Source organism: Parasteatoda tepidariorum, chromosome 5, assembly GCF_043381705.1.
Source record: "Parasteatoda tepidariorum isolate YZ-2023 chromosome 5, CAS_Ptep_4.0, whole genome shotgun sequence".
NCBI lineage: Eukaryota > Metazoa > Arthropoda > Arachnida > Araneae > Theridiidae > Parasteatoda > Parasteatoda tepidariorum.
The window spans coordinates 64012077-64084165 of NC_092208.1; the positions used below are offsets into that span (position 1 = coordinate 64012077).

General features: G+C 27.7%; 3 protein-coding genes across 3 annotated transcripts; 2 read left to right on the top strand and 1 right to left on the bottom strand.

Annotated features, from left to right (window-relative positions):
* Positions 1–20991: 20991 nt before the first annotated feature.
* On the bottom strand, positions 20992–25984 carry LOC107438517 (uncharacterized). The gene is made up of 2 exons (XM_016050823.3): positions 23545–25984; positions 20992–21317 (listed from the first exon to the last, which is right to left on the bottom strand). The coding sequence occupies exons 1-2, from the start codon at positions 25973–25975 to the stop codon at positions 21202–21204; spliced, it is 2547 nt and encodes an 848-aa protein (XP_015906309.2). The 5' UTR covers positions 25976–25984; the 3' UTR covers positions 20992–21201.
* An 8173-nt stretch (positions 25985–34157) lies between these two features.
* LOC107438519 (CYFIP-related Rac1 interactor B) lies at positions 34158–53619 on the top strand. The gene is made up of 10 exons (XM_043046474.2): positions 34158–34286; positions 39877–39962; positions 40527–40648; positions 43527–43632; positions 45237–45373; positions 46046–46120; positions 48633–48835; positions 50206–50332; positions 51099–51169; positions 53412–53619. Exons 2-10 carry the CDS (start codon positions 39893–39895, stop codon positions 53473–53475), a joined length of 975 nt encoding a protein of 324 aa, XP_042902408.1. The 5' UTR covers positions 34158–34286; positions 39877–39892; the 3' UTR covers positions 53476–53619.
* LOC107438518 (Elongator complex protein 5) lies at positions 34295–36566 on the top strand. Its single transcript, XM_016050824.3, has one exon. The coding sequence runs from the start codon at positions 34426–34428 to the stop codon at positions 35278–35280; it is 855 nt and encodes a 284-aa protein (XP_015906310.2). The 5' UTR covers positions 34295–34425; the 3' UTR covers positions 35281–36566.
* Positions 53620–72089: the final 18470 nt, after the last annotated feature.

Below are 72089 nucleotides of genomic sequence, written 5' to 3' on the forward strand. Positions count from 1 at the left end.
TATATTTTAAAAAATTATTATCGTTCCGTATGTGTTTCAAAATGCCTTTTAAATTACTAACAACAGATATGAAAGACTAAGTGCAACGTTGTAACAAGTTGTTTCCGTCCAAGTTAAGAATAATATGACTCATCGAAAACTGCGTGATCGAACATGAGCAGTGGCGTAATTGTCCGTAATCGACCGACTCCAGACCGAGTTCTACGATCTACCAATAATTTATTCCTTTTTTTCTGTAGAAAAAGTAAGCTAGAAGGAATATTGACGGAATTCCGAAATAGATTTCAAGACTTGAAATATTTTAAATCGTCTCTTGATTTTTTTCGGAATCCATTTGAAATTAACATATTTCAAGGTGAGTGTTGTTCATTTCCAATATAATTATGACCCAAATAGCATCTGGAGAATTAGAATTAATAGAGATGCAAGAAGATCAAGCTCTACAATTAAAATATAAGTCGACGTCGATTGCTGAATTTTGGAAATGTGTAACAGAATAGCTGTATCCTGAATTAAAAGAGGCTGCTTGGCGAGTTATTTCAAGATTCGGAACAACGTACTTAAGTGAATAATTTTATTCCACTTTAAAATTCGTGAAATCCAAACACCGATCAGTATTAACTAACTAGCATCTTAAAGAATTACTAAGGAGTGTTGTCCCCAATTATTCACCAAACTTTAAAGAATTATCAAGAGAAGTGAAATAAAAGTGTTTAATTTTTAATACTTAAATTCAATACACATATTTTGTACTTTTATTTATATGTTTTCAATAAATATGATTCCTGTAAAGAAAAAATTTAATACCTTTTTTGCATACCTTTTAAATACGTATTTAATTGCGGCTCGCGGCAAATTTCAAATTTTGAAAAATGGCTCGACTATCAAGGAGCTTAGCCACCCCTGGTATATAGCGTTAAGGTGCCCGCGTGTTCTATCTTTCTAGTTTTCCTTGTGTGGTAAAATTAATAATTTCATTAATGAGTTTAATCTTTGATAATTGTAGGTAAAACTATAGAATTTTAGGTGTTTGGTTAAATGTGCTAGAATTTTTAAAAATTTGTATTAAATTAGTCTAATAAAAAAAAAGAAACAACAACGAAGGAGTTGAGGAGTCTCAGCTCGCAAAGGTCTTTTAAAATATCATTTTCTTTATATACATTGAGTTATTTCATATATAAAACAAAATTTAATAAAAAATAAATATACCGGATATTGCATAAAAGTATCCTTAATCTGAATTTTTAGAATGTCTGCAAAAAAATTAAACAAAAACTGCATGGATTTAGGTTTCCAAATAAATATTTGCTATAATAAATTGTTAGCTACCTTCCGTTTTACATTTCAAATCAATTTTACTTCTCAATCACGTCTGGCAAGTCTTGAAAATGGGCGTCTATTTTTGAGAGCTTGAAACATATCAGTTATTATTTCCAATTTGCATATTTTTGAAAGGAATGAAGTTTTTAACCAAGCAAATAAGAAGGGCTCAAATATTAAATCTTGTATTTTAGACATATATTCTCTCGACCGGCCAAAATAATAAAAATCAAACAAAGAAACCTTTGATTTGAAATGCCATCTTGGAAGATGTGCAAAAAAAACTAATGATAACACTTTTGAAGATAAAATTTCATCCCCCATGCTATCAAAACACCGGAATATCTTTTAATATTTGGTGGGGATCCGTTTTAAGTCAAGAATGATGGAGCAGGAATTCTAAATTAAACGAATGAATGAGTCAGTGACCCTTTCCTGAGCCAAAGGGATGATGAAGGGGTCGAATAAGGTTCTTTCCGTTTCGGATTTCATTCTGAGATCTTCTCTCCTGGGGATGCCTTTCTTGGAGAAAGGAGTTGTATTTTTGGTCTGGTCTATTAATGAGTAAGGAATATGGAGGTGTAAAGAGAGATATGACTCAGACACGGCGCTGTTAGGATCACTGGATCAAGGAACATCATCATAATACTAGAGACAATATTAATAAATTTATTGTTTTAGATTCATCCTGTACTACTCTAATTTATCCTATAGTATTTTTGGTCCGTTTTTTTTTCGTTTTTTTTTAATGAGGGTCGAATGTGGAAGTGTAATGATTTGAGAGGAAAGAGGGAGAGATTTGACTCAGTCATGGCGCCAAAATACAGTTTAGTTCTGGGTACAGTAATAATAAATTTATTATTAATGTACAAAATTATTATTAATGTACAAAATTAATGTAAAAAATTCTATCCATTTTCTAAGTTGTTTTTGTTAATTTGTAAAAAAAGCTTTGAACAATAAGGGGTTTTCCACAAATTTATTCTAGTACTATTAAACAAGATTTATTAAAAATGGCATCAGCATTATATAGGACCTCGCCCTATAAAATTTTGTTTTATTTCCATATACCATCACATTTTGTTGCCCGGATCATCATTTTAGGTTATCATTTTTCATGAAATTTTTTTATGTCATGCAAAATGAAATTTGTGAGGAACCCCTTAACATTTCGAACATTCTATGAAAAAGTACAAAAGCTGCTTAGTAATTTGCTACAAACTATTTACAATTGTTTGATTGAATTTATCATATAATACTTAAATTTTTCGTATACTATTTTTTGTTTGTTTCATTAAAAAGTATAGTGTAAAGGAGAAAGAAAAAGATGGGACTCTGTCCTGGTGCTGTTAGAACTGCTGTAATCTATTTATATATATTTCTCTTATGTAGCACCACGACTTCGGGTATTTCTCTGGCAACACTATACTTATTATTCATTTTGTTAGGCGGTTTTAATAGTTTCAGCAGCGTTAAATAGTTCGTTATACGTTAAGAATTTATTTAGTATGATTTTGCATTTTTATAAAAATAAGACCTTAGTTACGAAACAATTATTAAGATTTATTTTTAATACTTTCTGAAATAGCTGTAGAAGTTGCACACGTACACAGTGCCATGGTGCTGCATACAGTCATACCAATTATAGGTGACGAAGCTTTGAGCAACATCATACATATTATACGAAGTTATGGTTCGAGATTATGGTTCGAGATAGGAGTACAGCAGCACGTAATGGAGTATTGGGATGGGTTTTCTATCTTATTTCACTAAGATTGGAATAATTTTAATACTTTTGCGGCTTATTATGATGGAATGTGTACGGTAGTTTGTGTGATATAATGGTTACCGGACAGATTTTAAACTATTACTAAAATTCAATTCATAAGGAACTTTTACAATATCGCTGACATTTCTTGAAAAGTGAAAATTTAAATCAAAGTACTTTAAGAAATTTGGTTAATATTTCGTTCAAATACGATTTTGTTGCGATATGACTTAATTTCATAAAAAAACACTGTTTACCTATAGTATGTATGTATGTATTACCTATAGTAGTATGTATAGTTCCCTGCTCGTAAGGGAACACCTTCGGTTTTGGAAAAAATTATCACTTTAATGTTAAGTTTGTTGGACTGTTGTGAAGTAAACGCACTAAAAAATAGAATTTATGTCCGAAAACAATAGGTTTCGCAATGCAAATATGTAAAATGAACCTTTGGAGTTTGTTGCCTCATTTTGCTAGAGTGACACTAGTAGATAGTTTTTTTTCTTCTTTTTGCGAGAAACTTATAAATTTATGAAATTAATCTCTAAATTGCCCAAAAGTTTTAGACACTATTTTAAATATCGATTTTTTAAAAAGTTACAATTTGAATGCAAGGTTTTTACTACCATTTTATAAATTTACACACAAATAATTCTTATGTTCGAAAATTTTAACTTTTACTGCCCAAATTGGTAAAATTTTATTTGAAAGTGCCCCCCTTTGACACTATAATTTAATATTCGGTTTCATAAACCACTATTTTGATTACGGATTCTAGAAAAAATAATAGTTCGAATGCGCAGTACAGTTTGTTTTACAATTTCATGGATACACTTGTAAATGGATTTTAATCCGAAAAGCATTGTTTTCAAGGTACTAATTTCAAGGCAACATGTAGGTTTTACATTAAAAAATTGTAAAACGGATTACAAAAGTGTCCTTTTGTGGCATTTAAGTTCAGACGCGTTTTCATAAAACAGCCATATTTTGACTGCAGATTTAGGAAAATGCTGCAATTCAAATGCTATTTTTGTTCAACTATTTTATATATTAACACTTGTAGATAGATTTTCTGCCCGAAATTGATAGGTTTACCCATGCAAATTGGTAAAAGGAATTTATAAAGTGTCCCTTGAAACGATATAAGTTTAAACACTTTTCATTAAAGTACACTTTTTTTACTATTAAATTTGTATATTTTTTGACTAGTAAATAGATTTTACCTCCGAAATTTATCTTGCTAAGCAAATTTCTGGGAAAGTTATAAAATTAGATCCCTTTTCATAAAAGAGCAACATTTTCACTGTCAGTATTGGAAACAGTTACAATTGTAATGTAAAGCTTGTTGAACCATATTATAGATAGACTCTAGTAGAGAGTGATTTTGCGCAAATGATGTAAAATATGTCTCTTATAACGTCATAAATTTCGATTAATAAAAAATAAATTTTAAAAAAATATTATTTTGTTCAACAATTTTGGAAAAAATTACAATTTTAATGCAAATTTTGTGGTACCATTTTACAGACATTATTACTAGTAGATATATCACTTGTAGTTGTTACGTCGTAAAATTGTAGGTTTCATCTGGCAAATTAATAAAATGAATCACAAAATGTACCTTTTAGCGTTTAAAGTTATGACTCACTTTCATAAAAGAGCACTTGGCCGTCGATTTTGGAAGAAAATAATAATTTGAATGCAAAGCATGTAGGGCAGTTTTAGAGAGATGAACATGTAGACAAATTTTATGTCTAAAAATTATAGGTTTCGAAATTACAATTTGTAAAAGAAATATCTAATGTGCCCCATGTTGGGTAATAATTTAATACTCGTTTCCAAAAAAATACACCATTTTGATTGTTGATTTTGGAAAAAGTTACAATTTTAACGCTAAGTTTTGTGTACCATTTTATAGAGGAACAATAGTAGATGTTTCGTTTTAAAATTGTAGATTTGGTTGGACAAATTTGTAAAATTAATCTCTAAAATTTACCTTTTAGCATTATAAGTTATGACTCACTTTCACAAAAGAAAAACACTTGGCTGTCGACTCGAATACAAAGTATGTAGAGCAATTTTAACGATAGCACTAGTAGATACATAGATTTTATGTCTAAAAATTATAGGTTTCGCTATGACAATTTGTAAAAGAACTATCTGATATCTTATGGGTAATTATTTTTTACTTGTTTTCATAAAATACACTTTTTTGATTGTTGAATTTGAAAAAAGTTAAATTTTAACGCTAAGCTTGGTGAACCATTTTATAGATGTACTCTAGCAAATAATTTTCATGCCCGAAAATTATTGCTTTCAGGATACAAATTTTTTAAATAAATAACTAAGATATCCCTTGTAACGATATCATTTTAGACTCATGTTTATTAAAGGATACTATTTCGACTGTCGATTTTGATAAAAGTAAAAACTTCCCAAAGCAAGAGGTTATCTAAGGTTATCAGAGCGTTCCAAGTAACCTCTCCGCTGGTACCATAATTTCAGCTATTCATACACATTTTTAAAATACTTTTAAAAAAAGAAGAAAAAAAGGAATATTTAACGATATTTAAGCGAGGGATAAAACATTAATGCTATTAAAATAACACAAAGCACTATTACGGAAAATGGGTGTACCGATCATTGAAACCTGCTTGATTGCCACTAGAAAATTTTTCTAGTAATCATCTCTGGATTACTCTGCAAATCAAGCATGTTTTGGTGTTCCGTATATCTAGTTTCCTCAACTGTTATATTTACAAAAATGAATGTCAAAATCAGAAATTCGAATCCTGATGATTCGTCACTTAATACTTAGAGACCCATAAAGTCTGTGCTTTATTTTTTCGCTAAGAATTCTCAAAAATATACATTAAGGGTAGACTTTAAGGAACACCTGATTCAGCAATTCCACAGACACAGAGTAAGTTCTTGTAAAGAGCTTCGTTTGATCCTACTATAAATAAAATTAATTTTGAATTAATTAGATTAAAGTGGAATTGGACGGGGGACTTGAGATTAAATAGCAAGTTTATGAAGAGATTTGTGAAGCATTGGAAGAAACAAAAAAAGTAATCATTTTCAATTTATACTAGTAGTATACAGGGGGATATGAGGGACGGAAGTGACGTCACAGTCAACCGGAGCTTATTTCTGCCCCAGCCGGAAGTTGCTTATTTCTGCCAGCCCATAAACCGGAAGTGACACATTTCTGCCCGCCCATGAACCGGAAGTTGCTTATTTCTGCCCGCTTGCTTATTTCTGCCCGCCTCAAAATCGAAACTTCGTCTGCAGCGTCATGGGGAGCTTATTTCTTTTTTTCTTAAGCCTAATATATTTTTAGTTTCGGTTTCTGTTTTTAATTTAGTTTCGTTTTTTTAAATATTATTTAATTTATTAGTTTTTTTGAGGGTGGCAACACTTATTATTTTTAATATTAGTTTTTAAGGATGGCAACACTTGTTAACTTTCTTATTTGGGGGAGATATTGTATATTATGAAGTTATGACGTCATCTTTTATGACATAATGAATAAATGATATCTTACTTTTACTCTAGTGGCGCCATCTATGTGAGAATTTTAGAAATAAAATAACTTTAAATCTATTTTAATATTTAAATCTGTTTTAATATTATTTATTAAATATAATTAAGGCTGAGGATCGAACTCACGCCATCAAAAAGCCTTCGTGGGTCAGTAGTTGGAGATCATAACCACTGACCCACGAAGGCTTTTTGATGGCGTGAGTTCGATCCTCAGCTTTAATTATATTTAATAAATAATATTAAAACAGATTTAAANTCGTCTCTTAATACTTAGAGACCCATAATGTCTGTGCTTTATTTTTTCGCTAAGAATTCTCAAAAATATACATTAAGGGTAGACTTTAAGGAACACCTGATTCAGCAATTCCACAGATACAGAGTAAGTTCTTGTAAAGAACTTCGCTTGATCCTACTAAATATAAAATAAATTTTGAATTAATTTGATTAAAGTGGAATTGGGGGGGGGGGACTTGAGATTAAATAGCAAGTTGATGAACGAATGACTAGTAAGTGATTTGTGAAGCATTGGAGGAAACAAAAAAAGTAATCATTTTCAATTGATACTGTCATGAGTTTTCTGACAATAAACAAGTATACGTGTAATGATTAAACAAACATTTAAATTTTTAAACAAATACTGAATATTGTATTAATTGTTGAACATTAAGATGAAACATAATGAAATCATAAATTTGTAGAAGTTATTATTTATATTCAATGAAATTGTTTATTTTCTTAGAGCAAGTTTTCGTGCTTTAACATGAAACCGTAGTCACGTTGGGATTCATTGTTAAAAATTTTAACAGTAAATTTTTTTTATTTTATTGCATCTAGAATTAATACTCATTCACTTCCTATTCAAGAGTTATTTGTATTTATGCCTTCACAAACGCACTTACACAAATAAAAAGATAGTGTGATAAATGTGTGCATTTTAATTCTAGAACTCGTGCGAGGAATATAATTTGTTAATTTTTTCGTTAGACTCCTTAAAAAATTAAAACTTTTAATTAATTTATTGATTTGTGTAATTTAAAAATACAAATCGCAATATAGTTGGCAGTTCTTTTCTCAGAGGATGCATACAGTTTCAGTTTCTTCATACAAAAGCATTTAGTTTATCAAAACATTAGAAATATATCAAGTAATTTATAAAATTAAGGAAAATGCGTTACTACTTATAATTAACATTTTTAATTAATTTAATATAAAATGCAAAATTCCTTTGTAAAATATGTATTCCTTCGTAAAATATGCAATTTAAAAAAGCAGCTCTCACTACCTCATATAATGACAATGGAACAAATGAAATATAAAGAAAAAAATTAACTTTTTCTACTGACGACAGTCTTTAGATAGTATTCAGACGAAAGTAGTGAACTCAATTTTATTGGCTGTCATTAATTTACAGAAAGCAATTTTATGGTGCAATACGTTATACTAAAATTTAAGGGAATAACAGCCTATTACATATTGTGCAAGATCTGGGTGTCAGATATTTTTTTATTGAGCGCCAAATATAATTAGCTGTCAGATTCGGTATTACATACCATAATACCAATTTCTTTTTCAGCATAATTGGCAAAACTTTGAGATCCTATTTTTTTTATGATAAAAATATAGTTCTTTTTAACTTTAGTCTCCAAATATTATTTGACTGCTTTCGTGAACTGCTTTTGCTGAATTCTAAATGAAATGGTAATTTCTAAAATAATCTGGCCTCATAATAAATGAACTTAAATACATATTTTTTTCTGTCTTTCTTTTTTTCATTCTTTTTTTTTTTTTAGTTTGAAACTTGTTTATTGGTCACTTAAATTTGGAAAAAAAAGGAAGAAAAAAGTTCTTATGCCTGAATGAATAAACTGAATACAAGGCTAATTAGTGTTACTGAAAAAGAAAAGGAGAGAAAATTATTTTATACATTGTTATTATTTTTTTGCCTGAAAACATCTTTAGGTTGATTAATTTCACAGTTTTGTGTAAAACAGGTTATCAATGTACAATTCTTATGCCTGTATGAATAAAATTGAATACGAGGCCAAAAAAAGGTATTGCTAAAAAAAAGGGGGGAAAGAACATTTTATGCATTTTTTTTTCTCCCGAAATTATGTTTAGGTCGACAAGTTTCACATTTCTATAAAAAGCAAGTTATTGATATGTAACTATTATGCCAGTATGAATAAAACTGCATACAAGGCTAATAAGTGCTATTAAAAGAGGGGGGAAAGCATTTTATTTACGTTTATTTTAAAAAAAATTCATTGAATCATCGTTAGGTCGACAAATTAAAAATAAACAGACTATCGAAATGCAACCATAATTAATAACGTAGTAATTGATATCTAATAATATAAAATAGTTATATTTTTCTCTTTTCATTTAGAAATTTATAATAATCTTTTAAATTTAGCGTTAAACTACCTCCGCCTTTAGATTTTTCGCTTCATTTTCATTCTTATTCAAATCCGAATGGAAAAAAAAAGTTCTGTGTGTTATTTGGATAGAAAAAGTTGTACTGCCTAATTTCTTTTTAAGTTGTAAACGAAAGTGGTCATAGTATAACTAATCGTTCTTATTGTGCATTAACTTTTCATGTAACACTTATTTAAAATTTGACTCACATGTCTATGGGTCTCTAATTGTCAAAAGACTAAATTAATGATTAATCTTTCTTGGGCCAAAACTGAAATTTTAGTCACCCGGGCATTCCTTTAAAATGTCACATTTATCCTCCTGTAAACATTCTTTTTTCTATTATCAACCATTTATCTATCCATATTATTATCAACCATCTATCTATCTTATCTACGCATGCTTACCTTTACAGTAGAAAACTCAGGACTAACCAGAGAAGTTGATACCGACGAAGCACGAGGATAAAAGGAGTACTTGCGCTGATCCAAGGCGGAACCGAGATTTTACGGACCCCAGAGTATAAAAAATTTATTGCGAAACTCTCTTAAAATTTTACTAAAAAAAATAATAACTAGTAAACACTATATCTTTTTGTGAGAAATTTTGGTCCGGTCCTAAGCTGCCATGCCCTGAGACAACCCCTTCTTGAGTATGGTCTTGCACTTGTAAAGGAAAATGCACAATAATTTTCTTTCAAATACCCTTAGGTGTTACCAATATTTAGTACAGTCCGCAAGAAAAAAAAGTCGCTCTTAATAACTTGTGTTCTAATGATCATATTTTCATGAACGAAACGAAAATCTTAAGGGTTAAAAGGAGTGATCTCATTTATGTTGATTAATTAATACGGAAGATATTTTAAGCTACGAAATCAGACACAAAAACTTTCTTTATCTGAATAATCATACCTTTTCTTTTCTATTCTTGCTATCAAAATATGGGTTGATACACTCTGAAAAATGAGATTCCAAAAATATTTAGGCAGAATTGTGGCATAAAATTTTGAAGTCCTTATTGCTAATTTCACTTTTTGCGTATATTTCGACATTTCTCGTGAAATTGAGCGAATCTAAAATTTTTTGCACAATGTCTTAAATTTGTTTAGACAAAAATAATCCCATGCTCACCCTTGAACCATTAAGATTGGCAGTTAGTCAGTGAGAACCTGATCATTAGAACAAACAGATAATACAGTTCAGAAAAAATCGTAAGAACTTCGATATATTTTTAGTTGCCTTAAAAGTTTATGTGAAATTCATTATTCTAAAGCAACTTTTTCTTTTGAATTTTTTAATTATTATTTAGAACTCTAATAAGCGAATTGTTATTTCTAACAATCAGTTGAACAATTTGCCATAACCAGCAGTTATTTTTCCCTGTAAATTTCAGAATTAAAAATATGCATTAAAAAAGACGTTTCAAACTCAGATGACTAATGGGGTTGAGTTCCTTTATTCCACAACTACATTGTAACTATCTCCTAGCAGATGTAATTATAAAATCTGAGGATTTAGTCGCATAAAAATTAATGGACACGTCACTTTGAAAAAAAAATCATCTTATTATGTTACTGACGTTTTACATAAACGAAAGCGATATTTCTTTAGAAGTAAACCACAGTCTTAACTGTGACCAGTGTAGCTCGCTTCAATTCGCAACATTGGTATCGTCTGCGGGATAAACTAAACTAAAATATCACAGAACGCGGCTGTCGCGAAATATAGAACAAGAAGCAACTGTGAAAGACAGATCCAATTTTTACCGCGTTTCCTGTCTGTCGGAATCATCTCTTTTTCCTCCCTCCCCAACAGACCGTTCGACGACCGGATGTTATTTGGGAGAACTTTTCGTCTTATTTTAGATACCCCCAGTCCTCAAAGATGTACAAGAAACATACACATTTAAAGATAATGGAAAAGCACGTGTGTCTTTAAAATTTAAGATTTTTTTTTCCTTCCATTTCATCAATTCTTTAAACAAACAGATGATGAACTCTCCCCAACCAATATTATAAGAAATTTTTTTTTAGATTCTTTGATTTTGGCTTTGAGATTTTTTTAAAAAAAATAGTTTTTAAATAAAAGGAAAACCTGATTTTAAATTTTAAAGCAAATAATTTTAAAAAAATAATAATAAAATAAGTAATAATTTAAAGGCTACAAAAAGGCATATATGCCTTTAAAGCTTTTGATATTATATATTTTATGGAAGAAAAAAAAAATCACTGCTTCAATCAAATCGAAAATGTGTCTCCCGACGCCGATATTTCATAAATTTTTGATTTTTTTTATCGTTTAATTTTGGCCTTGAGATCTAAGAAAAAATTTGTTTTTAAATAAAGGGAAAGCTCGGTTTCAAAATTTTTAAGCAAATATTTAGAAGGAAAAAAAATTATAATTTAAAGACTATGAAAAGGCATATGCGTTTTTAAAGATTTTGATATTACGTTTAAGTAAAAAATATCATTACTGCTTCAATTAAACCAAAAATGCGTTCCCCAGGATCTTTTTGAATGCTTAAAAATTAGAGTAAATATCATTTGCAAAATTAGGGTAAACTGACCAGTGAAGGAACACTTAAGCTTTGCTTGCCTTTTAAAAAATCATAATAATTTCAAAATTCGTAATTTTAGTTAAATGACAGTGTCAACATATTTGTTACTAATTGCAAACTATGTAAAAAAAATTGTAGAGAACTTAAAAAATATTGTTTTAAAGTTTTGGAGGTTCAAATAACAAGTAGTAAGAAGACCAAGTGAAGGAACAGATCTTACCAGTGAATGAACACCCAGTAAGGGAACACTTAATTTTGGTTATTTTTTAATGCTCATTATGAATTCATAAGCCATACAAAAATTTAAAAACGAGTCTATTCTTCAAATTATAACATATCAATACTTGGAAAATGTTAACTTTTTTTCGTAGTCATGAATTGAAAATTAAAGTGTCAACATATTAACACTACTGTTCATTCACTGGGAAATCTATGCCCAGTAAAGGAACGTGCCTGTTCCCTCACTGGTTAGAAGTTGTTTTTCGTATTTTTAACATACTTTTGATGCGGAACATCACTACAGGTANGAGAACTTACATAATATTGTTTTAAAGTTTTGGAGGTTCAAATAACAAGTAGTAAGAAGACCAAGTGAAGGAACAGATCTTACCAGTGAATGAACACCCAGTAAGGGAACACTTAATTTTGGTTATTTTTAATGCTCTTTATGAATTCATAAGCCATACAAAAATTTAAAAACGAGTCTATTCTTGAAATTATAACATATCAATACTTGGAAAATGTTAACTTTTTTTCGCAGTCATGAATTGAAAATTAAAGTGTCAACATATTAACACATATTGTTCATTCACTGCGAAATCTATGCCCAGTAAAAGAACATGCCTGTTCCCTCACTGGTTAGAAGTTACTTTTCGTATTTTTAACATACTTTTGATGCGGAACATCACTAAAGGTGCAAGAAAATTAAAGTTTATCTTTTATTTTCATTAACTTAGAAAAAAAAACCAGTAAAGGAACACTTGTTCCTTCACTGGTTTTTCATCGTTTGGTGATCCAGTGAATAAACACCCCCTTATCTCAGTACTTTATTACGTTATGATGCTTAAAAAAAATGAATCGTAACTTCAATAACTATATTTTGAATTCTCTTTTTCACAGTGAGAAAAATAAAACTATTACATGCCATTAATTCCACTTCAAACATATAAATACAAACACTCATCTTATAATTTTTTCAACGAAGCAAGTTGCTGCAGAGATAATAACAAATTCAAAAATTTTTCCAGGGAAGTCTATTTGACCTGGTAATCCAAAGCATTGCTAGATGACTTCCTATTGTTTGGTAGTAAACTATTGTTACCAATCAATCTAAAGAACTTTCAAACTCTTATTTTTAATCAATATATATGAAATGTTCCTTCACTGGATAGTGTTCCTTCACTGGTTAGTTTACCCTACATAAAATAAAAAAATTCAAAATTATATTTTGTTTAATTTCATCATCTCCTGTAGTAAACGGATGATATGCTCTTCCCCAACCGATATAAGGAGTAAGTTTTTTCGATTGTTTTAAGATCTAAGAACAAATTAGTTTTGAATATAAGGAATGTTGGATTTTAAAGCAAATATTTTTTTTAAAAGAAATAACATTTTAAAGATTATGGAAAGGCATACGTGTCGATAAAACTTTTGATAATATATTTTCTATTAAAAAAATTATCACTGCTACAATCAAGGGCGCCGGCAGAACAATATAAAAGGGGGTGCAACCCTCTAGCAAACTACCCCACCCCCAAAAAAAATATTCTGTTATTACATTTTGTTTTGTTATTACATATACTACTTCCATCTGTTAATTTTTTTACGATACATTTCTTCATTGTTAACAAGATATTTAAAAAAAAATTACGAATTTCTTGTGCTTGCAAATTTTGCCATGATAAACTGTATTGATGGCGCTGACATAGCTACTGACTTTGAAACACAAATAACTACAAATAGTAGTTTCGTATACTAACGTGTTTGTGCACGCTTAATATTGATATTTATTGTGTTGATGAAGTTTTACAGTTGTGAGAAGTCAGTTTGTGTCATACACCTTTGTTAAAAAAAATAACTAATAGAAAATAAAATATATTACTTATATTTTAATAAATGAAATTTTAAAATATAGCTTAGATATCTGCCAAGTTTATGCATGCTCAGTGTGCATAAGAAGAGAATTAAAGACGACTCAAAATTCATTGAAAAAGTTATAAACAGATTCGGACAGCAAATAAGACGATTACAATTCTTGTTTGATTAAGCAATTTTTAAATTGTTATGTATCAATGATTACTTAATTATTTGTTTTTGAATAAATATATTTTTAATAAACTTTTTTTATAACAAAATTGTTTTTCTGTATCTCTTTAATTGTTTTTTTCTTCAAAAAAAAGCTAGAGGAGTGCAAGTGCACCCTTTTGCACCCCACTGCCGGCACCCTTGGCTACAATTAAACCGAAAATGTGTATTTCGGAAAATTTAAGTAAATATTAGTTACAAAATTATACTAGAGAAATATTTAAAAATATATGATCATTAATATTAACATTATCATTAACTAAAATAAAATAAAAATTCCCGGAAGTTAAAAAATCTCTTTATTTACATATCTTTAATTTTTCAACTAATTTTCTTCCTTTATTCGGAAATAAGAACTTCAAAAGTAAGAAATCGTGTTATATTTTCGGGTAAAAAATTACCGAAGCATCATAGTTCACAGTCAAATTGTAATATTAAGTGTCAAATTGTTATAAGTTTAGAGTTAGTTTCATGTTACGTAATAAGAAATTATAAGTGTATGTTCCTGAAAAGTCTATAACCTTGAAATTAATATTTCCGGAAATAATTTTGTGTTGTAAATATATTAAGATATTTTTGAAATGTATTTATTTGTATTATAATGCATTTAATTATATTTTTAATCATATTTGTTTAATAGAGAGAATTGACAAAACAAATCTTTTTATTTCAACTTTAAAAAATATAATAATAAATAGAAAGATTTGCTTTATTACAAAAGAAAAGAAACTCCTCTAAAAAATGAAAAATTAAAATTGGGTTTCAAATAATTTGTTTATTTATTTAAAAAAAAAAGTGGCAAGAAGAATTTTGGAATAATTATGTTCGTTGGAACTCGAGCATATATCTAATATTTTAAAACTGATAAATTTATTGTGAAAATAAGATAAAAAAAGAAATAAAATCAAAAATCAACTTCATTCTTTCTCTAGAACGTAAGAGGAACCGTTATCGATTTTGTTGCCATCTAGTGAACACATATTTAACTAAATCTATGTTCCAAAGACGAAGAAGAAATATGAGGAGTTAAAAAAATTATAATTGAATTAATAAATTAGTAAATGTAATCATTAGCAATGTATATCAATCGTGAATAAAACATATTATTATAAACAAAATTTGTTGTTGATAATCAATCCTATTGCGACAAATTTTTATGAAACATATTTTACAACCTTTTTTCATTATTTTTTATTAATTTAGGTCAATATAAGTGAAAAATATTATATTTGGCATTTTAGTAATTTATGGTTATGAAATACTGCTCGAAACACCGGAGTCTTTGGTCTTTTGTTCGTGAAAGATAAAATCTTCCAAACACGGATCATTTCCAAATAATAATTTTTCAATTTGCACTTATTTGTAGCTATTCTGCTCTAAGAAAAAAAATATTCATCATTGAAGTTTCTTTAAAATACAAAACCAATTATCGAAAAATGTTTGAATATGAATTAAATAAAAAAAAGAATTTCAAACTACTTTCTTGGATTTTATATTTTAGAACAAATTTAATTCCGATAATCTAACAGATTTTTTTTTCTAGTAACTATTAGACTGTTTTTTATAATTAAAAAATACCAAAATATATTTTTGTTTGTAATTATGGAGGCAGAAAATAATATATAAAAGGGAAACCGGTGTCCTATGTGCGTCAAAAGGTTAACTATTAATGTTACTCTAAGCTTAAATATTAACTTGGTGATTGATTAATAACCTGAAGCGAAAGAAAAATAACGAAATTCTAAATTTTTTATAATTTTAAACTATTTTTCCAACCTTTGATTATCAAATATTTCAAAATTATTCTTAATTTTATTTATATATTTAGTCTATTACTGGACAAACTTGACCAAAAAAACTTCACTTTATCCTGAGAACCATTTAAATTCTCAGTCAATTTAGCTAGTTAAAAGTGAGATAAATAATTTTAAATTTATTGTATTAGGATATCGTATTATCATGTCCCATAAAAAAAGAATCAGTATTTGGAATAATTCGAGGAAATCCTGTTTATTTGCGTACTATATTTTTTTCAGAAATTTTTCGACTATCATTATTTTTTTTACTGCTGGTAGTTTATTATTAAGCAAAAGTATTTATTATTAAAAGGTATAGATTTTTTTTACGTGTTTTCTCGTTTTTGCATTTTTCGTTCATGGCAGCATCGCAATCTCCTAGAAATAAAGTATTATGCTCCAAATTATTTTTCAATTAATAATCACATTTAAGTTAAATTTCCTACCAGTATGTGAGCTAACGTATACCTAAACTAATCACTCTACTACCTAAAAAATGTAATTTTTCGCTCAACCTACAAATAAAACTTGATGATCTACCAAAAAAATTAAAAATTTTCAAAAATCATCGTTACTCAAGCAGCTAAGAAGATTTATGTATTACACATTAAAATTTCGGAACAATACAATGCAAATAAAGTAAGGAATTCTGATTGGTTTACTGATTCTCATTATAGAAAGTTTAAAATAACACCCTTTAATTAAATTCGTTATAAATAATTATATATAATATAATTATATTATTGTTCGTTTAATTGTTATATTATGCATTATTTAATCCGTGCTACTGTTCCCACATGGACTTGCGTCTTTACACCAGTTTATCGTCGCCGGCACGTTAGGATATTATGCAAATCCATTTTATTAAATACTTTTATTAAATTAATTTTCTCAACCAAATTTTAAAAAACTCTTAATCTCTATTTCAGTTATTATTATTTTAATTAGTGAAAGTTAAGTACATAAATTGTTTAGCAAAAGTCAATAAACTACTAAGATTTTACTTGAAATAAAGACTTTGTATTTTGTTGAAAAAATTATTCTTAAACAAAATGAGAAAAAAGGTATGGGCCAAAAATATCGCCGAAAGAAAGTTTCAGTTTAGGAAACATAAAAATGCTCGTGTAATTGATTCGACAATGTAAAAGTACTGGGGTCACAAAGTAGCTGAAAAAACCATTAAAAAAGTTAAAGAAAAATAGTTAAGCAAAAAAAAAAAAAAAAAACATTAATGGAGTCAAATTATTGTTTGGATAAGGGGGCAAGTTATCAAAATTTGACTAATCAGTATTGAGGAAAATGTAATTAAAATCATCGAAATCAGTTTGATTGAAAGATGAAATTTGAAGGAACATGAAAGTTCTTTATTAATCGTCTTTTCCTTCCTCTCAGTTCTTTTCCGTTATCAAATCGGTTTTGATTTTTGTATTCTGAATTTTTTCGTTTATGATTAGTTAAATTTTAATAACTGATTTCTGGTTTCTCCTCTTAAATATCAATGTGATACCCATATTGTATACATATTTCTTACTTCATATTTGTCAAAGGATTTTTAAATACATATTTTAGGAAATGATTTCGGAACACTTTATTCATTTTAAAATTTTTATTAAAATAAACGATTTTTGTGGTTTGACTTGAAGACCCCATTATGTTACAAAAAAAAAAAAAAAAGAGAAGAAGCATGCAACTGTTTTCTTTATGAAAAGTTGAAAGATTAATAATACAGTTAAGATTGCTAAAAATCATCAAACCTTAGACTTCTAAAATAAAAGTTCCAACTGTGGAAAGCTGTTTAAGAAAAAACCTCCTCTTAGTAAGAGATAAAAAACTACTTGACTTGACGAGTTTTGGTGGTACGTTGTAACTGAAATGAAATAACTTAAATATTGATAACTGGACAAATGCGGCGTTGTTCTCTGTGTATATTTTTTTTCCCTAAATGGAAATAAAACAAGTTTGAGACGATAACATTTAATCGGTTTTATGCACAAATATTGATTAATTTGTGCAGTGCGTCAAAATAAAAACGGACCACCCTGAATAACTTTTGATCTAATGATCGGATCTTCACGTTCTGGGACTCATTCTGAGTAGATGAAATGGGTGACATCAAATATGCTAATTAATTGATGTAGTCGATATTTTCAGTTGCGAAATCGGGCACAAAAACATACTTTCTCTGAATGAACAGACCATTTTTTTCAACAGATTTTGATTTCAGACACCTAAAATATAGGGAATAGCCACAATCTGGGAAGTATGGTCCTCATGGTTTGGTCAGGAGAGTGATCCAAAGTATCCATATAATATTGATTTTACTTTTTGCATATTTCGTCTTATCTAGATAATTTTTTTAATTTTACACACAGTTATAAAATTCGTTTTTCCAATATAATTCCGTGTAAAAAGTAAATTTTAGTAAGTATTAATTAATTTATTCAATAATAGTAAAAAAAAATTTGAATTGTAAGGTATAAAGTGTTTTACGTCATTTTAAAGTATGTTATTTTGCATGGTTAAATACAAAATTTGGGCAAAATGGGCTGAATAGTCCCTGAGAAACAAAAACTATTCAACCTGTTCTGCCCTAGTAATTATGTTTTGCTATGTAAAATTACATACTTTAAAATGGCGTAAAAATTGTATACTTTACAATTCAAAATCTTTCGACTTTTATTTGATTAAATTAAAAATATTTACTAAAATGCATTTCTTGCATGGAAATTACCCTTAAAAAAAACGAGTTTAAGAATTGAGTGCAAAAATTTGAAAACAAGGTATTTTTATTTAGAGAAAGTACGTTTCGGTATCCGATTAAATTAAAAATATTTACTAAAATGCATTTCTTGCATGGAAATTACCTTTAAAAAAAACGAGTTTAAGAATTGCGTGCAAAAATTTGAAAACAAGGTATTTTTATTTAGAGAAAGTACGTTTCGGTATCCGATTAAATTAAAAATATTTACTGAAATGCATTTCTTGCATGGAAATTACCTTTAAAAAAAAACGAGTTTAAGAATTGTGTGCAAAAATTTGAAAACAAGGTATTTTTATTTAAAGTACGTTTCGGTATCCGATTTCGTAACTTAAGATATCGTCTGCTCTAATTAAATAGCTTATTTGAAGTCATCCTCTCTATCTATTAAGAATAAATCTTAGAACGTGAAGATCCGAAAGAAAAAGTTATTCCGGGTAGTCCGTTTTTTTGTTTTTTTTTTTTGGGGGGGTGCACTGTACATTGATTACCTTGTACCTATATATGCATCAAATATTGCTATATGGTGAAATTGTCTAGCATTGCTATATAGTGTTTGCAGTGTATGCTTTCCCTAAATCGTTGGAAGCAAAAATGAGTCAACAGAGCTTTGTCAAGACTTTTTTGTGCAACAAAAAATTCAGTTTTTTTCTCCTTTTTTTAAAAAAAAAATCTCTGACATTGCTATTTTGAGGCTATCTTGACAAGTAAGCCCGTGCTCCACGCATTTTTTTGGTCCCTAAAAACATTTAGATATTGTTTATCTTGTATTTTGTGAATTAAAAGTAAACAAATCCGAGTTGATAAGATAAACAGTTTAGAAAAAAAAAATTATACTTAGCTAAAAGCCAAAAATTCTATTTTTTTATACATAATAAAAGCCATTTTATCATTGCAACTTTTGAGCTCGATTGTCTCGTGTTCGGTATCACTCGATTCAACATTAAAAAATTGTATCAGATACAAAAACATTAAATTGCCATATTTATTTTGCTCTCCCATTCATGTGAATTTGTACAAATTTTTGCAGCTTACTAAGAGAAGGGTGCTTAATTCTTTGAAACAGAGTAGAACGTTTGTTTTTAGAGTCCAGGTTTAAACAATATTTTTATTGTACTGGATAAATATATAATACAAAATGATCGAGTACTTTATCATACGTCAACTACCGTAGACCAGGATATCTAAAAAGGTCAACGTTTAATCAATGGGAAAAACTATTCTGGTGATCTAGAGCATTGTGATTATTAGTACTGATTCTAATTTAGAACATAGGCCATGCTTGGAATTCCTTGTATTCTTTTTCTTATCGCTTTTTCTTTTGTTCACGGAAAAAGATCATTTATATCCTGTTTGTTCTTTCATGAAGGATATTGTCTTATCATCAAAGCTTTCGTTTTAGACTCCGTTACTGATAAGTGGAAGCATTTATAAAGAAAGAAAAAAAAGCTTCAAATACTTTTTATAATTACATTTATAATACTTTATTTATCTCTGTTTTTGTTGTACGTTACACGATATTAAATTATAATGAAATAAACTAAATTTGTGTTCTTTTTCTTTCTTTTTTTAAATATTGAAACAGTTTTATCCGTTTCATTATATAACATAATTCTGCTTTTTCTTTTCTGCAGTTGTATAATTGATTTTCGATTTCTCATAGCTATATTTTATTTTCTAAAAAAATTTTTTAAAGTTTATTTTAATAAATTGGAAAAAATATTTAAATCCCCTTTAGATATTAATAAAAATAATCTTTTATGGTACGCTTATCTTCTTTCTTTTTTTCCTTTTTTTTTTACCATAATAGTCATCCGAGCGTTATTCAAATAGAAAGTGTTATGTAGAAATGAAGCTTTCGTACAATGCATCAAAACAAGGGAGGAAAAGAAGAAAAGAAAAAACGAACCACTCTGAATAACTTTTGATCTAATGATCGAATATTCATGCTCTGGGACTCAATCTTAATTGTACGAGAGAGTGACCTTAAATATGCTAATTAATTAGTGCAAATTATTTTTTTAAAGTCACGAAATCAGACACGCATTTTCTCTGAATAAACATACCTCTTTTTTCGAACGAATTCAGATTTCTAACTCCCTAGTTATAGGGGTAACAGCAATCTGGGAAATATGATCCCCATAGCTTTGTCAAGACAGCGATTCAAAGTTTGGACCCCTTAATGTTAATTTCATTTTTGCGTTTTTCGCCAAATCTCCAGAATTTTTCGAACGAATTTAAAACATTTTGCACACAACTATAAAATTCGTAAAAAAAAATAAATTTTAGCAAATATTTAGTATTTTTTATTATTTTATTTAATCACGGTAAAAAATTTTTTTATTGTAAAGCATGCGATATCATTGTGCTTGGCCAAGTGCAAAATTTAAGCGAAATAAGTTAAATAGTTCCTGTGAAATCGACTTTTAAAAATGTTGTCTATTTATTGACAGATTTCCTGTCATTAATGCATGTTTCAAATGCAGAATAGAGTTCTAATAATTTCTTCGTTTCTCATTGTCCTTTATTTCATAAATATCAAGTAATTATAAAGAAAATATTTATTAAGTTAAACTTCACATCTTTAAAGGAATGCAAAGAGACTGAACGGTAGCGAAAGTGTGTTAATTATAACATTGTTTAAGTTTATTATGCTCTCTGAGGTGCAAAATTTTACAGAATTTCCAACTATTTTGGAAAATGAAAAAGCCATGAAAAAAAATTTCTTGATAAAAGCCTCATCGTTTTAAATAAGGATGAAGCGGTTTCACACGCTGTTTCCGAGAAAGACCTACTCTTACTTTATATCTTTCCATTTCCAAAATTGTTTTCTTTCTCAAATCTTTCGGATCACCTGTAATAATTAATGCATTTACTATTCAATAATTTCAAAATAAATTGAAAAAAAATTTCAAGAAAGGAATTGTAAAGAAAAGTAAGTTTAAAATATTTCATTGCAATACTAAACAGCACAAAAATCTAATAACTTAAAATAAACTATGGCAAACTCAATGTTATATTTTAAACTACACAAGATAAAATCTTACCGAAGGCTAAATTTTAACTGCTCTGTAGACTGAATTTGACTCAAAAACAAATAAAAGAAGATGTATTGAGCAACCAGCTAACAGGCATACGCCCACTAAATTAAAAAATAAATTTTAGTAGGTCAAATGAAGTTAGTAGTTTTTAAGTTGGTCTTAAGGGTAGTCCTTGAGGTATATATTTAGTTGGTTCTAAAGGTATATCCTAAAGAAAATTAGAAAATGGTTGAATGAAAATGAAAATCTTTTATCAAAATACTTTTGTGTGGTTTTGGAGGACCAAGGCATTATTATTTCAAAATTGTTCTCAATTTTTTTTTAATTTTTTTTTTTACTCTATAACTGGACAAACTTCACTTTATCATGAGAATAATAATTAAAAAGTCTCATTTTAACTTATGTAGTGAAAAGTGAGATAAATAGTTTTAAATTTATTCTATAAGGATATCGTATTATCATATCAAATAAAAAAAGAATCAGTACTTGGAATAATTCGAGGAAATCCTCCTTTTCTGTTCACTATATTTTTTTAGAAATTTTTCGACCATTATTATCATTTTTACTGATGGCTCTTTATTATTAAACAAAGGAAAAGCTTATTGATATGAGTGAAAATAAATGCAAAGAAGCCTTTACGCATTTCTCTGAGCTCAGTAAACTTAATAAACATAAATCAATTAACTTTAAAATCTACTTATTGGTTAACTCTTTATGATTTTTATTGAATTAATTAATGGATGCGAGGGATTTATGACTTTATAAAAATTAAAAAAAGAATACGAAATAATTTTTGTGGTTAACTTTTTTATTTTATCCCATTCAACCTTAAAATGTATTATCAGTAAGTATAGATAAATTATCGAAATTAAATAAAATATCTTGACGTCCTAACTAGCAAAAATTTGTAGTTTCTTTCAAATAATCGCAAAATTAAGGTTAATTATTTCATAATTTTAATTTCTAATGACTTAGATGTCGTTGATATTTATAGAGTAAATTACATTCAACAATATAGTAATACTGGTGATTATTTTGCGAAATTTTAATGACTCTTGCTTAAATCATAAAGGATGTATTTAACTTTCATACAACTTTCATAAAAATGTAGTCACAATCAAGTCACTTGGTCAGCAACTGTGAAGGGATGAGAGAATCTGGTTTCAATGCATATTATTTGATAAAATTTTCATTAAACACCTCGAAGTATATCCTTGTAAAAGGTATGAACTTTTAGATAAATAAAATTCGAAAAACATTTCATACTTCATAATTCCTTCAAATAGATATTGTAAACAAAATATGAAACAATGAAATCATAAACTTTGATTTAGCAATAAAAGTAATTGGAAATCATCGATGTACTTTTGATGTAATTAATGTATTTAAAAACATTAACGTATTTTTGACAGCTCTAAAATGTAAGGAAATAGTCCATTCTGTTTTACAGTAAAGCTTATTTCTTTAAATCATGTTGCTCTTTTTAATAAGTAGATCTATTTTTCTGTCAATTTATGATAAAGGGAAAAAATTAAAATCTAGAGCAGAAATTTGCTTTTCACAATGTATTAAGAATTTAGGAAAAAGTTTATAATATTCGTTATCAATCGGTTATTGATACAATCGATTTTACTCTTAGAAAAATCATTGCAAACTTGAACCATAATATTGGTACTTGGGGTATCAAATTATTGAGGAAAGTCACTGTAACCTTAATACGATGATAAGGGGAAGCTTGTTCCCGTTTAGGATACAATACCGTATATATGGAGTATATATGGAATAACTGAGCTGGGATTAACTTATGCAATTATATATGGTTCAATTTAGCATCTTATTTGGCTTGCAGTAAAGTCTCTCAATAGTATATAGCTCCCCAATGCTTATAAAATTTCATCTTAGTAAAAAAAAAAGGAAAAATATATGTCTTTAGGAACCTCAATTCTGATTCCATTAAATTATCAACTTGACCATCTTTGAAAAACAAGTAAATTAAAAGATTAAATTTAAACTTAATTGGAATTAAAAATAAAGGCTTACTATTGGCCACTTCAGCATGGAATGTTTCTTCATCAACTACATTCTTCTGATTAGGCACAAGTTGATCTTCAATAGGTTTTGATCTTGGAGCATCCGAATGAGTAGTAGGCAGGTAAATTTTACCTGGTGAATTAATTGGTTTAATAGCTGAGTCAACAACTGATTCATGTTCATGTTTAGCAAATAAAGCTCTTCTTTTATTTGGTACTGTTGTTAACGGTTTTAAAATTCTGTTGGTTCCAGGATTGCTATTTTTGAAAGTATCAGGATCTTTATTTTCATTATCACTCTTGGCTTGATTTAGCAAAATAAATGCGTTTAAGTCTACAAATTTCTCAAAGGATTCGTTTAACATATCAGTTTGGCATGCAGCATGCTTCTCTTTAGGTTCTATAACGGAATCTATCATTAATGGATCATTCATTGTCGATTTTTTATTTAAAAAATACTTGGAAGTCTGCGGAAAACTCTGTAGTGATTGAGCTTCAGAAAAATTTGCTATTTCGTATTTTTTGGAGAAGTCAAGCATCTTGTTGAATGGATAGCTTAAATCAGATTTTACTTTCCCAAAACTATGGAGAGACATCGCACTAGAAGACAAGTTATAACACGTGTTCGAAATTACTGAACTTTTTGAAATCATCATTATTAGCGAATTTCTCTCAGTGATTGAATTCTTATTGTTGTTTTTCGATGACATTAATCCAAAATGTAAACTATTTTCTTCATAATGCCTTTTGGAACTTTTGGTTTTTGATTCCGAGACATATGTCTTCTCTAATGAATTAAACCTAGCATTGTTAGAATAGCTTTTGCAGTTACGATTTAATTTAGTTTTGCGGATTTTTGCTTTTTTCTCCATTAGACGGCGATACTTTTTAATTATCTTCTCAGAGAGTAATTTAGCATCATTGCATAATCTACTGATGTTAACTCTTCTATATTTAAAGACTATGTTTCTTCTGTTTAGTTGGAAGGCTAGTAATGAGGTATTACTTTTCATAAGCATTTTTTTATTCGAACTAACAAAGCCTTTAGGATGTTTCATTTGGTTATGACCTGAGCTTGTTTTATCTTCTATTTTTCTGCAGAGAATAAGGGTTTTTTGTGCTGTGGTACCTTTTTGAGGAGTGATATCTTTTTGAGGAGTGGGATCTTTTTGAAGAATGGGATCTTTGCAAGGAGTGCTATCTATTCGAGAAGTGCTATCATGAAAACCGTATTGCTTGCATAGATTTAAATTATGTATTTGTTGACAAAATGCATCTTCAGTAACTTTATTCAGAGAAACCTCTTGAAGGCTACTATCTCCATAGCTTCCGTTAAAAAATTTATGCTTTGATATAACTCTGTTTCTGAAAGCGGAATGATAACCTGAGTTTCCTAATTTCATAGAAACTGCGTAATCGAACTTCTTTATTATTGAGTCGTTAAAACATTCAGGTGAATACGTTAATGCTTTTGCATTTTCTATCAAAAAAGTGTTATTTATTGTATTATTGAATATTTTAATTGTTGTAAGTGTTTCTTTTAATTCAACCAATTCAACTCGGAATTTCTTGCAAACAAATGACCCTACAAGCATTTTGCTTAGAGAAAAAAAATTTTCTTTAAAAGGTACATTTTGTGGTAAAACGTTCTTTAACCATAACAAAAAAATTGCAATCAAACTTCGATAATCAAGACAGTAATTCGTAGCTTTTTTAATGTAATTCTTATTTAAATCTAAAATGACATTAAAAGGAGCATCAAACTTTTGTTTATCTTTTGAAAGAATATTGACATTTTCAGAAAAAATATTTTGATTGCTAAAATTATCAAAAAATGGAAAGAGATTTGAAAATATATTTATATTGTCGTTAAAAATTGAAATCTCTTCGTTGCTTGCTTCATTTAAGTCTAATGAAAATATCTGACCATAATTGCCTTTCTGTTTAACTCTAATCATACTTTGATCAGAAATTTTTTCAAATATACTACATACATGTAATGGAACACATTCCAAACTTTGGATTTTAGTTTGAGCATTACTCGACATGTTTTGTGCCAAAGCTAGTAGTCCATTTGAAAATTTTTTCATTTTTTTAATGCTAGGATCAGCACAAATGATGGTGTTACATAGATTTTTATCACTCAAATTATAATTTCTCAACTGGAGGCTTTTCTGGAAAAATGAGTGAAAAAAATTCTGCAATGTTTCCACTTTTGGTTCTTGCAATGGTTTCGAATCACTATTTAGAGTGGACTTCAAATTTATCTCTTTTGAACAAAAATGCATTATACCTTGATGGCTGTCTTGTGAAGTATGGTATATTTTCTGAGAACTATTAATGTTTAATGAAGGACAACTAGGTATTTCTTCAAGTTTCTTTAATAGTTTCAAAAAAAATTGTCTACGCTCTTCGAATTCATTTATGCCAAACAAATTCATTATGTTATTTTATTTTCCTATACAAATAAATGAGAAGTATTATAACCATTTAATGAACTTTATATAAATACACATTGACTATAGGCTATAGATTTCCTCAAGAAGTAAAATAAATTTACAACTCAACTGGATACAATACACATCTTTAATTTTTTTTTTTTAGGTTTAATTCATTTCACATTATTAAATCTCTGTGGAAAAATGTGTTTTATTGAATAATTCCAGATATTCTAATATTTTCCATAATCTATTGAATATTTGATATCATAGAAAGTATTAGAATAGCTTACATTTTATTAGAAAAAAAAAACTATTTTGCCAGAATACTGCATGGTTTTAATGCTGATTTTATCAAACCAGTAAAATGTCACAGGATCTTGCGTTTAGTTTTCAACTGTTAGTTCTTCAACTTCATTTCAAATTCATATATATATATATGTATATATATATATATATAATACATATATCGAACACATTTAATTGTTACTTTTACCAAAATCATTACAAAAGCTCTTCGGTAAAAATTAGCGAACGTTTTGGTGTTCTCATAGTCAGAAAAGCCGTAATTTTTACTACATTCTGATAGTTTTAATCATACTTTTTTTCACAGTGCATCAACCAGAGTTTTAAAATCTGTAGTTTAAATGTTCGACTCTAATTCCGACACTCCTAACTTTTCTAAGAGCCCAGCTCCAATTAATGCTCCATACACCTTGATTATACTCCTTGGAAATTTGATTCTTTAAAGTTGTTTTTGAAGTCAACTACAAATAAACCTTAAATTTACCCTAACACCTCAAAGCAACTTCAAATGAACGCAAAAACATCTTAAATTTTTCTAAGGGATTTTTCCCACATTGCGGCTACCCCTTATACTTTGGAGGTCAGAAATCCGAATCCAAGCAACCAACCAATTAACAACCAAGTAGCTCTTAGGTATACTTTAACAGCCTTGGACGATTTTATTCTATAAAACCTAATTTTTAACTCGCATGATTAGAAAATCATTATTTAACAAAAAATATCGATTTTCTTGTGCTTATACAATTTTTACACGCCTTAAACCAATAGTTCTTACTTAATCTCAATATTTTAAAGTAAGGACTTGTTTAATATTGTACCTAGCAGAGAGGTTGGTGTGGAAAATGATGGGAATGAAAAAAGCAGTCCTTATAAGACTCCAAAAATTTATGACTAGAATCTTTCCCGAAAATACGGGAATTTTCAACACTCAATTACAGCACGACTAACCGGCTACAACAGATGATAGGCCGTGAAGCATCAGAACATTATGGCAGTCACAAACAGACTATAGTTTGTCTAAGCTAAGAACTCCTCCCACCACAAAATCTGAAGCCTTCTGGTGCTATGGAAACAAGTATGGCGTATTTTAGGGACTAACTCTAGGACTAACACAATAGACCGAAGAGATTCCCTTTCTCTCGACGAAACCACTCCAAAACAGTGACCCCGCACCCCTACTTGAAATAGTTATACCTCGTTACCATGCTCACTACCACAGATCCAGACGAATGTCTGGAGGACTTCTTATTTTAAACGAACTATAATGTTCTCTTTACTTCTACAACTAAACTTTCTGTGAAACCCCGGAACTTTCGACATGATTCGACACGATTCTCGCATAACTTCGTAAAAATCGGTCCTATTGCTTCGAAACTCGAATTTTCCAGTACTATAATTTTGTCACCAAAATGTTCTCCAATTATCGCTAAGTCGGCAAATCGGCAAAAATGTCGCCGAACAGAGTTTTTTTTTCCAATTTTTTTTATATATAAGAAATGCATTAAGCATTATTTTCTCTCTAAATTATGTTAGAATTAACGTGATTTCCTGTCTAATTTTCTAATTAAACTGTTTATTTAGGGTCCGTCTGAGATATTTAGCCTAATAACAAAAGAATATTTACAAAATTATTCACATATTTTCAAATTCGTTACAATATACATTTTTTCATCATTAATTTTAAGCATGTGAATAAAATCATCATGTTGTTCCTATTTTTTCCGATAGAAAATTTTTTGATTTTAAAATATCCTGACACAATGAGATATTTTAAGAAATAGAAAAATCCTTAAATTTCTATATTATTAAAAAGTATTTTTAAAATCATAATACATGTATAATAATAATAAATACATATCAGACAAGTATACAAAATATTTTTAAAATATAATTTAACAACTACACGTCAAATGAATACAATTTAATAAATGTTTATAAACTAAATATAATGAAAAGTTAAGGACTCTTTTTAGTTTTTACAAACTTAAGCTGTTAGCTTTTGCATATAACTGCTGGATATTAAATCAATGGAATAATTTCCGTCACCTAAATCTAGTTTATAAGATAAAGCATAGATACAGTAAAAAGTAAAAGTTGAAAATTATAATCAATCTTCATCAGCATTTATATTCTCTTTATCGAAAACTTTTAATCATTCAAACCATTCACAACTTTATGACAATTTTTACTACGCTTATACAAGACTAATAAAATTCATTTGAGATTTAAGTATTTCGCTTACGTAATAAATGAAAAAGAAAATGCAATAAAATAATCGAAATATAAATCATAAATTTACCTATTTAAAGCAAGAAATTTTCAATTTTGAAAAATGTAGCTACTGTTTAAGTTCTTTTTTGCTTTAAAAATTATCTTCTGCCGCTAAATAAACATTTCTTATAAGTATAATTTTTAAATAAAGATCAAACGATAAAGAAATATCGATATTTTAATTATAACAATATGATTATTTAATTATCGAATTTTTTTATGCATTAAATATGTGTTACTATTTGCATTTCTTGTTTATCACTTAATGTCCATTTCTATTCCAGAGTTTAATCAGTGTTAGAACAAGGTTGAACTAGCTCGTAATTTGAGTACTTTTGAAACGCTAGTGCTGATAATTTTCACCAACATTTTTGAACCAGTTGTCGTTTGTAAATTCCTAAATTGTTTAAACGTTACATGATTTCAAAAGAACGAATTAAAAGCAGTTTTTTTATAGAAATGATTATCAATGCACAGTTTTTATTATATTTTTTGACAGCAGATTTAATTTAATTTCTTTATCGGAATTTTATTGAGACTTATTGTGATATGTCAATCTCGTTAATTTAAAAAAAATATATAGAAAATAAATTTGTTGTTTCTAATGTTCTATATTCAATGTGCTGAATTAACATGGAATAATAAAGATAAAAGTAAAAACAGAGACCACTTTATCAAAATTTTTAAAATTTAGCTACAAAAACTCAAAATCGATATTTTATAAATGTTACTAGTGTTTTTTAATAGACTTAAAAATTATTTAAAAAGAATAATGAATTTCATAATTAATTGTGTTTACAAACAAAACAAACAACTTGTGTCAAAACAATAAAAGCTATGATTTAAATTGCAATTTTAGCGGCTTGACTTTTAAAAAAAATCTTCCTAGCTCTTATTTATTATAAGCGCTTAGGATTGTTTTTTAAATTTAAAACAGCAATTATTTATAAGAAACTATAGATACTTTCATGAATATAAAGACATATCAATTTATACAGTAGAGTCATGCGTTATTTACTATAGAGCAGTTATGGCATAGAGTAGTTATATTGACCAAAATAATTGTTACAAGTTACAAATTTATTGCTACATAGTTGACGTAGGGGGTTTAAAAACACCATTTTCGGTTTGTACTTTATTGTTGGTCCCTCAAACCTGTGAAAACCCTTAACTTCAATGATAAGTATGAGAAATCGCATATACTAAACATTTCTAAATATTTAAAATGATTCACTAAGTATTTTTTGAGAAAGATCAAAAATTAAGTTAGGATAGAAGTGGTTCCATTATTTTGTCCAACCCGTTGCCTTATAGATTGTTTATTTTTTAAATCCTTTAATAAAAGTTACTGGACAATTTATAAGTTTCGAGTATTTTTTTTTTCAACTGATGTGGTGATCAACAGTTGCTAATGACAAGTCAACTGTAGCTAATGACTTTATGCCTATTTTTTTTTTAAGTATTTTGTGTGGGGAGAGTAATTTATTAAAAAATTTAAATTTATACTGTTACTTGGATTATTTCTCACAAAATTTGCTTAATATTTATGATCAAATATTTGATAATGCAAAGTATTTTTGCTACTTTAATGTGTGTACATACATATAAGTTTCCTTAATTTAGTAAATGTGTTTTTGTATTGAGAAAATAAAGCCCTCATAATTTTAGAGTGACAAAAAATTTATAATTTTCTTTGTATCTTTTCCATTACTTTATTAGAAGAGCATAAATTGAATAAAAAAAAGAGTTAATGGTAAAATAAATAGACCAATTATTCAGTTATAGAATTGAATAAACGAAAGTTATAAAATTGTGAATGGAAAGTTACAAGATGAGCAAGCAATGAAACTAATGAAGCATATCATGAAAGAATAAGTAAAAAGCATTATAAATGATAAAACAAATAATAAAACAAATTAAAAACAGATAAATAATTTCAGATATGCACAAATAACAGTGATGATAGAAAAAGCATAGGAAAATAAAGGAATTTTCCACAAAAAATTTAGAACACATTAAAAATTTTGCCTCCACGGTAACAATTGATGTTATAATAATTGATGTTATAAGAAAATAACTCGCAATAAGAAAATAATTCGAAAATAACTTTCGTGTAGTTAAAAATTAACTACACGAAAACAGTAGTAATTTGTAAATAGTATTGGATTTGTTTCTTTATGTCATGGCTTTATTGAAGAATATTTTTTTTAATCTTCATTATAGTAGTTGGCATTTTTTTCGAAAAATGTTTAAGCAGCTTGACAAAAATATTTTCCTCATGTTTCTAAGATTTAAGATTAAAATTACTCTTAGGTTATTTTTTAAAAAACATTCTTCCTTCTTTGAAGAGCGAAGTATTATTTTCTCGTCATTAGAATTTTTCATATCTAAAACGAGAATAAAATCTTTACCTAACTGAGGTAACAAGCAACTTTTAAAAATGTCCATGATGGCGAAGATTTGTTTACAATTTTATGAGTGCTAGTGTTATATTGAGGAGGGCAAAGGGTTGCCTTACAGTGAGGATTACCAGATAAGGCTAGGAAACAGTAGCCTAATAAAACCACATCGAGTAAAAGTGCCCGAGAGTCAACAATGCGGAAAATCGCGAGCGAGCATGGCTTTCGAAACAAAACTCGTCGACTATGGTGTATAGTTATGGGTGATTGAAGCACTCGTACCTTCATTCACTAATTTTTACGCCATAATTCATGATCTGACTAAGCAGAACATTCTCAAAAAAATATGTATAAGGGTGGGAAAAAAATCCAGGAAAATTACTTTAGGGTGAACAGAGTAAAGAAATGTACTGATGTTAAAGCTAGTTTACATAATCAAATTAAATACTTTAGAACAGGGGTCCCCAACCCTATGCCCGCGGGCACCATGGCGCCCGTCGATCGATCTAGGTGCTCCCGCTGCTTGTGCCCAACGATAAAATATTTCAGTTTTCTATTTTCCTAATAAATGCTATGCAAATACATACAGAGGTACGCTGGCTCAGTAAAGGCAAAGTACTTGATAGATTTCTACATTTAATTGGAGAAATAAAAAATTATCTTCCAGCCAAAAACCAAACATTTTTAGAATTAAGAGATCCTCTTCGGCTAGCAGATTTGTCTTTCATAACGGACATAATGGAAAAACTAAATAATTTAAACTTGGAGATGCAGGGAAAGGACAAACGTAAAGCAAAAATGATAGAGGCTATAAACTTGTTCAGAGCTAAGCTAGTTTTGTGGATATCACATTTGAAAATGAAGTCTCTTGTGCATTTTCCAAACATGAAAAAAATTATAAGTGACAGTGAAATTGACTTATTAACATTTGTCATCAACCTCCAATTGCTTAAATATCAATTTAAAAAGCGCTTTAAACAATTTAATATCATTGAGCCTTTGATAACTTTTTTGTTAATCCTTTTACCAACCAAATAAACGTAACCGTAATAGCAACATACATTTCAGAATTTCTTCAAGTAAAGCGAGAAGAATTGGAGATAGAAATTGTGGATCTTCAGAATGACATTATCCTCAAAACTATTATATCACATGAGAAACTCTGGAATATAGTTGAAGGAATAAATTCCATTCTTAAAAAGAGCATCATATTCTCCCAATTATGTAGGGCTGGCAGCGAAATGCCATGCCAAACACCACATTGACTGTATTTTATAAATAATTTTTATACTTCGTATGTTTTGAAAGCAATTTAGTAATAATTTATTTTACACAAGAATATTAATACCAATTATATTCATATGTTAAATTAATTTTTAAAATTAAATTTTTTGTGCACTATATGTAGTATGCATTATTACCTATGTCTACCAACTATAAATTTGTCTTGAAAAAATAAATGGTGCCCGCCATTCGACCGATATTCTGGTAATTGCTCTTAGGTACAAAAAGGTTGGGGACCCCTGCTTTAGAATGAAACATCTGTCTATCCATCCTTTGAATGAATATGAATCCATCCTTTTTAATATCTAGAATCTAATTAAAAATTAATTATAACTCAAACCAGAGGCAGGGCCTGACTAAGGTGTGTTGAATGCATTAATGAGGATTTCAAAGCTCTGAAAATGAACAACTGAAGCACCTTGACAAGGAGAAGTACAGACTGGAAAAAGATCCCTTGCCCCACGAATGGCAATCGAGTCAATAAAAAGGAAAGAGCCGTGATGGCTCAGGGGATTAAACGTTCGCCTTCTAATGAGGTGAACCGGGTTCAAATCCCAGCGATGACTGGTAGAATACGTATTCCGTATCCGGCTTGCACACACCACAATGCTGGCATGAAATATCCTCAGTGGTGAACTGATCATGATTTAAATAACCTTTGCTGTCAGGCAAACCCTGAGAGGTTTTCGTGGTTTTCCTTTTCATGTAACGCAAACGAGGGTTCATTCCATCAAAAAAGTTTTCCACGAAGACGAATTTCGTCCTATGCTTGATCCATGAGTTCCTTTGTCTTAAGGACTGGGTTCAAAATTACAAGGCTAAGGAGTTGAACACTAGTTGGCTGTTCAACGACGGCTATAAAATAAAAAGGAAGGGGTTTTTTAAGAACATTTTAAAATACTTGCTCTCTTTCTTTTATTATACCCGACTAATATCGTTGCTTTTATTACAAGATTATAGCAATAACCACACATAAACATTTTCAAAAATGTTAGTATTAGTAATGGCAACAACACGTTGGAAATTATACTTAAAATTCAGGATCTTCATCCCATGCCAGCTTCACACACCAGTTTGCACATTTGGAACACAATCATTTGGCTATAGGTAATCTCTTAAGTTAGATATTTTCAAAGATAAAATTTCAAGGCAGAAATATTAATGCAAGACTTTATTTGCTTTTTTTCTATACCAATTTTATATGCTAAACATTTGACTTAAAAATATAAAAAAAACTATTTTTATTGTTTTTAATATTTTTAAAACTATGCTTTTAAATTCGCTGTTTCTCTGCTGGCCGTTCACACCGTTTCTGTTTGATTTACAGGTTTGTTTGTTTGTTTTAAATCATTGTTCTCCAATATCGCAGATTTTAAACTAGTCTTACAAAGTATAGTATAAATTAGTTTAATGAAATATAGCTTGATTGTTTAGTTAGAGTACTTTTTTTTTAATTTGAAGTTTATAATTTAATTTTTTTAGCACTACAGTAACTAGGGATACATTTTAAACATAAAATATACGAATGGGGATTTTATTGCTGAAATTGAGCTTTTTATCCAAAGAGATCCCATTCCTATTACACCATTCCTGATTTGGTTATGTTCTCGAGCATTCTCCGGGCCCCGCATGATAGTCGCATATGCTATTGCATGTCAATGCCAGTCACTCACACGCGAGTAATTATCCTTAGTTAGTTAGTAATTAGCCTTAGTAATTTCTAAACATTCACACTCGTGTCTAGAGCAATCGCATGCAATGTGAATGCACTTTCGCCAGTACTTTCGCAAGTGCATTTTTAGAAGCATACTTACCGAATTCCATGAGCGATAACAGCGCTCCCTGCTTTTACTGCTGCGAATAAAGTTGGTTAATATTTTTTAGCTTTAGCACTGAACTTCTTTAAATTGTGTTGAGTGGCAACAATCAGGTAATAATGCGAGGAAGTTGATTTCGAAATTTGTTTATATTTCTAATATTAAAATTTTTTTAAATATACAATTAAATAATTCAGACCAGTATCAAGAAATTTCAAATTGTTCTATATATTTTTTGTAAGTGAATTGTATAAATTACATACATTTATTTAAAAGCATTTATCTTATTTAGATCCTACGCATACTGATTTAGTTAAATTTGTTATTTATTAGTACCTTTTATTTCAGCTTGAGAGACTATTATTGTGTATCAAAAATGGGGCCTCGAGTAATAGCCAAGACTCAATATTTCGATTTTAATCGAGATAAGCTGTATGGTGATGAACGAATGAAATTTATATTGGTTAAAGACACCACTGATTTTCCAGGATTTAATCTTTTCAAAACAATTTTGAATTTATATTGCAAATCTGATCTAAGTATATCTTTACTATGCCTTGATGGTCCTGCTAAGGATATTATTTCTGGTCTTAATTTCAACCAAGATAAGTTTGTTGTCAATGATGAGTTTTTAACTTTATGGAACAATAAACAACCAATAAGCGTGACATATTTTGATAAGCTTTTAAAGCATGAGGGTTTATTATGTATTTATTCACTAACTTCATTAATTATACAAGAAAGTTCGGATGGAATTTATAGATTCTTATATAAATTGCTGAATGAGAATTCTAAATTGCAAGTTTTGGCGCTGGTGCATGAAGATGTTCATTCTAATAAAGAAATAGCAATTTTTGATAATCTGGCCACATCAGTTATCGATGCAAGTTTTTCGGATGATTACAATAAGTTTTTGATTACTACATCCACTACTAATAAAGCTTATGGTCAAATCATTTATGATTATGAAGTGTCGCCAACAAATTTTACATTTATATCCGTGAATGAAGTCCTGAAACACAGTGCGAAACCTATGGCCAAGAAACCAGATCCAACTGCTAATCTCACATTTAATCTGAACTTAAATGAGAAGGAGAAAAAAGCAAGGGGACAACTTCAAATGCCATATACGAAAACTGAAGTAATGGAAAGTATTACAACTCAAGATTTGGAAGATTTTTATGAAGAAGAAGATCCAGATGATGATTTAGGATATTTAGAAGCTGTGTGAAAATGCATCGAAAATAAAACTTAAGGATGTCTCGAAATATTTATTTTTGAAATATAAAATTGATAATAATTTTAAGAATTAATGTTGACAGCTGTAATATTTTTAATCTATGCTTCCATTATGTAGGTACATATACTCTCATTTAAACTTGGGGAGACTCATAAATTTCAAATGAAATTGAGTGTCAAACAATTTTTTTTGTTAGTTACTGTAATGACTGCTTGACCAATTTAAAATATTGCTTTAAGACTAACAAACATATTTTGTTATGGGGGAAATTTCCGTATCGTGATCTGTGGCAGAATAATCGCGAATTCTTAGCAACTTCCGGGCAGCACCCCCTCGAGAACTGAAGGAAACATCACAAAAAGAGTATAACTCGTAGCTACCCTTGGGCAAGCATCTACATATGTTTTTTAAAAAAATTTTGCAAGTCTAAAATCTATTTGGTGCCTTGGCGATTGCAGTTAGCGTGACAGATCACAATGTGGAAATATCCCCTTCTACTGCTAAAATTAGGAATTATACCAAATTTTTAAGGCTTTTATCAAAGCAATTCTTTAAATGTGTGTAGCTTTTATAGATTAGAAAAAAATTCTTCCTCTATATATGTCTTTTTTTATGCTTTACAGAAGAATTATTTTAAATTTTCAAATATAAAGTTGAATTCCAGACTTATTCAAATTATTATTTTCAAATCAAAAACTTTTTATTTTATTCTTATCTTACACTATCACTTCAAGTTGCATATTTTATTATATGTATTATTATTAATATAAAATCATGGCCTATTTGAAAAGTTTTATTTTTCTGTTTGATTTAGCCCTGTTCAGCTTTAGCATTAATACTTTTAATATTCTTGGTAGTTTCCAACATCAGCTGTTTTTTTTATGTATATAATGAATTCATCATATTATTGTTCTTGAAATTATTTATTTTATCTTACTATATTTTATCTCTGTATACTTATTCCAACTATCTTTGTTCAATATTCCATTATACTTTTCTATTGTACTAAACGAATTTCCCAGTGAATAAGCAAATTAGAAGCTACTTAGAAAGAAGAAAGACTTAATATTCAGCAATTTAATTCAATTGATATGGTGTTACGTTTAAAGTAATTAAACTCATAGGTTTGTTACGAGAAAAAATAATAGTATGGTAGTCAATTTGTATCAACAAACCCATTAAAATGAAGAAATAAATTTGTAAGCTGTGAAAAATAAAATCACTTTGTTACTTTAAATTTTGTATTCGCCGTTAAAAATTATATTGTTACTATCAGGGCTCGCGCTAAGGACTTCAAATGAATAGCCAGTAAATTAGCCAAATTACAAAATTCTTAGCCAAAGGCAAATGTTAAATTTTTTTTTATGATTGATTTTTTTTGTCGGCAACTTCAAATCAACATACAAATTTAACTATAAATTGAATTATTTTTGAAATGCAAATTTAAATTGAGAGTAATTTTGCAGTTGGTGAGGAGTAAATGAGCAATGAATGGGAGAGAGAATGAAAAATGTAGGTGTTTCACCGTCTTTGAGATAGATTTGAATTAATTTTTGATAACTTATTAGGTAAGAATAGTAATATAAGGATATAAACATTAAAAAGCATTATGTTATTGTCACATTATTGCAAATGTTGTTTTCAAGAGAAATATATTTTCTGCAACAATAGTTGGATGATAATATCTATCTTATTACCACTTAATTACTGTAATCAAATAAAAATATAGGATTTGTTTTTAAAAAAATTCTTTTGGACGTTTTTTTTTTTTTTTACAGTTTTTTTTTTTTTTTTTACTTTTGCCAAACACAATTTTTTTCGGCGAATTTATGATCTTATTGCATTTGGCAAGGTGGTGAGTACTTATCGTGGGCCCTGTCTATGCACAGAGTAACTATTCAGAGATTCTGCTATTCTTTGTGTCCCTGGGACTACTCGTTATATTCAAGATTTCTGGGTCCTTTTTACTTAAGATCTGTTCATATTTAAATTATGAATTCTGTACCTCTTTAACCATTCATTATGATTCTTATTCATAATTATTGTATCTGATGGATAAAACAAAAAATTCCTGAACAAGAAGAGTTATATTTAGGCAATTATAATTTTGTCTGCATAAATCTGCTGGTGCCTTATTATTTTCCCCTACTAAAAAATTACTGGTCCTGATATGGTGCGTAATAATTTATTTTTCACATCATCTCTAAGATTTTTAGTAGAGTTGATGTGTTATACTGCATAGGTGGAATAACTGCTATTCAGAAGTCATTTATTGAATTGTTTTATATATTTCTTATTGATTTAATACCTTCTTTTTTGCATGTTATTAACCTATATAAGTATATGGTTCACTTACAGTTTCCAAATTGTTAAGTTTTTATCTTGTTTCTTTTGCTTTTGTAAAATTGAGTTTGCAATAAACAGATTTTTCAAAAAAAATGATTTTGTTTTTTAGAGTGTGGTCAGTTTTTTTTAATTAAGTTCATTTTAAACCCTTTATGTACAAGCATGTACAAAGCTATGTTTTAAAAAGAAGTCTTTCCTATATTACAAACTAACCAGTTTTTATCACATTAATGGATATGGAAAAGTTGTATTGAAGAGAAATATTTTCTGAAATTAGTAAAAGTGTGATAGAGGACTATTAATTTTTTTTTTTGCTTGTAAAACTGTTGGGAATATGCTCTAAATTGTGACGCATCCTTTTTAAATGTTTTTTATCAACTGACAATATAAAATGTTAGTGTTAAAAGTAAACTTTGCCTATTATGTAGCATATGCTATTTTATAAAAGAGCTTTTTTCTATTAGTTATTATGCTTTCTGATAGCTTTGTTATTAAATTACTAGAAGCTATTATAATCATATCTAAATGTTGAAAAGAGAATCAACTTAAGCCTGTTTAATTCACTTTGTGTTAATTGTTATATTATTAAATATAATCATTTTCTAAGAAAAGAAATTTTTATGCATACAAATGCTATTATAAGCATTTCATTTTATATATTAAACATGACATCAAAATTTCATTCCTTTTAAATTAGTTTTTCTTGAATTTTATCTGTGATAATCCTGTATTTTCTACATAGTTTTTTTTTTTTAATATATTATGGATTTGTTAAAATTTCAAGTTAAAGATACGTTTACTTCCTTTTTCCTGATTAGTTTCGTTCTAAACTCAAATATTTTTACAAAAGATTATAAAAAATATTTATATTTTTAAAATTTAGTGCTCTCTCATCTTTAAAAAAAAAGAAAGAAAAGAAATTGTATTTAAGAACTTATGATATAAAAATCTAATTTTGTGTACCATAACTATTAAGTGTAACGTAATTGTCAGAACTATTTCAATATAATAAACATAATTGTTATTACCAACAGTGTTTATTTTTAATAATTTAATATAAAAAAAAGCGCACGAGCCTTGAATAAAAGAAGTTTTTTCATCCTATAGGTAGCATAAGGTGTTATTTCTTATTTGTTTTTAGTTCAATTACAATGGGGTATGATTTTGTAAACCCATAATTGACCCAGTTCAAGTCATGAATAAAACCTTGTAATGTGATCATATCATATAATTATGGCACAGCATAACAATGTGCAAGAGTCGAATAGGTAAAAATATGGGACCATTAAAAATTTTCTCAGTTTTTAACATATTGAGCTAAATAACAATGAAAAAAAGTTCATATACTGTCCTTGTTAATACTTAAAATAGCAGTCTTTTACAGTTTTCTTTATTGTGAAAGCTCTTAAATTACCTGGATAGCGATTAAATTTTATATATCTATATTTTTTATTAACCAAGGAGTGTATTACAGAGAATTTTTTTATTCTCCATCTTAGTTTACAGTACCTATTGATCAGCTTATTTAAATTCTATATGTTATTTAAGTTTTATGTAGCATAACTGATATTTTCCATTTAAATCTAATATTTAATCAATTTTTTAATAATGTTTGCCATTTAATTATTATCTTAAAAATTCTTTCACATAAGGGTTTGAAATTATAATAATTTTTTAAAAACAATTTCCCAAAAACTTGAATTTTATTTGTTAAAAAATAACCTTTTAAATTTTTATATTTTTTTCTTCTTCAAAACTATTGTACTTAGAGAGTTAAAGTCTACTAGATGTTTTGAAACAAGGACCACATTTATGGCTTTTCTGGTACAATGAGGGGACTAACTTTATTCTCCAAATCACTTTAAAAATTTATTTCAAACTTCATGACAGTCTTGGTGACTGATGTTATTTTATATTTATACCTATTTTTTACTTGTACTGTTCTCTATTGAACTTAATGTATATTTGTTTATTGGATTTAGTGATAGAAGATACATAGTAATGCACGTTTTCTGATTATTTTAATACTAAAATTCATACAAGAGCTTCAATAGTTAAAATTATTTACATTTAAGAGTGCTGAATGTATAAAATAAAATTATACTTCTTTTGCAAAATCTTGGCTAACTTTCCTCTGTCTATGACTTTCACTTCTTTAATTCAAATTAATTTTACTATTATGTAATTTGCTTAAATTTTTTTTTGTCTCTTTTATATCAATACTTTTTATTTCTTTTGTAGGATTATAAAATTTTGAATGGGAAATCTTCTAAGGTTATTATCACGGGATGATTCTCCAAAGTATGATGTTTTTGTTGACTTCGAAAGTAAGCCAATTTTGTAATAATGAAATTAATCTTACAATATTATTACAGCATATTTATTATTCAAACAGAATTTCATTTAAGAAAGATTAAAATTCTTTTATGCATCAGTTATGAAATTCTTAAAAAAATATTGAAATTCGAAAAAAATTATTAAAAACTGTTAGACAACTTTTCCCATACCAAATCTTATTGTACAAAAAGGTCTCGACGAAAATATTTCTTACATTATTGGGCATAAATTGAAATATAGAAAAAAGTTTTGGTACATGAAAAATTTATGCCTCAAATTTAAATTTAAAAACAAAAAAAATTATTTTTTGAATTATATTAAAGGAACAAATTTTGTATTTAAAAATTTCTAATTCAAGTACCCAAAATTCGGCATATTGTTATGCTAGTTAATTTGAAGACAAAATGGATTAAAATATGTAAAAATAGTTTGATATATGTAAAAGGCATACTCTTTTCTCGTGAAGTTCTATGATTTATGAAGTTGTATTCTACATAATAAATTGCTAAATTTTATCACTAACCAATTTTTAAAAAAAATTTCTCCTTATGTAGATGCTCAACCGACACAAATGGAAGAGGAAACTTATCGACTAGTTCATGATGTCCTTCAACATTCCAAAAGAATACTTATTGAGCTTCAACTATATCAGGGAGCAGGCAATGCAATTAGAGAGGTTAATTAAATATTTTGTTATTTATTATGTACTTTTATTTAATTGGTATTTCTACATTCTACGGAACACTTAAAATTAAGCGAAATATAACATTAAACATTGTAGAATTTGTCACCCAGTTTGTGAATCGAAAAGAAATATATTGCTCAATAATTGATTACTGTTTATACTTTAGTAATTGCTTATATCTATTGTATAAAACTCCTGATTCTTATGGAAATCTGTAGTTCTCAATCAATTTATTCAGAATTTTGTATTCATGCCATAAGACCTCCCATTCAAAAGCAAATGCCTATTAAAAACAGTTCCTACAAGATTATCATTAAGACCATTGTTCGAATTCAAATTGAATTATTTTTGCTTTCAATTCATTTTTGGTTTATGTTGATAATTTACTAAGTGAAACTCTTTTTCAGAGTCTTTTAATAGATCTAGATTCACATCCCCTTATTGTAATCATTCTGAATGTGAACACTAACACATGACATGTAACTATCTTAAAATTAAAATGTGCAACTTTTTTACTTCAAATGCACTATTATGAGTTCCTTTTTTTCTTTTCTTTCATATTAGCTCTTCTGTAATTAAAAAAAAATATTCATATTTGATTTTGGGAATGGAAGTATAAAAAATTCTGTTTATCACTGAGATGATAAATATCTCTCTTCACAATAAGAAATAGTATAGAGGTGAGATCTAAAAAAATAATCAAATAGTATGCATATCAAATCAAACACATACTGGATGTTCATATTACGGGGAATTTTTTAATCCTGGAAAAAAATCAGGAATTTTATTTAGCCTTCTGGGTGTTAGTTCCCACTTTTCTCAAACTTTTAAAGCTGCAAGCTTAAGTCCATCNGGTTTGATGAAATACTTGCGAGTCTGTGTGTGCATCTAGTGAGCTGGGTTCGGTGAGATTCTTGCACTCTCATGTGCAACTCTGCTGCATTTTGCAAGATATTCTCAATTTCAAGCTTCATTTTCCACCCTCTGAAATCGAACCGAAAATTCTCTTGATCATTTTTTAAAGGCTAATATAATCAAAGAAAAAGAGTTCTTTGTCAAATTCTAGTTATTTTATCATGATCATGTAAAGTCATTGAAAATTATTTTGCATTTTGTTAATGTTCATAGTGCTTAAAAAGTACTTAAAAGGTGCTTATTTTTTGTTGAAAGGTTTGGCTACGCATCCTGTTACCATTAAGACCATTGTTTGAATTCAAATTGAATTATTTTTGCTTTCAGTTCATTTTTGGTTTATGTTGATAATTTACTACTATTTAAACACTTTTGCTTAATAGATCTATATTCATATTTCCTTGTAATGTAATCATTCTGAATGTAAACACTAACACATGACATGTAACTATCTTAAAATTAAAATGTGCAACTTTTTTACTTCAAATGCACTATTATGAGTTCCTTTTTTTCTTTTCTTTCATATTAGCTCTTCTGTAATTAAAAAAAAATATTCATATTTGATTTTGGGAATGGAAGTATAAAAAATTCTGTTTATCACTGAGATGATAAATATCTCTCTTCACAATAAGAAATAGTATAGAGGTGAGATCTAAAAAAATAATCAAATAGTATGCATATCAAATCAAACACATACTGGATGTTCATATTACGGGGAATTTTTTAATCCTGGAAAAAAATCAGGAATTTTATTTAGCCTTCTGGGTGTTAGTTCCCACTTTTCTCAAACTTTTAAAGCTGCAAGCTTAAGTCCATCAAAAAACTGGCTCTTTTCATGTTATACAATGGGAGAGTAGTGCATAGTAAAAATCCATGCAATTTCATCCAGGGGGTCAACACTAAAATAAATAGCGAAAGAGTCAGGGAAAATTAGGTAATTTAAGTTTAGGGTACCTTAAAGTCCGGTACCATAAAGATCAACACCTTAAAGTATTCTTTTTTTGAAAAAAGAAATTTTTAATAATTTTTAAAAAAAAATTTTCTTTATTCTTCTAAAAAGTGTAAGTACAAATTTCCATATTGGTGTACGAGAAACATCTATTTTCGGGACACATTTTAACTAGCAAAATAAATCTTCAAAAAAAAAAAAAAAATCAGTTTTATTTTGATAAATGCATTTTAAGAATTGTTATGGGAAAGAAAGAAAAGCAAAAGAAAAATAAACTTCATTGAGAGGAATAAACTGAGCATTAATGAAGCTGAATATTTAGAATGTTTGAAAGAAACACCTGCACGCAGTCTTTGTTTTAATTTAAAATATAAATGTAAAAAAGAAAAAGAGGAGAAAATATTTCCTCAATCATGAAAGAGAAACATTGAAACCATGTCCTCCAAAAAAGAAAATTAGTTTTAAATATAGGAATTAAAGCTGTCTAGGAATTAAGCTAAAAAGTTTTATTGATGCTCCACTTTAACAGTAAACTATTTTGTATTAACCCAAATTTCTCCTAAAATCTCCCTGAAAGGTACTGCATTTTGTTAAGTCAATTTTTGTTGTATGTATTAATCATTTTAACGCATCAAAAAATTTAATAAATAATAAAAATTATAACAACATTTATGTAGTGTTAATATTGATAACAATTGATTATTGTTAATGCATAAAAGTATATTTTATTGAAAATATTAATAGAACAGCCTACTATGATGTGATAGTAATTCAAGTAGGCGGCATACCACTGTATAAATGAACTCATATATAAAGTATAAATGAACTCATCCTGGGTTACCTCTGACACTGTTATTTTTTTAATGTGTTTTCTATTGTTTATAATTGAATTAATGAGTCTAAAAACAGATCTCTACTGGGAAATTCACTTTAGTTTACCTGTTTTTGAACTCATCAATTCAATTTAATTATTTCTTTAAAGTACAAAATAAGATCTGTTGTTTGCAGGCAATTGCAAAACCTCACAATGAAGAACTTCAATTGAGAGCTTGGGAAGCTGTTATACCATTAGTTCTTAAATTAAGAGAGTTCTATGAGTTTTCTCAAAAATTAGGTAGTTGTTACACTTTTTTTTTTGGTTATTATTATTATTATTTGTGTGTTTCAAATATTATTATAAGATAATTAATTTTATATCTCTTGCACAAGTTGTTGTATCTTTTTAAACAGAATACTTTTGGCTTTTTAGTTATTGTTTTTGATATTAAAAATTATCTTTAAATGAATTAAAAATTATAAGCATTTATAGTTTTAATTTTTAGTAATCTTATTAATTTCACTAAAATATATTTAAAATACATGAAATGAACTTTCACATTTTTATATTACTGGCTATTTATAATAAAATGCTAAGTACGGTAGTTATCATTGAACATCAAATAATTTGGATGATGTTTGTGTCTTAATGCTATTGAGAACCTATTAACCAATATTTACTAAATACAAATTTTCTTTTAACCACAATTTTTATTTAGGGACAAACACATAATTTTGCTTGATTAAAAAATATTCATATAATATTTTAGACATTTTTATGAGAAATTTTCTGTGTAAAATTAAATTTTTAAAATATTGCAAAATGTCTTTTTCTATAATGTTGAGTTTTAAGTAAATACTAATTATTGTAATAATTAATTTTTATTCACACAGCAGAGTTTCATTATTAAGAAAAAAATATTGTAAATGATCTTATAATAGATATGGAATAGCATAATGTGGCTGTACAATTATTACATTAGCTATTTTGAAAATATTTTACATTTTTCAAATTTATTAGCTATATAAAATTTTAAGTGAAAAAAAAAATCTCTTGGAATATTAAAGAGTTTGACTTAGAAATTGAAACATATTTCAGGTTCAACTTCTTTGTACAAAATGTTTATTTTGAAGATAAGAAAAAGCTTTTAATGTTTTCCTTTGTATTTTTGATTTCATCAAAATTTTTGTTATGTTCTTTGAAAAATATATATATATATATATCCCTATTTGTTTACAGTTTCTTATTTAAAAATTTCATCTTCAAGTAAAATTCTTCCTTTTTTGGAAATGCATACTTTTCATATTATAACTCGTTACCCGGAACCTGGAGCCAAAAGCAATTTCCCAGATAATTGTTCTACTCCCTGATAATAAGTTTAATCTATTTTGATATATATCTAATATATACATTTTTTTATTTAATTTTAATGTATATTTATATGCACTTACAAGTTTCAGTTTTTATTTAGAAATTTTTTTTAAAAAAAACATTAACATAGTTATTAGCTTATCCAAAAAATCCAAATTTAATTAAATTTACAGTTGAGTTATTTATTCTTTTTTAAGAAAAGAATTGAATGTAATAAATGCTCCTTTGTATTAAATCATAATTTTATTATAAATGTATTTTAATGCCGAAAATAGTCTTTCTACAGCAACTTGCCTTACAGGCAATGCCTTTAAAATGTAGCAGGCCTCTTGAATATCTGTAGGATACAATGAAATTGCTGAAGCATGGAAAATTTAGAGCTCCAAAGAAAACACAACTCAGGGTCTCGATTTCTTATTAACAGATGTATCATTTTATTTCACACTACAATTTCTTATTTTTAGAATTATCTTTTTGTCTTTATTTCTCAATTAACCTTTTTTTTAACTAAAAGAAATGTGTTGTTCTAGATGCCATAGTTCCTCGTATTTTGTGGGAGCTGAGTTCAGGGCCTTTGACACCCACTGAGCACTTAAAGATGCAGCAAGCACTTGTTAAACAATTTGCTGAAGTTTTGGATTTTGTGCTAACTTTTGATGACCTTAAAGTAATGTAGTATTTATTATTTTGATGTTTGATATTTCTTTTACATTGTGTATTTTTGTCCAATGTTATGAACTTTTTACTTTTCTGAAAACTTAGTCTCGTTATTGGTATTATTTTTGCATCAATTCATCAATTAAAGCATTTTTTATTGTATTATTTATTAAATATTAAGTTGTTTACATTATTTGATTTTACCATTTACTTTTAAAGTAATTCAATTTCCAAACCTTCCACCATCTATCATTAATGATGGCAAAGTTAAAAATTCTTTTAACGTTCAATAAATTAAGGTCTTAATATTACTCTTAAGTCCAAATAAATCTCTTTAAATTTAATAATAAAATGAAATAATTTTTTTTCAGTGTGTAGAAGCTCTTATTTCTAAATTTGTAAACCTTATACAATGGAAATAAAATTATGTGATATAACCTTTTAACTAAAAATTTTTACCCCCCTTGTTAACAACACTGACTGTCAAAAATTAGTGCAAAATCATGCAAAGTAAAATGGGTGATTCATGTCAATTTTTCAATAAAATAAATCCAATTCTTTTGATCTCTCACACCAGTTTTTTCTAATTTTGTCTTTTTTCTGTTGCATAATTTTTAACCTTTGCATAAAATCTTTCTTATTTATATTTTATCAATCTAAAGTAATATTTATACTGTTACAGATGACGAATCCTGCTATTCAAAATGATTTTAGCTATTACAGAAGAACTGTAAACAGGCTTCGTTTAGCTAATCAGGTTTGCATCTTTAACTTAACTAATTTATATTAAAGTTCAGGATAAGATTTTTCTGCTTATTTGATTTTTTTGTTTTTCTGCATATTTATTTGTTATTGTTGTTCTTTACATTTTATTTATATTGTTTCTTCCTTAACAACATTATTACCTTGTCCTCAGCTATGCTCACAATTGGCTCAATATAGGTCCTATAAGAATGTGCACTGATTGACCAGTATTGAGATATCTAGATTTTTTAATATTGGTCCTTCAATGGTCTATATTGGCTGAATAATGAATATTAAATTTTGAGTGAATCTGACAATTCTATGTAGAGCAATATTGGTTGTAAAATATCGGGTGAATAGGACAATTCTATGTGGGGCCAATATCCTTATTGAGCCAAGATTTGTAAATTTTGGTCATAAAGTTTAAACAATTTAAGAAAACGGATTGCAATTAAACAATTTAAAAACAATTATTTTATTATTGTAAGTTTATTATTTTATTCTCATTAAACTTGCTATTATATTGATTGTTTCCTCGACTTTGTATTGGAAAGTTTAAAGCTGACAAATAATTGTTTGTTATATTAATTAAATTTTTTTTATTCTTAAATGCAAAATTTCTGAGGGTATATTTCTCTTCAGTTTTTTATGTTCCAGATAACTGGAAAATTTGTTGCATTTTTAGTAATTTAATACACATGTTTGTCTAGTTGTCATAAGAATTTGCAAAAATTGTTGTTAATTGTAAAAATATAGTAGAAGTATTACAGTATTAGTAATTTAGTACATATATATGTACTTTAGACAGCAACAAATTATATGTATTATTTAAAAGTCAAACAGAAATTGTCAACTGAATATTTAAATTCAGCAATGCATCTTTTTTAGAAATGTTTAATAATTTCTTATTCTTACAATAAATTATTATTTGGTAGTGTGTGCAGGGTGCATACAGATTCCTTATGCTCCTTAGAAACTCCTTGAAAATAAAAAAGCCTCCAAGGAGTACTTGGAACTACTTAGATTTCCAAATTAGTTCTTAGAAACTCCTTGGATTATTGCATTGCATAGATGTACTTACTAAGTCCGTTGATGAATATGCTGCCCAAGCAGGGAACTTAAATGATATGACTTAGCTGTCAAAATCTAATAGTTTAAGAGACACTTCAAAAGAAAAAAAAATTGAATTGCAAGAGTTAGAAGAAAAAAATAACAGCAAATAATTTTAATTTCGCATGTTACAAGCAAACTTAATTAATAATTTACTGTGAATTTTTTTTTTGTATAAAAGGCCTTAGATTTTTTTTTATGTATTCAAATTTAAAAATATAAGATTGGTAGGTTTTTATGTTAATCTTTAACATATGTACTTTAACAAAATTTATTAAAATATTTGAAACTCAAAAATGTATTTTTAACAAGATTTATTGAAATATTTGAAACTGAAAAATGTATTTATGTGTAAAAGTGATAACTTTATTTATTTTTCTCGATGAAGTTTGGCAAAGTCAAAATTTATTTCAAAAGGGCTAGAAAAAATATGCAAAATATACATTTTTGCAAGTTCCTTATAATAACTGCTTTTTAATTTAAAAAAACTATCTAGTTATCTTTTACACAAGTTTTTAAATTTTTGATAATTCCTTAAAATTTTGGACTCCTTGGATACTCCTTGGATTTCTTCTGATCTCTGTATGAACCCTGTGTGTATATATATATATATATATATATAATTCACTTTAATCTTTTCATTTTCCATATATTAATGTTTATTGTGCACTTGCACATGTCAAAAGTATTTTATTATATATAATCTNAAAAAAAAAATTCGTTAAATAGAAAATTCACTTCGCTATTTAGAAGTTATTTAACGAAGAAATTTCCAAAATGTTCCAAAATTCCATGAAAAAATTCGCAAAATAGAGAAATTCGTAAAATGGAAGTTCGTTAAGTAGAAGTCCGACTGTAATTCACTTTAATTTTTTCATTTTCCATATATTAATGTTTATTGTGCACTTGTGCGTGTCAAAAGTATTTTATTATGTATAATCTTTAATTACACAGGTTTCTAGAAAATTTGGAGAGTTCTTAGACTTTTTTTTTAAATGTTTCTTTGAGTTTTTAGTTTAAGTAAAGAAAGTAAATTCATAGTTAAGTAAATTATTTTTATTTATTTATAAATTTTTGAAAGCCTTTATAATATAGCACGAGAGTTCCACACTTATGAAAGGCATTCTTGGATGCAGAAGTACAAGTTAGTTTTACTGGTTTTTACAAGTGTCCTGAAATTGTCGAAATGTGGATTTTTTTTCTTTCCAAAACCTGATGAGAATATTGTAACAATAAGTTTGTACAATAAAAAAAACAAAGAAATGCAATATTTTACTTTAAATTCTATCTTAGAATTGAATTATAAATGATGATCGAAATATAAATAGTGTGAATGTAAATTGGCACATAAATTTCATTTTATTTCTTATAAATGAAATTCTTCTTCTTAATTATGTGCTATATAATTCATATAGGATCCCACAGATGATGAATTAGAAGTACCAAATGAACTGGCAAATCGAATGTCTTTGTTTTATGCACATGCTACTCCAATGTTAAAAGTATTAAGTGATGCAACCACCAGATTTGTTGCAGAAAATAAAGATTTACCCATTGAAAACACTACTGAAACTCTGGGAACCATGGCAAAAGTTTGCCAAAGAATGATTGAAAATCCGTGAGTTAAAAAATAAGCATATATTGTGGAATTTGATTTGAACTATTCATTATTTGTTTGAGCTTTTGTTTATATTTTTAAGCTTAGGGCAATCTTATGATAAGTTTTCCAAAAAATACATTTTTGCATTAAATTGTTTTTTGATATTGTTTCCAGTTTGTATTACTCAAGTATCTTGAATTTCTACCACATAACAGCATATTACACTAAAACATCTTATTGCACACATGGAGTGTTGATTTTCACCAGAATCGCCTTCATGAGCAATTGAAAGTATAACTTATTCTATTTGCCCAAGTTTTTCATTTGTTAGAAAGAATTTTGAAAATATCCAATATCAAGTCAACAAAAAATACAAATGTATTTTGCAATAATAATATTTCATGATCTATTAACAATAATGTTTTATAAAAAATACTGGATTCCCACAGTTCTTAAAAAACCCGTCGAAACTGGTTAATTTTTATTTTAGAAAATAAGGACCCTTAAACTTTCAAACAAGCAACTTAACATTTTCAACAACTAAAAACTTAAACTTTTTGTTTCAAGATTTTTAAAATCCTCAATTTTTAAATATCATTAGTTGATTAAAGAAATTTTTTTAGTCATATAAAATATTTAAAACAAAAATGTCAAAATTTTTTTGTCTAGAATGAGATTCTGCATGAGGAATAGAGCATTTTAAGAGAGAAGTAGGGTGTGTGAGTAGGGGCCTACCCTACAAGCAAAGGGACGAAATCCTGTCCTTACTGTTGTCCTTTTATTGAAATATTCTTCTATCTAAAATGAGACTCCTGAAAGAATAGAATAGGGTGTGGGGGATACTACAAGTTGAAGACATGCCTCCTTTTTGGCAATTTCGAGGTACCCACATTGACCTAAGATATCAAAAGATTTCAAGAAATTCAATCCTACTGGTAGTGCAAGTGTTTATGGAAAAGAATTTACAGAAAAAAATTTTGAACTCCTGTCCATAAAGAAAACAACCATTTCTAAAAAATTTTATAGAATATTTCAAGGTGCAAAAAATTTTAATTTTTGAAAATTAGTAACTTTTTGATTGTGCTAAAACAGTTCCGTTATAAATACAATTATATTAGTATTTGCAATAATAATGAAATTGTGTTTAAAAAGCTAAATAATTAGTACTGTCGCTGAGGGTATATGCATATTTGATGATAAATAATTATTATTCTATTTTAATCATTCCTAATTGTTTAAAAAAAATCATTTTATTTTTTCAACAAAAAACGAAGTCCTTAAAACTCCTTAATTTTTGCTTTGATAAGAGAGTGGAAGCTCTTTAAAATAGTTTATTTTGTTAATCTTAGTATTTTTTTTAATGCTTGTTGTTTCTATATTCCTTTTAGAGAGTTTTGTTCCAGATTTCATCGAGAAGACACGATACTTTTTATTCTTAGAGTCATGGTTGGATTAATTATTCTATATGACCACGTACATCCAGTTGGCGCATTCAGTAGAAATGCTCATATAGATGTAATGTATTAATTTATTTTACTGTGCTTCAATTAAATATATTTTATTAGTTTAAACCTTTGCATTATAATATATTGCAGATAAATGTTTCAAACTCTAATCTTGATAAATTATCAAATTAACCTTTTGGGAATGTATACTGATTTAGCAACTGTATAACCAATAGTACTGTAAATTGAACTGTGAAAAAAAACAATTTCCTTTATAAAAAAATATATGTATGAATTTAATGACTAAATGTAATTTTTTATTAGGCTCTGGGATTTTTATATAAAAATTTGTGTTTAGTTCAAAAATTTGTGTCTAGTTATGCAAAACATCAAGTTATGGTTCTAAATTTTATGATTGTTTGTTATTAAGTGTTTATAAATACCAAGTTATAAGTCTTTCTTCTAAGCATAGTAATTATCTTATAGTACCCTAATAATAATATTGCAATTAAATGTAATTTTACGAAATAATTAATATATTAAAGAAAAGAATATTAAATTGTTTATTTACCGAGTCGGAATATTGTATTTAGTTAGAAACAATCCTTTATATTAAACTGAAACATTCTATAAAATTAAATATTCAAGACCAATGCTTAAATCTTTATGAGTCATAGAGTTCAAGCTAAATGTTAAAAATCATAGACAGTCTTGTTGAAACTTGTTTATCTTGTGTTTTCTTAATGAGTTCAAAGTTAAAAAAGTTTATTATTGTTATCGAAACACTTTATTTCAGGACAAAAATATTTTTATTTATATTTTAATTATACTTTTAGGTTAAGGGATGCATCAAAGTGTTGAAGGATCATCCTACAAATGTTGTTGAAGGTCTTTTGAATGCATTAAGGTTGGTTGGTTGGTTTTTTGCATTTTCTTTGAATTTTCAGGAGTGCAAAAATTGCTATTCCTGTATTAAAACAGTTGCTAATTTTGTTAAAATTCTCAAAAAATATTAAAGCTTTCTAATGCAAAGTAACCTTCTGCTTTAATCACTAATTAAACTTCAAATGCCAATTTTGCTGTTGAAAATTTCATGATGAAATGAAACTAATATTTATTTTTTTTAACCTCATTTCTGTTGCTATTTCATTTTATTTTTATTTTTTCAGAAATAAATGAATTGAAATATTACCTTTTTCTTATATAACTACTTTATAAAGTTGTGTTGGAATCATTTTTATTTTCAACTTTTTTTTATCTTGTTATGGACGAAAATAACATTATTTATTGTTTTAATTTTTTAACTTGTAAAATTTTTTTATTGAGTGACTTTTCTCTTATTTATTTTTATTTTTTAAGAGATTAACAAAGAAATAAATAATCTATATTATATAAAACGCTAATACATATGTATCAATAAAACCAATGATATTTCTTTTCTCGCATTGGCAGCAGTTTTCATTTTTAATTGATGGGCTTCGGCACGCAAGAGCACGTAGTTAGCATCATATGGCTAATCTATATTATATAAAACGCTAATACGTTTTACACAATGAAAAATGTAGCTAGCAAAAATGCAATACTGTCATTTCAGTCTAATACATTTACTTTTTCTGTTAAAAAGTCTTTCTGTATTTAAATTTATCTTAAAATTTTATTCTACTTGTTACTGTGTATTGCTGTAGAATAATTTATAACTCAAAAAGTGTTTTTGCATAACATATTTTAAGCATGAAAAAAATTTCAAATTAAGGATTAGTCATTTGTTAGCTCAAATCTTGTATTTCTTTTCCTCACTGTATTATTTTAATTTATAAAGATATTTCAAATAAAAGATATTACAGAAGAATATCTCCCCCATTATTATATAATAAGGCTGATTAATAAACACTAGTTAGAATTAGTTATTGTTTAAAATACCTAATTTTTTTTTTAAAGAAAATGCAATAAACAACAAATGAGCATTAAAAAAAACCAAGTTTGGGGAAGAATTTTTTATCTAACAATAATTTTTTCCCTCGACCACATAACAATTTTTAATGGTTCGAATTGAGCATTTGAAATATACTATTTGTGATAACCATTAACTAACTAAAAATAAAATCATACTTTCCCTGATTGTTAATAAGTAATATTGTGGGCATATATTTTAAATTTAAATGACCACACACTTTTGTATAGTAAATATCATTACAGTGAAACCTGTGTAAATTGACGATTGTTGTTAATTTTTCCATGAATGATGAAACGGGTGATCCATTTATTGGAGAGAATGAATCAGTTTTGCTTAAAATAATTTCTTACATCAGCATTCATATTTCCAATCAAAATATTGATAAATGTAATGAATTTTTTTAATTACTTTAAAACGTTGCTTGCTTTAAAATGTGATTAACTGCTGAAAGTACTACAATTTATTACACAAACTTAATATTAAATTGATATATTAAAAAAAATATGCTTATTTGTTTCTTTAGCATTCCTGTTTTTTATTATCAAGTATTTTTTTTTTTAATATTTAGACACATGAACTTATGGAATTCGAAAACTTAATGTTATATCTTTATTTTATAATTTTAAATTATTTTTGTTTTGCTTACAAAATAAATTTTTTGTAGATGCGTGATCTCGTTACATAAAAATATTCATGAAAAATATTTTTCTGGTCAATGTGTGAAAGGTTTACAATAGCATTTTATAATATTTTTACTCAAATTTAACTAATTTCTATATTCAACATACAACATCAGATCACTGAGGTTTTACTATCTTTAATTTTAAGAAATTTAAATTCTGTTCTTGATTATGGAGGTCACTTTGGATAGGTGATCAACTTACAAAAGTGGCCAATTTGTTTGACAACATTCTATTGCTATGATTAAGCATAGTTTTGTATTCTACTTCATGCCTATTACCCGAAAGTTTGATCAGTGTGAAATGCCTCTAAGCAATTTTATTGTTGAAAATATTAATATTGTAGGTATGTTTGAAAATCCTAACACAGATTTGACGCTTTATCTTTAAATTCTGTTTCCATATGGTACATTTTTTTTTAAAATTTCACCTCATATTTTTTATGTTTAAATTAAATGTCTTTTGTTATTGTCTCTTTTCTAAATTTGCATTATAATGTTTTTTAAATGACATAGGTATACTACAAAGCATTTAAATGATGAGGCAACACCTCGGCATATAAAGAGCTTACTAGTCTGAGGAAAACTCTTTCCCCCTACCCTTTTATGTGATTCCATGTGGATTTTGAAAAGTATTCTACTACTTTAGGAAAAGTATTTACTCACACATTTTAGAATATTAAGTTTATCAGATTTTTAAATTAAAAGGAAGATAATTACTTTGCTTACTGTTTATTCTTTATTATATTTGTGATCATTGCTGTATTTTTTGACTTGTATATTTTTTTTTATGTATTTCATCACTACTTCCAATATATTTCATCATGTATATGTCTCAGAGCTATGTTTTATTTTTTAAGAAAAAAAATCATGATTATAAAACTGACATTTTTTAATAGTCTTACATGAATGAAATATTAATTGAAATTCATCATATTTATCTTCTACTTAAAGGTATTAAGTCATTTGGTACAACTACGAAACTTATGATGCAACACTGATTAGAAGTTAATTTCTCTCTTCATTTAGTTTAAATATAAAAATTGATTATTTAGCACTAGTCTTCTTAGACAAAAAATTTGCCTAAATATGGCATATATTTGGCATAAGTATGGCACTTGTTTGCCTAAGTGTGGCACATTGTCTTTCAAAAAGCATTTGTGATCTATGAATATTCAACCAAAATTAATTTGATTAGTATCTGTCCAAAATTAAAAAAATGTTTGACTTAAATTTTTATTAGTATATACACATTTAGCGTTATTAATTCTAGAATTATTTTTTATCCATTTCTATGGCTTCCTCTTTCTAATTTGTAAAAAATTGTATTTTAATTGTTAATGAAGAAATAGATTTTCAAGAAACGTTTTCCTGTTTACTGATACCGGTGAAATATGAAGTTTGAAGTCATTACTTGTTGTAAAATATATTCCAGATTTAATGAAACTCGGATAAATGGCCATTATTATATGAAATTAGTAAAATGTCTCTTATGAAATTATATTGTACTCTTTATATATTATGAAGTAATATTGTATTTTTATGAATAATACTTTCCTCAAAATCTGTGTCTAAAGCTTAGTTTCTTATAACTAGAATCAGCTCTTTAAAATCAAAGTTAGTTTAATATATCTTTTGCCACTTGTCATTTTTTTTAAATTTATAGATATATTTTAGAACTTAAACAGGATTAAATACAAAATATTTCATTTTATTTACTATTAGAAATAATAGTTAAATGATTTTGTTGAAAGAGATATAAAACAGTAATAAGCAATGAAGTTTTTCATTTAATGTGATATTTATGTTTGTTATTTTATATTCGAACTATGAATTAAAAAGTTTTGGTACTATATTGCTTTTTATTGTAATTTAACTGTAGAAATTAAGTGAATTTTTTAAAAGAAATTTTTTATTGTTTAACATTAAGACATTTCTTTTTATAGAAAAAAATTTAGTTTTTAGGGCCAATAGTTTAAGTTAAACTGTGTTAAAGATTATTACTTAATTATTCAGCATCTTTCTAGTCATACACAATTATTGTAAGCAATAAGGTATAGTTAACTTTTTCTGGCTGCAAAATATTTTATATAATTTCTTGTGTTATTTTTCTTGACTAATATTTTCCATTATAGTTGATTGCTTTATTTTAATTAACTGCCTAAAAATTACTTAAGTGTATTTTAAATTATTGTGAATAAAAATAATTCTACAAAGCTTTTCTCACATATTTAAACTAAAATAATCCAAACAGGCATTTTTTTAAACTTTTTTTCTTGTTTGATTACTCTTTTAAAAAAATGCATTAAATGGTACAATTTTCACTTAGTGCTTGAGAAATTATTATAACTTTTTTTTTTTTACTAAAACAGTCACAAGATACTCTAGTCAACTAATGATGATTTTGGGAGACTGATTCTAAATGTAATATTTAATCTTGTTTCTATAAGAGAAATCAGGACTAATTTATTTCTTGTCTACGAATTTGCTTTTTAAAAATTTGCTAAAAGTAAATTCAATCTTATTATTTTATGATTGTATTGTTTGTTTTCAATTAAAATTAGCGGGAAAAAACTTGTTTTAATAATCGTATTTTCATGTACTAATTACTAACGTTAATTGTTTGAAAGGGAGACTTCAAATATGTGCTAACCATTTACAAGCTTTAGTTAATTTGTACTAACCATTAATAAAGTTATGAAATCAAACAGAAAAAATGTACTTTTTTTCTGTAAGCAAGCCTTTTTCTGACAAATTTGAGTTTTTGACCATTAAATTTAAGTTGCCCTAATATGTTTGAACAGTAACTGTAGAAAATTTGATCCTCTTAATGATTATTTCACTGTTGATATATTTCTGCAAATCTCTGAAACTTTTTCAGCTATTCAAAAAATTATTGCTCACTATTAATTGATGGTGAAAAAAAGTTTAGATTGTATGGTATATAAATTTCTACATTAAAATATAAAGTTCAAAATACAAAATTCGTGAAAAATTGTCTAATACACTATTTTCTTTAAATTTTGTGTTCAATGTAGTTTTAAATGTTTAAATTCATTGTTTAAAATATTACATTATTTAAAATTTTTATACCTTGCTATTCAAGATTTTTTTTGTATGTTGTGTAAAAGTTTTATAATTATATACAAAAAGTTCCCAAGATGTGGCAAAATAGATAAAAGCATTAAGTCGTCCAAACTTGTTTTCCCTCAACTTAAACTTTTGAACCTTCTGTAATATAGTTACTCTCCATATTTTGATAAATACTAGTACAAATCTGTTGAAAAAAAAGGCAGATTTATTCAGAATAAGTGATTGCTTAATAAATAATTTTCAATTAGTTCACTCTAATAAGTTAGCATATTTTAAGTCAAATCTTTGAACCATTAACATTGGTTTTTATTTCTTGAAAATCTGATCAATGAAACAAAATTATTTTAGATTATTGTTGTTATTATTATTTGGTTCATGTTATTTATATTGTAAATAAATAAGTAAATTTTATTTATATAAAAGAAATATATAATTATTAGCACTTTATAAATTTGTTTTAAGTCCAATAAGCATTTCTATGTTTAAATTTTATTTGAAGATCAATTGTTAACTATTTTTTAATCTGAAAATTAAGAAATTATTTTTTGTGTTCTATACTTTTTTTTTTCCTTGTATAAGTCTTATTTTAAAATAATAGACAAAATTTTAAGCCTTGCTGCTGGAAAATTAATTCAATTTGCAACAGAAAAAAAAAGAAATTACAAAAAAAATTAACAATGTATTTTTTCTTTAAAAGTTTTCGTGCAAAGTTACAGTGGATTTAGTGATATAAAACAGATTTGAAATTGTTTATAGAATAAATATTAATTTATTTAAAATCGTCTTACCATTTTTTTCTCTTCTAATTATAGTTTGTTTTTTTCTTCTTCTTTTTTTAAGAATTTCTCATAGTCATAATTATCTGATATTTTGTGTAATTTAGTCTGGTATTTTTCTAGTAACAAGGCTCCAGTAATTTGTGATTTTTAGATCATTCTGTATTTAGCAGCTTAATAAAAAAAAATCTATATAAAAGTATATTTATGATATACTTATTTTCTTGATCAAAAAAAATTGTTTGGGTTGAGTTTTAAATTCAATATTGTGATAAAAGCTAGATAGTTTTTAAAGAAGCAATAATGTATGCTCATAATGTCAAGTGCTTGTAATATTTTTTATATTAATTAGCAATATTATTCTGTTTCAAAATAAAAATTATATTATATTTTGAAAACCGAAACTATAAATATTTATGTCTGTGTCCTTTAAATTGAAGGGAAAAGAAATTTTGTATATATAATTCTAAATATCATTCCAAAATTCAATTTTTTGTTAGTTTACTTTAAAAGGACATTTTGATAAATTAGTTTAAAGCTGTAATTAATTATAGCTCTGATCTCAAGTTAGCAATAGTCTGCTTGAGTGATACAATAATTTTAATTTAGTTTTACAGTAGATTGCCTAAAAATAATAATTTATGTAAATTGTCTTATGAAATAGATATTAGCCCTGATGTTAGAAGTTTACCATGCCTTTTGTTCCCCATTCATTAATGAGCATGAAGTAAATATCATGACATCATAAGCAAATCATGACAAATATCATATAAAATTAACATCAAATAGTTTTATTATTATTAATATTATGATCTTGTGCATTGGAATCAAAATTAGCTTGTACCAATCAAGTATCTTGTAGCCATAAGTCTTTGTACACTTCATTTAATGCAGTCATTTTTTGAACTCTAAATTAAAGAAAAAAGCAAATTTTGTAGTTTATAAAATTATATTGATTATATAAATCTTTTAATTATGTAAGATATTATACACAACTACAAGAGCAAAAAAAGTAAATTGAAATATACTTTTTTGTTCATTTAACAAAGATTGTTACTTTTTTCATTATAAACTTAATATGTCTTAAAATATCATTCATTCATTTGAAGGTTTGCATTTCACTGTGCAAATGTTACATCGATGCATTGAAAACAACATGTATTACTATGAACATCTGTTATCTCTTTATTTTTTATAAAATATAGCGATACTTTGTGCCAAATAATTGATAATTTTGTCAGATTTCTATTTAATAGTTTTCAAATTCTTTTCTAAGAGCTTTTTGTTTCTAATCTAGTTTAGGTACAAGTTCTAAGGTTCCAAATAAAAATAGATAGTTACTCATTACAATTTTGAGTATTTCTTATTTAAAACTTTTAATGCTTCTATAGGCGACAAACTCACTTTAATACTTGATCGGATATTTGTTTCCTAACTTAAAAGTTTTTATTTTGAAAATTCTTAATGGCCAGTAATTTTTTTATTTTGAAGTTTATGCATTAAATATTTAGGTTTTTATTTAATTACCTTAAAAAGTGTTTCTTTTTCCTTCCTTCTTTTCTATATAGAAAAAAGATTTTTTTTTCTATTTCTTTTATAAAAAAATGCATGATTTTTAAAACAAAACTATTGTAGTTATTTTTGTGTGATTCCATTTTTCTGTTCAATAACATAAGCTTAAAAGTTTTTGATCTGTTTTCTTCTGCGCTTCCATGTTTTAAAAATCTTATAGAACGAATAATTTAAATCTATGTACAATAATTTCATTTGGTGCAACATTTGGTTTTGTTCATTTCATATAATTTTTTTTTACAAGAGCTCTCTAGCTTATTTTATAATGCCAGTATTATTTAAATCTATGAGCTTACTGTTATTTGACTAAAATCTCTTCAAGAGTTTAATGCTCTAAATCTCATTACTATAAATTTTGTCACGTATAAATTATTCAATACTTATNTCCATGTTTTAAAGATCTTATGGGATGAATAATTTAAATTTATGTACAATAATTTTATTTGTTGCAACATTAGATTTTGTTCATTTCATATAATTTTTTTTTTTACAAGAGCTCTCTAGCTTATTTTATAATGCCAGTATTATTTAAATCTATGAGCTTACTGTTATTTGACTAAAATCTCTTCAAGAGTTTGATGCATTGCACTTAGATACTCTAAATCTCATTACTATAAATTTTGTCACATATAAATTATTCAATACTTATTTTTACACTTTTTTATGGCAAATATTAGTTAAAAATTCAGTGGTGATTCCAATCACACCAAAGTATTATTCAATGTGATATGCTTCTTAGCCATTCTTATTATTGACAAATTATATAATTTAAGAATCTGAAAGGAAAATATGTGTATTTAGCTCTTAGAATTGCTGTTTATTATTATTATTTAAGTATCGTTTTGAAATAATAACCTTAATAGCAAAGTAACTGACTTTAATAACTTTTATATTAAGATATGTCATAAAAAGATGTTTCCACTGTAGTTTTACTATTACAAAGTATTCATTCCACTAATTAAGAGTTTGGTAAGTGTGTCATTAAAAGTCAATTGCAAAAGTGTTCATATGTTCCCATCCACTTAATTATTTTTTAAATATTAGACTGTTCTTAAAAAGTTGAACCCATATTTATGTTTAGTTTTAAATATATATATTTATGGAGGGTTTTTTTAAAAATATTTTATGAAAATGTGACATATTTTGACCATTAAATCACAAAAAAAAATTACACCCTTTCCTGTGTATGTAATTGAAGTTCTTGCCTTTGTATATTCAACACTTTTGCAGGACATTAACGTTTGAACCCAAATTTAACTCAAGAAAAGCCATTAGAATTGTGGTCATCAAATATGCATGTCCAAAATTAAGCAGTCTTCTTAATAATTAAATGTTTCAAAATTTAAAGTAATTGATTAAAAACTATAATTTAAGAGAAGAACTTACTTTCTGAAAGGGTTGAATAAGACCACCACTAATATATTTTTAAAAAAATATTTTTTTAAATTTATTTCTACAGGAGTTGAATAGCCATTCTTGGTATGGGGTAAAAAAAAGTTTTTAAATACATAATTATGTTAAATTTTTTATACATATTTGTTGCTTTTTGCAGTTTAACCATAAGTAATTATAACAGTTTAAGATTAAGAAAATAAGTTTAATTAATAAAAAGAAAGATTAACTTCATTCGGTATTTGGCACTTTAAGTAATACTATTAATCACAACCAACACATAATAGTCAAAATAAACTATAATCAAGAGAGTTTGCACTTTAATACTTGACTTTAATTTTTTTATTTCAATTACTAATGCCTTAGTTATTAATATTTATCAAAGCACATAACAAAAGGGTATTTTTTAAAAAAATAATAATAACATGCGACTTCTGATAGTTTTCTAACTATTTGTTCGGTGACCTTACCCCACATTGATGCCTATGCTAACCTGACAATGAATCAAAAAAACCGTTTTTGATTATGGAGGGCTGAATGCTAGCAGCCACTGCTTATTTTATATTTTAATTAATTGAAGAACTGTAGCTTTCATAATGGTGCTTGATGTTCAACATATGAAAAAAAATTATGTTTTAAATACCCTTCCTGAATAAATTGAAAATTTTTAGGGTCAGTGGTGCTCTTATGCATCTACTTTCCATATTTCAGGGTTCTAGCAGAGACAATTCCAAAGTTATAGGAGAGATGCACACTCACAAACTTTTTATTTTCATTTTCATACATATTTAAGACATTTCACAATGATGCACATGTTTCTCAAATTTAAAATTACATGTTCTAAAAACAGTATATAAGCTTTTTTTATAATTGCAAAGAGACAAAAAAAAAAAACTCTAAATTTAAACAAAAATATCTTATGCAAAACAAAAAAATCTGTTATTATAATGCACACTGTTTTATTTAAAATTATAGTCATGATAATTGAAAATTAAAAAAGTTATTGTGTTTGTATGCATAATTTTTTCCTTCATACTCATGTCAATTCAAAATGTGGTGTATCTTTCATATTTATAAATGTTTTAAGTTATTCTTTTAGTACTATGTTCTAAAATAAACGTAACAGCATTAATGTTAAATTAGGTAAAAATGTTTTTAACAAATCAATTTTTTGAGACTTTTACTGTGCTTTTCTCTCTTATATGAAGATATTTAACGCCTGCATCATATGAGCTGACACTCATAAATGCTCATTAGAATCACATTAGTTTTGTTATCAAACATTATCTGTTATCCTTTTTTATGAAAAAAAATAATAATGTATGCATATGTATTCTAATTGTTTCATTTTCATCCAGTTCCTTTTTAACAATGTGGTTTAATATCAATTTTTTTTTTAAATATTTGCCTTTAAAAACAATTTAATTGCATCTAATCACTTAAAAAATTTTACCTGTTTATGATTTAACATAGGAAAGAAGAGTCAAGGAATTTTTTTCAATAATGGAACTTTGCTACTTAAGACAGTACCAGTATTTTCTTATATGTTTTTCATAAAATTGTTTATACATTTAAATTTTTATCACTTACATACAGAACATTGTTTAAAAAATTTCAAAACCAGATGTCATGTCTTATATTCATTTTAAAACATTGAAAGTTATCAGAACACGTTTTCAAAATATTAAAAGTTATTTATAATGTAGAACATATTTAAAGATTATTAAATTTGTGTTAATATACTCCTAATTATGGTCTTATTAACTAAGAAAGATATTTATTTCACTTGTATGCAATTGGATTGAAATTAGATTTTTTTCCTGTTATTACCAATTTAAAGAGAAATAATTCAATTGTTTAATACACTTTTATTTAAAATATTTGTAAATAACTAAAACCTGTTATGATGCTTCAACTTTATGTAAGACTTCGTAAATATGCTAGAATAGTTAAAAAACACATTCATTGTGGTTTTAAAAGTGGTAGTATAATCTTTTATAACAATGTCTTTTAGTAGTTTACAAACCAGTATTGTTTTTGATAAAGAGGTTTATACAAATTTAATATCACAAGTAGATTCTAGAATTGACATTTTGCTCAACTGTGTAGTTCACACACACATTTCTATAAAGACGTAACACATGACAAATAATGTTTTCAGAATTTTTGTAAGCAAGTAGTTTCATTCTCAAATCCTTTTCTAAGATATCTTTAAAGACCAATGTGAGCCTGCTAAACTCTTAAGCCTATTTTTTCAATTCTTATCAGTTGTTATAAATGAAATTAAATATATATGTCAACTCAAAAGAAACTGTTTGATTAATTCCCAAATTAACCCACTGGCGGTTTAGCAAATGGGGTGAAATTGAGGGAATGTTTATCCCCAATGCACAATTCCACATCTAATAAAACCGGTTTTTCTATGTGGGGAAGACTTCACGTTAAAATGCGACTTTTTACGTGCAGAACCGTCAGTGAGTTAATGTAATGATTTTCAAAATGTTATGTTTTAAAATCTGCAGTTTTTCAGTATTTTATTTGAGTTTAGCAAATTTAATTTTTGCAATGTAAAAAATTTTGGCTTCTGCAAAAATAAAATTTTTAAAAATAAATTTTTTTTTTTTTTAATTGGTGCCAAATTAAAGCTATTTAACTAAGTACCTCCAAAATTTTATGATTTGCCAAAATATTAGTGTAGAATATCTACCTTTGCATACGACCAACAAAACCTGTATGCTGACATATATTATGTTTTCAGGTTTGTGAGTTTTAATTATTTTGAAAAATAATATATATTTTAAGAAAATTTTTATGTTTTGAATATTTTTTAAGAAAAGATATTTTTTTATTTCTGCGGAAAAAAGGGTTTTTCTTCATCAATTGAAATATGCTAGTGTGTTTAAAGCAATCAGCTCAAAATTTTCTGCGTTTAAAGTTGATTCGTACAAACTCATGAATATATCTTAAAATATTTTAATAATTAACATCTCTGTTATTTTATTCATTTTTATTGAAATTCAAAAATACGTCTGATTCTATAAGAACAAATGTATCTGTAAGGGTCCTCTGTCTACTTATGTTACTCTCAAGATTTCATTGTTTTTTGTTTTTTTTTAATAAGAATAAAATACTCAAATTAAAGCATTTTTATATTATAAAATGAATGTTTTAGGTGTAACTAAATTTATGGAATATTTGTCACAATATTGTGTCTTATCTGTCAGAAAGTCCTAATTGAGCCTTTTCTGACTCGGGGGTCTAATAAGTTTTAACTCGAAATACAACTTGCATTTTGTCTGTGCAAGTGAGTCAGAAAGTCTTACTTGAGTCTATCTGACTAAGGCCTGCATAGGTTTTAACTGATAATATAACTTATCCTTTACCGTCGTTCAAAGTGTAATGATGTTCCTTTTAGAATTGCCTGAAGCTTCAACACTGCCTGTTAAAATTTTTGTACAAGATGTCATAATTGTCATGCAGCCTTATTTTTTGTAACCAATCTAGTTTTACAGTGACAATTTATATATTATATTTTAAGCAGTTTTTCCCCCCCCCCTTTTAAATTTTTTCATACTGCAATAATATTTTTTATAAAAAAGCATCTGCTTTGCATTTCCCCCACTTTTTTGCATTTCACTGCGAGAAGTTTTTATGAAATGTCATCTTAATCATCTCATGGAGGTGTCTGTTTCAAAACATTCCATTTGTAGATTTTTGTAACAGGTTAGAAGTTACACCAATTGCTTTTGTAAAATGCGTGTATTGATGTTGATATGCATTGCTGTTAAATTAGTCTTTGCCGTTCGCTCAGATATTTGCTGTAATTCCCTATTGATTATGTCTAGTCTTATATCTATTGAACATGTTTTTTGAAAATAAAGATATTTAAATGTATTTCGCAGTTTGGATTACTTTTTTTTCCTTTTGAAAAACCCATTTAAGAGAACCATAATGCAAGGAAACTTTTTCAGTTTTTAAAATTAAAATTTTTAGGAGTTAGGACAAGCTCTTAGAGAAGATAATAGTCTGCCTATCAGTTAGCTTAACAGCTTGTCAGGATGACAAAAGTTGTGTTATAAAAACCTGCAAAGGTTCAACATTCACAATGCGAGTGATGCGAAGCTTCTTAACTGTTTGGGTGAGAATGTAAATGTTTGCCTCATAAGTGAAGTGAGCCCCGCAGCAAGGAAAGAGGTTCTACTATTTCGATTACGTAATAAGCTCTGATTTGTGTATGTTTAAAGAAAGAAAAACCTTGTTACACGCTTCAGAACTAGTTTTTGTTTTTATTCATATCAAGGATCAAGTAGCGTTATTAGGATAATATTTACGTCTCAGCTTTAAGCTCCGTTAACAGTTAACTTAGCTATGTCACAAAATGAAAATTTGACTAGTTGTCCATTCATATGAATTCTAGCTGTTTGCTCAGCATTGCACCTGTACTTCTTCCCCCCTTTTTTTTTGTTAAAAATTTTTGTTTTTCAATATAACTTCATCTAATGCGATTATGATAGTTTCAGCCACTTCTTGGTATCTCATAACTCCAAAATTTGAACTTATTAGATACCCAGTATCCTAGATGACAATTTATTATTTTAATCTACGTATAATATTTGAAAGGCCCCCACTCATTGACTCATCACTAATTTTGCACTTGCCTACAAAATCAACCACATGGCAGTGAGTAGTTGGTGAGATTGAAATCTATATAATGGTCGTTGCACCACTTTTGTCATTTTTGCCGCAAGGGAGTCCTCTTGGAGTGTACGACAGAACCACTCTGACTCGAAGATTTCCCAACAGTAATTTGTTGATTACTTGATTTGAGGAAAACCGCCCATGGCTAGTCTGACAGCAAGAGTAATCTGACCCATGATCTGTCAACCACTGAAGATATTTTACATGCACGATATTTTGAAGATCATGCGGTAAGAGAAAATGTATGGTCGCCTCCGTCTGCAGGACAATTTTTAAAAAAATTGCCAGTCGCCACCAGTTTGCTATTTTTTTGTGCATTTTATTCTTCTATGTGCATTTATTGTTTTATTTATTTTTTTTTTGCAATAAATACAGAATTATGAATATTTTAAAAATTTCTTATTCTTCGCTTGCTCGCACCGACCACAGTGCTAACGTAAAATATTCTCAGTGGTAGACGGTTCATTGGTTAGAGTTTCCTTGCCGTTAGACTAACCGTAGGAGGTTTCGGTGGTTTTCCTCTCCATGTAACGCGATACAGGTTAGATCCATCAAAAAAAGTCCTCCACGAAGGCAAATTTTTCCCAATACTTGATCCAGAAGTTCCCTTGTCTTCTGGATTGGGTTCAAAATTACAAGGTTACGGAGTTGAACATTAGTAGTATACCCAAAAAAATGGGTCGGCTGATCAACGGCGGTTATAAAATTTAACGCTTAGTTTTATATTAGTTAAACGTCTTTTTATATTAGTTGACGCAAAGTTAGTTTGCATTAAATTATTTACTGCACTGCTTCAATCGAGCCTAAAGCTACCTCTTAATAAAAGGAGAAAATATTTTTAAAGAAGTTGTTTTTCCAAAAATAAAAAAAAATGTCAGAGGACAAGGAGCGCGTGAGGGAAAAAAGAAATAACGCCATTTCTTTATAACTGTATACGGATAGGAAAAAGTTGAATTGCACCAATCTTGAACGTAAACAGGATCATCACCTGGAATAGTAAATAAAATTTACTGCGATTGTTCACAAGGTTAAAAATGTCTACTGTCGAGGAAAAATTAGCAAAAGGTAACTTAAAAGTTAACAATCTGTAGTATGACAATTTGTTTTCTTCTCTGCATTAATGTTATGAAATCCTCTTAACTTCCAGGAGAAAAAAGCAAAACTATGAGTCTGAATATAGATTCATTCAACGATTTTACAAAGAAAAATTATATTCGTTAAAAACAAGATGTTGAAATCCTTCACCTATTTAACGATTTTTAAAATGGACGTAAATATCATGTGTTTGAAACGGTTTGTTCCTTACAGCTATTTTTGAATGATACATAATTTCTCTGTTAGTTTTTAGGTTGTTTTATGAGGAAAGTTTCGCTTTAGCGCTACCATCATCATCAAAATGTGAGAAACGTATATGGTGTGTTTTTGAAGTACCCCTTTGAGAGAATTGTCATAATGTTTTAAAAATTAACAAAAATGCTGTCACGCATAAGTAATTCGTATACGATGCATATTATGTGAACCTGCTCTCATATTAGAAAGAACCAAATGTAGCAGGCAAAAAAAATTTCCGTAATAATTTCGGCAGTTTATTAAAAGTGTTGAAAGTATATTTTTTATAGTATATAATTTCAAATAAACTCTAAATTTTGAACTAAATATATAAGTTTATGCCTTGTGTTGGAATATCACCTGACAAACTTGATCATGACTCTTTAAATGGCACTATTTTTTGCCAAGATTGAAATAATTATGGTACTTATATGTTTCGTGGTCATATTCGTGTCTATGGTCATTTCGTGGTTATATGTAAATCTTACTCCCAAAGTACCACCATTAGGTACTTATTAAGAGATACTTGTACGAATATTTTTAAAGATTCAACTACGAACTGTACTCTTCATTTAGTGTTGTTAAACACCATTTATCTTTGTGCAGGTATAATTTTTTTTAAATACGTACTATATTTCAGTTTTTCTGTAGCTTTATCTGACAAATAAAATGCTAGAATTTTTTTTCACAAGGGAAGCTACAATTTTAAAATGTTTTATACGTGTCTGTTAGTCTCGAATAAATTAATATTTAAATTTAGAGACCACATTGAAGAAACTAATTTTTAGCTGTTTGCCTTAATTATCTTAAAAAATTTAATTTATTATTATTTATCATAAAACATGTTTACTTCTGATTATTTTTTGCCCTTTGCATGGTTCGAGGGTAAGGAGCTAATATAACTGGAAATACAGCACTGAAGGTTTAAACATTCCAGCCATTCATACTTACGCTTAAATTTACTTATTAACTTATCCTCTAGATCAGTGTCTCCCAAACTTATGACTTTTGTGTACCCTTTCTAAATTTTTCGTAACGCTGTGCACCACTATTTAAAAATAAATGTATTTTTTACTATAAAAAAATTTCACAAAAGTTAAAAATCACAACTGTCTGTTGACACCACTAATTATTAACTCTGCAGAAAATAGCCAATTGAATAATACGTAATTGTAAATTTTCATGTCTAGCTTTGTTTTTAAATGAAATTTTTGAAATGTTCGTTTATTGCAAGATATCTAGCATAAGAACGCGTACCCCCACTGAACTGCTCCCGCACCCCTGGGGGTACTCGTACCACACTTTGGGAAACACTGCTCTAGTACTCAAATACTCAAAATGCCATTGCATCCATTTAAAATAATGCATACCTTACAAATAAACATAAATTGCATTCTTAGCCGTCATTAAAAAATATATGCGAAAGGCTTCATGCAATGTAACGATAAACCACATTTCAAGATCAAATTACTCTGAGGCGTTTTTGGAGAAAAACATTAAAATTACCAATTGAGCAATAAACTGTACTGTACTAGAGACTTGTAGGTTACCTGGAAACAGTACTAAAAGAAGCGAATTGTAAAAAATCTCACCCTTGGACAAAAGAAATGTGCATTCACTGCATTAATTTATAATCTGTTTCATTTAATTGATTTCAGGTCGATTAGAATTTATGCCGAAAGTATTTGAAGATTCCTTGCGTTCACCGAATTTAACGGAAGGTCCTGCAAACGAGACAAAATCTCAATGTTATTGGCGACGTATGTTTGAGGAATGTTTCTGTGTCAAAAAATGGTAAGTTGGTGCACATGGATACATCAATTAAAAGCGGCAAGCGATTATTAGAACCAGCTTGAAGTTTCATCAAATAATTAAATGAGTTAAGACGTTTTTCAGATTCATTTTACTTTCTTCAAGAGTGATTGAACAAATATTATAACGTTTCTAATTCATTTTCGCTTAAATATTAATGGGTTATCTCTTTTGACTGTTCAAACTTGACTCAATTGACAAGGATTCAAAAACACATAAAAGAGTTTATTACAATCCAAGTACATAGGAGATTCGTTATTTTTTCCCGCTATATTGATATCTTTATTTCATAATTTAAATAAAAGAAAGAAATTTCGTATTGACTGATGGGTGGGCAGTTTATTTAAATCCTTAAAAATTAAATTTATTTTAATATACCATGAAACAGTATGTTAATTTTTAATTAATCATTTTCCCCTTATACCATGGTTAAAGATAATCTGACTCGGGCTCGGCAGTGACGACAAAATTTCTTTCATGCGAGTACCTAAGGGGTATAATTGGGTATTTGCACTTCAAGATGAAGATCATGGATGCCAACACATGTGATTTATGACATCAGCGCCAGATAATAATTTATAAGAAAAATGTAGTGTTGAAGTCGAGCTAAGTTTTTCCACATAAGTCAGAAGGTTAATTAACTTCTAAGTTAATTAAATGTGCCGTATCGCACATCGAATTTTTAAAAATATAATTTTTCTCGTCTATGTCTTTTACTTAACTTAGATTTAATATTTGTTTATGCATTTCATTGTAACCGTGATATATTTTTGTTTTGTGTATCTGTCAACTTTGATTCATAATTAGACTGTTTGTGTTCTATAATGCTTCGTGTTAAGTAAGGAATATGTTGTGAAAGAATTGAAATCTTTGTGAAAAATTATAGAATGCGTCACTTAAGAAAATTGATATTTGACGGAATTGGCTTACTCGAAATAAAATGGAAAGAATTGTTACTAACGTAAACAAATGCCACGTTTCAACAACCAATCAGGATCGAGATACCCACTCTACGTCACTTTCAGGTATCCCATTGCGCTTTATAATCGTGAATTCATTTTATTTACTCGTATATTTTCTTGATGATTGCGTAACGAATGCTCGATTATTGTACCAATTTATCTTTATTTATTGCATTGCTGAGTCGAAAATAACGTTTAAAATAGTTGCTTTGTCTTATGGGCATTTAAAAAATGCTGAGCAAAATGTTTTATATTTATATTTTTGAATTGAACGAATATTTTTAAAACAGTATTCAAATGTTTACTATCATATCGAAAAATTATCATATATACTAATTATTATGTTTTAATTACATCTTGATTTTCATTTTGATTTAAAAACAGTATTCAAATGTTTACTATGTTATCTAAAATTTATTCGGCATTAATGTTNATGTTACTCTCAAGATTTCATTGTTTTTTGTTTTTTTTTAATAAGAATAAAATACTCAAATTAAAGCATTTTTATATTATAAAATGAATGTTTTAGGTGTAACTAAATTTATGGAATATTTGTCACAATATTGTGTCTTATCTGTCAGAAAGTCCTAATTGAGCCTTTTCTGACTCGGGGGTCTAATAAGTTTTAACTCGAAATACAACTTGCATTTTGTCTGTGCAAGTGAGTCAGAAAGTCTTACTTGAGTCTATCTGACTAAGGCCTGCATAGGTTTTAACTGATAATATAACTTATCCTTTACCGTCGTTCAAAGTGTAATGATGTTCCTTTTAGAATTGCCTGAAGCTTCAACACTGCCTGTTAAAATTTTTGTACAAGATGTCATAATTGTCATGCAGCCTTATTTTTTGTAACCAATCTAGTTTTACAGTGACAATTTATATATTATATTTTAAGCAGTTTTTCCCCCCCCCCTTTTAAATTTTTTCATACTGCAATAATATTTTTTATAAAAAAGCATCTGCTTTGCATTTCCCCCACTTTTTTGCATTTCACTGCGAGAAGTTTTTATGAAATGTCATCTTAATCATCTCATGGAGGTGTCTGTTTCAAAACATTCCATTTGTAGATTTTTGTAACAGGTTAGAAGTTACACCAATTGCTTTTGTAAAATGCGTGTATTGATGTTGATATGCATTGCTGTTAAATTAGTCTTTGCCGTTCGCTCAGATATTTGCTGTAATTCCCTATTGATTATGTCTAGTCTTATATCTATTGAACATGTTTTTTGAAAATAAAGATATTTAAATGTATTTGGCAGTTTGGGTTACTTTTTTTTTCCTTTTGAAAAACCTATTTAAGAGAACCATAATACAAGGAAACTTTTTCAGTTTTTAAAATCAAAATTTTTAGGAGTTAGGATAAGCTTGTAGAGCAGATAATAGTCTGCCTACCAATTAGCTTAAGAGCTTGTCAGGATGACTAAAGTTGTGTTATAAAAACCTGGCAAAAATGCAGCATTCACAACGTGAATGGCAAGAAGCTTCTTAACTGTTTGGGTGTGAATGATTATGTTTGCCTCATACGTGAAGTAATCTCCGAAGCAAGGAAAGAGGCTCTACTGTTTCGATTATGTAATAAGCTCTGGTTTGTGTATGTTTGAAGAAAGAAAAACCTCGTTACACGCTTCAGAACTAGTTTTTGTTTTTATTCATAACAAGGATAAAGCACCATTATTAGGATAATATTTGCGTTTTAGCTTTAAGCTCGGTTAACAGTTAACTTTGCTATGTCACAAAATGAAAATTTGACTAGTTGTCCATTCATACGAATTCTATCTGTTTACTCAACATTGCACCTGTACTCCTCCCCCCCCCTTTTTTTTTGTTAAAAATTTTTGTTTTCCAATGTAACTTCATCTAATGCGATTATGATAGTTTCAACCACTTCTGAGTATCTCATAACTTCAAAATTTGGAGTTATTAGATACCCAGTATCCTAGATGGCAATTTATTATTTTAATCTACGTATTATATTTGAAAGGCCCCCACTCATTGACTCATCACTAATTTTGCACTTGCCTGTAAAATTAACCACATGGCAGTAGTTGGTGGGATTGAGGCGAACGTGATGAAATCTATATAATGGTCGTTGCACCACTTTTGTCATTTTTTCCTCAGGGGAGTCCTCTTACAATCCGTATTGCGAAGTGCTGCTGAGTTCACGGCAGAACCACTCTTGACTCGGAAGATTTCCCAACAGTGATTACTTGATTTGAGGAAAACCTCCCACGGTTAGTCTGACAGCAAGGCGAAAATGGTTCTATGTGCGTTTATTGTTTTGTTTTTTTTGCTCTAAATACAGAAGTATGAATATTTTAAAAGTTTCTTATTTTTCGCTTGTCTCTAAAAAATTTTCTTTGTTAAGATTTTTGAAAGAGTCGTCACTAAAATATTACAACTGGCCATGAACAAAATTTTTTAATTTCGTCCTAATGTCTTGCGGTTCCTAGACTTATTAACAATATATTTTTTTTCCTTCTCTTGACGGTCGTCTTAGTGACCAAGCTTTTTGAAGTGGTTGATGGCCTAGGAAACAGTTGGTTGTGGTACATTAAACAAACGATTTTACACTGTCTATTACAAAGCAGCATTAGTTAACAGCTTCTATAAAAAAAAACTTACAAACACTAGTGCAAAATTTAATAAAATACAAAACATTTGGTTGTGCTAACGAAAATTTATTTTTGGAACTGGCACTATCTACAACCTCGTTATGTGTTATCGTTATCACCCCGTAAGGAAAAACTAAATTGGTTTTATTTTGATAATTTCTTAGTTGTTGGGGTAATCGCCCTAATTGTGTTCTTGCAACTTGGGAAGAAGTGATGTGATTATGCCTAACCATGTGATTAAAATCAGATTTAGTTTTAAACCTCGACGTCACGTGCGTGTGTTGCACCTGATTGGCTTCTGAATCGACAAATGTTACCTATGATGACATCACTTGCAGGTATCCCATTGACAATATTATTAAAAAGCTCTTTCTAACCAAAATAGAAGTCTCAAACTTGAACCATGTGTTCCTTATCAAATTATAGGAAGCGTTTCGTTTAAAAATTCGGTAACTATCCTGATTGGCGAAAAATGCTAAGATTACAAGGCTCAGAGACAGTCTCTTCAGGGTAGGTGGAGTTGGTGACAGAAGATTATTTCATTCACGAACATTTGTACGTAGCCTGTTCCAATGTGAGCTCGACGGATAAAATTAGTAATTTTTCCACCTGATGCTTATATTTCTTGTTGCCCTTTTATATTAATTTACACTAAACACAAATTTAACTCTTAGTTTAAATATAATTTAAACTAATTAGTTAAATGGCTAATTTTTTATATTAGTTTAAACGTCCTTTCATATTAGTTGACGCAAAGTTAGTTTACATTAAGTTATTTACTACACTGCTTCAATCGACCTCTTAATAAAAGGAGAAAATATTTTTAAAAAAAATAAATTTTTTTTGGTTCAAAAATGAAAAAAATATCAGAGGAAAAGGAGCACGTGGAGAAAAAAAAGAAATTACGCCATTTCTTTTTAACTGAATACGGATAGGAAAGAGTTTAAC

Bases quoted from the DNA above. Each gene is read 5' to 3' on its own strand.
- LOC107438517 (XM_016050823.3), bottom strand. From the start codon at position 25,975: ATGAATTTGTTTGGCATAAATGAATTCGAAGAGCGTAGACAATTTTTT. The intron at 21,318-23,544 runs GTAAGCCTTTAT...TAATTATTACAG, and splicing joins CCATGCTGAAGTGGCCAATA to GTGATCCGAAAGATTTGAGA.
- LOC107438518 (XM_016050824.3), top strand. From the start codon at position 34,426: ATGGGGCCTCGAGTAATAGCCAAGACTCAATATTTCGATTTTAATCGA.
- LOC107438519 (XM_043046474.2), top strand. From the start codon at position 39,893: ATGGGAAATCTTCTAAGGTTATTATCACGGGATGATTCTCCAAAGTAT. The intron at 39,963-40,526 runs GTAAGCCAATTT...CTCCTTATGTAG, and splicing joins TGTTTTTGTTGACTTCGAAA to ATGCTCAACCGACACAAATG. The intron at 40,649-43,526 runs GTTAATTAAATA...TGTTGTTTGCAG, and splicing joins CAGGCAATGCAATTAGAGAG to GCAATTGCAAAACCTCACAA.